This window comes from Rhipicephalus microplus, chromosome X (assembly GCF_043290135.1).
Source record: "Rhipicephalus microplus isolate Deutch F79 chromosome X, USDA_Rmic, whole genome shotgun sequence".
Lineage (NCBI taxonomy): Eukaryota > Metazoa > Arthropoda > Arachnida > Ixodida > Ixodidae > Rhipicephalus > Rhipicephalus microplus.
In genome coordinates, this window is record NC_134710.1 from 412,265,862 (window position 1) to 412,337,950 (window position 72,089).

Below are 72,089 nucleotides of genomic sequence, written 5' to 3' on the forward strand. Positions count from 1 at the left end.
AGCCAGCAGAAGAGTGCGTTGAATAAAACTTAGCATAGAATCTTGGGTGTGTTGGTTAGATATTGGAGGCAACACAACGCAATAGAAGACTGGGACAAGGAATGGGGACACACACACATGAAGGACGACACACACAGCACTGTGTTGGCATCGCGCTTCCTTGTCTGCATCTTACTTTGCGTTGGGTTCCTGACAATTATTGGAGAGTACTTATGTTCTCTGGTATAACCCTGTCGTGGGAACTGGTTTTTGTGAGCAATGTTCGGAAGAACTTCAAGAAAATGGAGGCATTTGAACAGGCTTAGCAAACAAATGACAATCCGCTTTGAGACAGCTGTGACAGCGCCTGCAACATATATTCCCAGTTGGGCTTTTAGGCCAGCGATTCCTACTAGCTTCGCACATAACCGGATCGACAAAAAAGTACACATAATACGCGAGTATATACCGCATTTGACTCTGTAGCTTTGATGAACCAGGTAGATACACAAATTTATCTAAAACTCCATTGATTCTGTTGCAAAATTATTCAACAAACAAATTGCGATTTTATCTATGTTACTATACGATTGTGGCACTTTACCATTGAAGCTTTCCAGGAGGCACACATAGTGCAGCGTTAGTTCACCACTCGCAGTTAACTGTATGCAGTAGGTTGCTCACAGCAACTGACTGCATGCAATGGTGAACATCTTGCAAGCTTGCACCGCTGTTTCAGCATGCTGGCTACTTCCCATACGCCTATCAATTGATGTTCATAAAATTGGGAAGATGATGGATGGATGGATGGATATGGCTGTACCCTTTAGATCGGGCGGTGGGTAGCGCCACCAAGCCGTAATACCTAGAGAACCAAAAACTATATTTATTTTTTTTCCTTAAAAAAGTGAGTTTGAGGATTCGTACTTTGCAGAGAAGAGTTTAATTTTTACTCGTGCCTTGACTTTAGCCACCAATCAGATAACCTCCTTCTAGTTAAGTCTACCCGCTTAAAGTTTATTTTGCCCTCCCGGTCCCTAAAACCCAGTGCTTCGAAAAACTCTGCGCCATCATCCTTAACTATAGGGTGAAGCCCTTTACAGAACATTATCAAGTGCTCGGCAGTTTCTTCTTCCTCTCCACACGCACTGCATACTGTGTCTACTCCTTCGTATTTGGCCCGATATGTCTTGGTTCGCAGTAATCCCGTCCTGGCCTCAAACAGTAGAGAACTACCCTGAGTATTATCATAGATCCTTTCCTTGGCAATTTCCTGCTTAAAAGTTCGATAGATCTCTAGTGCGGACTTCTTAATCATGCCCATTCTCCACATGTCAGTCTCCGTTTCCTTCACTTTCTTCTTAACCGATAGTTTTTTTTGGTTAGGCCACCTGCTGTTTTCCAAGAATTTACCAGTCAACTTCCTGGTTCGCTTCCTCCATTTTGTATCGACATTCTTCATGTACAAGTAGCTGAAAACCTTCCTAGCCCAACGCTCTTCCCCCATTTCTCTCAATCGCTTCTCAAATTTTATCTTGCTGCTAGCTTCCCGGCCCTCAAATGATGTCCATCCCATATCACCTTGTACTCCCTGATTTGGTGTATTCCCGTGAGCTCCTAAAGCAAGCCTACCTATTTCACGTTGCTTAATTTCTAATCTTGCTTGAACTTCTGATCTCATGCACAAGACCGCATTGCCGAACGCCAGCCCAGGAACCATGACCTCTTTCTATATTCCTCTCACAACATCATACCTATTGTAATTCCACAGTGCCCTATGAAGAAAGACTACACAGTGCCCTCTGGCTACCCTATACTCCAAACCTCCAGCCAACAAACAAACAAAAAAAACAGAAGTATGCAAATGATTGATTGATATGTGGGGTTTAACGTCCCAAAACCACCATATGGTTATGAGAGACGCCGTAGTGGAGGGCTCCGGAAATTTTGACCACCTGGGGTTCTTTAACGTGCACCCAAATCTGAGCACACGGGCCTACAACATTTCCGCCTCCATCGGAAATGCAGCCGCCGCAGCCGGGATTCGAACCCGCGACCTGCGGGTCAGCAGCCGAGTACCTTAGCCACTAGACCACCGCGGTGGGGCAGAAGTATGCAAATGAATATTATTCCTAATGCCGCTGGAACGAAGTGTAGTTTTCACCGATTCTGTGTGTTAAGTCAATATGGAGTGAGTTAACTCCATAAAGTAGCTTTTCTCATAACAGTGTTCACTCTATTGTAACACATGGAGTGACTTCATAGCGTCTAGAAGGAAAAATAGAATCTTAAGTATTTTATTGAAATGTGAGCCTCTACCTTAAAACAACAATATTCTGGCAAAAGAACTCATTACATTCGAAAAAAAAAGGTAGCACAGTTGATCCCCTTTACAAGAGACACTGATGTAACAGACAAACGGGTATAAGAGGCACCAGTGTGCAGGTTCACATTTGGCCCATCATGCATCAGGCACTCCGTAGATGCGCCTGTGCAGCCGGGAGCTCTGCAGTCAAGCATGCTGAGCAAGACTGTTGACCACTGTACAATGACGCATTGCCACAAATTTTCAAAACTTCATTTCACAGACTTCTGCAAAAGCTTCTTACACTCTTGCATAATTTTTGCACAAGCTTCTCTCATTCTTGAATGATTTTCATAAGAACATATAAGTGTTAGAAGTTGTATGTCCCCAAAAACTTGCACAATACAAATAGCATACATTAAAGGCTATCACCTAATACGTGCATAGTGTAACAATGAAAGGAAACTCACGCATGGTTTGCTCCAAGCCTTCCCCCTGTGGTGCCTCCTTGTGCCTTGGAGAGCACTGTACAGCTAGAGCAAAGTAGCATCAATCCAGTGTTAATGGCAGGTTAACAAGACAACAAAACTAACCCCCATATTCATAAACGCTGCCCGACTCGACTTTCACCCTTCACTTGACAGAGTTGAGCACTGTGCCGCTGCTCGTTTGAAAGCGACGCTGCACTACTCGAGAATCAAAGCAGATTATTGCTGACATGCAGCGACTTTCTCTGCTTAGAGACGGCGCTCCCATCAGCCATCCAAATAAAGGTGAAGCGTTGAGTGGAGGGACGTTCTAGAATACGGGGGTAAGATTGGTTGCAAGAACACTACAATAGACACACTTAATTTTTACACTTCACCTATATTGTACAGCCACACACAATCTGCATCCTTATAATGCAACATATACATACAGGCTTATAAAGTAAACACTGTAGGCTGCTCAAATAACACCTACACAAAAGATCACACAAACATGGCCATGCGCAAAGTACTTTTATTTGAAACTCAAAAAACTTTTGCGGTGATGGAGACTAAATAAGACAGGTTACGCTTGGAGGCACATGAGACCTTCGCAGCTTTCATAAAGTACAAAAAACAATATGGTGTGTGTGTGTATGTACGCATGAAGCTTCAGCCTTTACATATGGTTTCTTGAAAGAATCGACTATGAATTTTATGGCACCTGTGTCCTTCAGCGCAATTGAAAGCCTGCTGATCAGTGTGTGTAATCGTGGAATAGTTACATAAAAAATGGCGTGAAACACCTAAAATCAAAAATTTCTAGCTAGGAAATATGAAGCTGTGTATACACAACACATGCTGCAAACAGTGGGAGGTGACCACAAGAGTGATTTGAGTGTAAGCGGCAGTATTCCGCATTCATGCACCCCGCCATTTTCAACTGTTGCCCAAAAGCAGCACCACTTCAGCGTGCTACATTTTTTTTACATCATAAACAGCACGGAATACAGCGAGGATGAAAACAACATATGCAATCAAATTTTGAGCACCATTTATGGTGCCCATGATTGATTGATTGATATGTGGGGTTTAACGTCCCAAAACCACTATGATTATGAGAGACGCCGTAGTGGAGGGCTCCGGAAATTTATACCACCTGGGTTTTTTTAACGTGCACCCAAATCTGAGCACACGGGCCTACAACATTTCCGCCTCCATCGGAAATGCAGCCGCCGCAGCCGGGATTCGAACCCGCGCCCTGTGGGTCAGAAGCCGAGTACCTTAGCCACTAGACCACCGCGGCGGGGATGGTGCGCATGAAAAAAAATAGGCCTTCGTACAACGACGAATTCAGAATTTGCCTTCACAGACCTTCTGTTAGGCTGCACCACATACAGATTTTTCGTGGCTTTCAAAAGCGATTTGAAAAAAAAAATAATAACCGTGTTTACTCTCGTCATGAGCGCACTCACTATGTCACCCCCTTTTCAGTCGCCAAAATTTTGAATGTTTTTTTTCTTCCACATCTTAAACGGCTTCCCCCCCCCCCCTTGCCGCCTTCGCTCGCTGCCACGTGCCATTTTATTTTTGTTTCTATTTGTTCACGGCACGTCCCCTGTCTTTTTTAATTATCTGTTGTAACATTTGTGGCATTATCTTGTTCCCGAGGTGCCACAGGTGCTCTGCTATGTAGATGCTCCATTAAACTAATTTTTTTGATCAACTGTGCATTTCTGATGTTTACCTTGCAAGTACGGGAAACTGGCATGCTTCTTGATCTACGATACACATGTGGCTTGTCTCACTTTGAAGGAAAAGTTAGCATACAATGGTGTAAATGCTTAGAATTTGAAATATTGAGGCAGCAGCACACCTGAGATGATCATATGGTAAAAAAATGAGTGCTGCCTTATTACTGGCAAGTTGTCACTTATATGTACAAATAAATTTTGCGAGCTATAAAAAGTACAAAAGCACAGCGAGACTATGATTTGGTTCAACCTGTGGATTCGCTTCATTTATCACGCCATATGATGAAGCTTCCTTCGGTAAAACTGCCCAGATAAGAAAAAAAGTTTGCTGTCCAATACAGCAACTATACAAAGTGTGCACGTGCATCTCGCAGCGCCTTTTCGTCACTTCCGAAATGAGCCACCAACATGCCCGGGCACCAACCGAATCTATCGCCTACAACTGCCATGTTGTCTCCTCGTGCTTGCACCCGTTTAGTTTTGCCTCACGATGCAAGTTTAAAAAATTATGAGCTGCTAGTGAGGCAAGTTGTTTTAGTAGTCCACGCAGAGGGAGCAGAGCTTAGGGTGTTTCTTCGCTGAAAGTTATAACCTAAAATTGAGAACGCACATTGCGATTTTCCTTAAAGTACCAGCGTATTTGGCTGGTGCAGAATAACAAAAGCTACTTGAAGAAACTTTGCAATATTGGCATCTTCAAGTGCAACTTCATTACGGGTAAGTGCCATAGCCAAGTATTTACCTGCAAACAGATATAGCTTACCAAGATACTGTACATACAAACTTGTCCGCAGTTAAAATCATGATGGCGAGGAAGGCGGTTAAAATCGTGATGGCGATCGCGGAGATTTGGTATTGCATTGAAACAAACTATAAAGATTGGGAAACAATATTAGTTCACTTTGAAGTATAGCCGATCGGTTCAAGTTGGGCGTCCGGATTTTGTTTAATTAGTCAATTAATTCTATACACAGTATCTATCATGTTCAGTGACTCCACTGTACAATAGCGTACAACAAAAGCAAAATACAAAGTGAAAAGTGTGTTAAAGCATACGCGAAAAATAAAGACTGGCATTACCGTGGCACACACCAGGCAAAGTCGCTATCTGCCTTGTATAATATTTTCCTCGACTATATAAACAAATTGCAATCAAAGAGGCTCAAGCTCAACATCAGCACTGTTTAAAACACTTGAGGGGGGGGGGCATCGTTACTTTGGTGGCATGGCCCACGATAATATATTCCCAATATTATATCTCTTGTAAACTTGCCTAGCTCTGCGCGACTAGTTTTCGATGGGAGCTGCTGCGCTTCGCAGATCCACTCTTAAAATTGCGGCTAGAGAGATTTTGAGCTTTAACTTGTTTTTTGGCCAGGCAATTTGTAGTGAAAGCAAGATAATAGGCCCTCATAGGTTGTGGCGGGCAGCCGTTGTACGCTGTGGCTAGTGTATGTGTCGCACATCTTGATTATCTGGTCTTGTATCGAGTGAACAAGCGAGGCGTTCCTGATCCAATGAGCTCGTTAAAGTAAGACAACAAAAAACCACAATGCTTCCACATCGTTCACAGCAACAGATGACGAGCCCCCAACAAACTGCACTGCAGCACGTGAACTGCCGTAGGTACCCAGGGAGGTACCCGGGCATGGCGGGAGAGGGTGACAACGGCAGAAGTGACATCACAAGAACACTATGTGTAAAGGGGACATTTAAAGACTTTTTTCCCATTTTTAAACTTCGTGCACTGTTCTGTCACAATTTATTGCTCAGAATAGTTGTATTTTGAAAAGCGCATCAATTCATAAGCCCAATGGTTCAAGGATGGGTGCATTTAGGGGGCCCATTCTACGTTTTACTTATGCCCTTCAAGAACTTGCTTACAGGGCCAAAGTCCTGTTTCAGAAAGAACACACTAGTGCGTGGCCAGCAGTCTGTCAAGCATTAGTGCTGGTGAGATTTGGAAATGCAGCGCAAGAGCATCCTCATCTGCTACTTCTCTGCTCATGCTCTCGGGGCTTACTTGCGAGGCACGGTCCTTCGCACTTTTCATTTTCACACTTTAAATCAGCTGATACCAACTCTGCCTTCCATTATTTAATAAACCAATATTTCATGGTCAAGAGGACGAGCTTAAAATGTTTGCTACATCAGACCTGAACAGCATTTTGAGTCATCGAAACTTGCTGGTCGCAGCGAGCATTATGCGAAAAATATGATGTGCTTTACGGTGACAACTTGCAAAACACTGCAGCAACGTATAAAATCATGCATTTTTTGTGCTCACAGGAAATCCCTGACGCAGGAGGCACTGGGCTAGATAAATTGCGCAGCTAAAATACGGATGCGCTTTCCAATGCTGTCATGCGTACAAGCGGAGAAATGGCAGACAAAACTGGACGTACCCCGATTCTTTGCGCATGCGTCCCATTCACAAGCCTCGCTGCCAGATAGCACCACATGGCTCACTGTCCATGAGCTCGCTTGTTTCCTGTAACAGTGGACCATACGGTACACCTATTTAAAAACGAGGATAGAATGTATATAATGCAGCATCTGATGAAGTCATGATGATGTGTTGCTGATGAAATCTGGAACTCTAGTTAGTACCCTTATTGTTAACCAGCCAACCGACTAGCAAAAAGATTTGCGACTGAAATGATGGCATCTACACCTTCCCTTAAAGGGACACTGAACAAAGTTTTTTCCGCCGAGATTTTCAGCCAAAGTGAAAGATTGGGCCATGAAATTCATAGACAATAATAATTTCAAGCAGAAACTACGAAAAAATACTGAATTTAACGAGCCTTTTACAAAATGCCGCGTCTAGCTCTTAGACGCGGCGTTTTCTAAAAGGTTGCGACATTTATTTTTCAAGTTTTTTTGTTATTCAAGACGAATCTACGGTGCATTGTTCATAGAAAACAAAATTGCCTCGGTAAGATTTCTTTGCGAGCAGCTTACTAATTTTAAGGCAGGCGCGTTGATTCGTGAACTGAAGGATGCGAGTGATCGATCTTGCCTGCTAGTGGCTAGGCGACAAAGGCTTTACCTCATGTCCTGGTGTAGCTAAGTCACGCAAATGGAGCAGAAAATGTGCGTTATCATTTATTTCACCTAAATATCACACGTATGTGACTTATTGCCGGTGACAGGTGATCAGGATGAAGTTAACAAGTTGCAAATCTGAACAAGAAGTCACTAGAATTAAAAACCAACCTATACTCACGCGCACGGTGAATTCGAACGCGTCGTCCGTCAATGTTATCGCTGATGCCCGAAGGAAAAGAGCGGAGGACAAGCGACGGGGTCGTCTCTTTCTATAAAGTCGGCGGAACTGTCAGAACGGCCAACACAAAAGGCATCGGGTTGACATTCCTCCATCTGGGCATCAGTCGCTCCACCCGGGCATGCAGCTGCTACTGGTTCTACTGCTATCCTCTTCCCGACATTGCAGTGTTGCTGCCATACTCGCGAACCTTTTTAAATTAAAGCACGCAATCATGTATTATCGTGCGCCATACTAAACCTAAAAACAGTGCGCCGGTACATGAGATCACGAAGCGCTGTCCACGCCATCACAATAGCAATTACAGAAATGAAACAAAGAAAACAAAAATGTATAAAATATTTTGTCTCAATACGATCCGCAATTCAGTTTCCTGCAGCGGCTTTTGGCTCTGTATGAACGGCCAAGCCAGTGCCAAGCCAAGCTTGCATCCCTGATCAGCTGTTTGTTTCCATCGAGAATTCAACAGTAAACTGGCAATTCGTTTAGATGATATTGCTAAAGGGCTTGAAATTGAATATTTCTCTACGTACTACTGCTGTACTTTTCTTCTCTGTTTCCTGTATACAGTGATGAGATTGAGGAGGTTACAATTTCGAAAACAGCAAGTGCAGCTCAAGCATTGCTAGTATCGCTGTTTCGGTAATAAAATGTTACAAAGATTTCGCCCCGCGACCTGCTTGCCGTGTTCGAGCACACAGAAGAAATTTACGGTGCCGCGTTTGAGAGAGTTGAATAAAATTGCAATATTACGAAAAGAAGGCTCTGAAGCAACATCGCATTTTATCAGGCCTACACCTCCGACACCTAGACGAGTAAAACTCGTCGATATTATCTTGCAAAGCTGTGTATAATATTTAAAACACATTTTTTAGCCCACGATGAATTGTCCTTTCGTGTGGCTTCTCCATTTGGTACTGTCATGTTAACTTACAAAGCCAACTTTCCATATTTAGTCTCTTTAGTTGTTGCAAAAGCTTGACACGTGGTGTGTATGCCATACTGATAATTCTCTTCGTAACCTGGGTCCGCCTTTTTAAACAGCGTCGCATTTTATTGTTCGCAATGGTGTTTGTTTTGTACTGTAAGCCAGCTGTGTGATTTCATCAATATTCACGAGTGTTCCTTCACTATACAAACACGTGCGTCTTATTTGGTGCGGTGCACGTTTGTATGTAGCAAAAAATGTCATTTCGTCAGCGTATGTCTGCATACACTTGCATGTCCTGCAGTACGTGTACATAATTAATGCAGTAAGGACTGCAATGCATAGCCTTGCATGGGACATATATTCCATGCACCCTCAGAGAAATGTTGTTTGTTATGAGCCTATTGTTTAACATTACATTTTTTTTTCGTTAAAGTTTCATCTCCATATAAAGCAGCTGTATACAGGCACTAGCTTCAGCAGCTTCCTCGTTGTTCCATTTTAAATAAAAACACCAAGCCTACCCGAATCAATGATCTGTTTGCTATCATTACTGTTATGTGTTCTACGATGTACACAAGGACAGTAGTATACAAAAATAGGGAGGGGATTGAATGCCCTGTCTGCATGGCTGCGCCGTTTCACAAGATCAGGCGCTGCGCTGTGAAGCTTCCTACCTGCCTACAAAAATTCAAGGGAGCGTACGATAGCGTGGTTCAAGAGGACTTGTGAGGAATACTAGACACACTGGGTGTAAAAGATGGAGTCACTAATCGTTTAAAGGAAATCTATAAAACTAACAATGTAGTTATAGAGTGGGAAAAACAGGTATCCAAGCCCACAGTGGTGAAACGTGGACTTAGGCAGGCGTGCCCACTGTCACCCTTCTTATTCATGATGTACCTACAAGGATTAGAGGCCAAATTAGAGGCAAGTGGACTTAGCTTCAACCTCTCTTTAGTCAAACAAGAAAAACTCATTCATCAGGCACTACCAGCATTAATCTACGCAGATGATATAGTGCTAATGGCCGACAACAAGGAAGATTTGCAGAGGTTGATGGACATCTGCGGTAATGAGGGAGATAGGTTAGATTTTAGATTCAGTTAGAAAAAATTGGTAGCCATGATTTTTAATAATAACAAAGGTAGTGAGCTTAGAATACAGGAAGTCACGCTAGAGATAACAGATAAATACAAATAACTGGGCGTATGGATAAGCAATGGAACCGAGTACCTGAGGGAGCACGAAATATACGTGACGACTAAAGGTAACAGGAATGCAGCAGTGATGAAAAATAGGGCATTGTGGAATTACAATAGGTATATTGTTGTGAGAGGAATATGGTAAGGGGTCATGGTTCCTGGGCTGACGTTCGGCAACGCGGTCTTGTGCATGAGGTCAGAAGTTCAAGCAAGATTAGAAATTAAGCAACGTGGAATATGTAGGCTTGCTTTAAGAGCTCACGGGAATACACCAAACCAGGGAGTACAAGGTGATATGGAATGGACATAATTTGATGGCAGGGAAGCTAGCAGCAAGATAAAATTTGAGAAGCGATTGAGAGAAATGGGGGAGGAGCGTTGGGCTATGAAGGTTTTCAGCTACTTGTACATAAAGAATGTCGATACAAAATGGAGGAAGCGAACCAGGAAATTGACTGGTAAATACTTAGAAAACAGCAGGTGGCCAAACCAGAAAGAACTATCGGTTAAAAGGGAACTGCAGGAAACGCAGACTGACCTGTGGAAAATTGGCATGATTAAGAAGTCCGCACTAGAGATCAATCGAACTTTTAAGCAGGAAATTGCCAAAGAAAGGATCTATGATAATACTCAGGGTAGTTCTCTACTGTTTGAGGCCAGGACGGGAGTATTGCGAACCAAGACATATCAGGCCGAATACGAAAGGGTAGACACAGTATGAAGTGCGTGTGGAGAAGAAGAAGAAACTGCCGAACACTTGACAATGTTCTGTAAAGGGCTTCACCTTATAGTTCAAGATGATGATGCAGAGGTTTTCAAAGCACTGGTGTTTAGGAACAGGGAGGGCAAAATAGACTTTAAGCGTGTAGACTTATCTAGAAGGAGGTTATCTGATTGGTGGCTAAAGTCAAGGCATGATTGAAAATTAAACCCTTCACTTCAAAGTACCCATCCAACATTACTATTTAAAGGGGAAAAATAAATGTAGTGGTTAGTTCACTAAGCATTACGGCTAGGTGGCGTTAGCCGCCGCCCGATTTAAAGGGTACAGCCACATCCATACATTCATTCAGCCAAGAATATGCTCTCTGGCCTCTGACTTGTTGCTCCAGGCCTAGTCAGGTAGATTTTCTGGCCTCATGAATTGTTTGCTCGGGTTGTGGCTTGCAAACATTGTGGTTTTGGGCTTCGTATCATCTAGTTCAGTCATCATGTCCTCCAAGTGGAGGACATGTCGCAGTGTGAGGAGGGAGTACAACAAGGCGCTGATAGAATGAGCTATCAGTCTTACCAGGCAGGCGGTTGAGAGCGCACCGAGGCAGCTGACGCACACCAGTACTATCCGCTTCCTGTATAATACAGGCTAGGAAATTATAGAAACACAGAGCAGAAATCAACTCTTGTCCCTCTCTGGCACTCACAAGGCGGAACCTGCTTCGAACACTGAGGACCGAGCTAAGCAACACCATGCGTGACGATAAATCATGGTCTCCTATTGCAGTAATGGTTAAGGCACGCGTGCAACTTAAACCATTGTCACGCAAGATGAATTCACAACACCATCGAAGTGAACCCAAGGCACGTGCTGATTATTATGTACGGTACTAGCGCTAAATTCATGCAGACGTTTAGTCGGCGCTTCAGTAGGCCTAGTTTAAGGAATAGCCACAGCTACTGCTGTGATGGAGAACGGGCTCATTACCATCTTCATGTAGAATAAAACGGCTTACCCCGAAATGGCTGGGAGTGTCACGCTATCCCTAGCAGTGCCACATGCAGTTGCATATTTTACGATTACAGAAATGGCGTACCGATTTCCAAAGCACCTATCAATACTTCCGTCAAGGCGTAGCACCAACACATTATTGCAAGTTTTGGGAAACATTTCTTTTTCTCCCCATCTGGTGGCTAGGCGTGACTACGCCCAAGAATAAGCACTATTGAGCTCTGGAACTTGCTACCTGGCGATACCCGCGGGCTCCCTTTGGAGCAGTTTCTGAGTGCAATATCACATGCGTGTTAAGTAGATATTTCCATGTTCTTTTGCCTTCTGTGCTCTTGCTCTGTTCATTCTGTATCTTGTGTAGTACTATGAACCACAAATTTGTGCCATATGCTCATGTTTTTGTTTCAGCTTGTTATCCCCTGATCATTTGTATGTCCACTCCTACAATAGCCCTAATAGGGGCTGCAGTATGTATAAATAAATAAAGTAAAAAATAAATGTTAGTATGTATGTCGGAGGTATTTCCATCTGATCTCTGAAAAATTATGTCCCTAAACCCATGGAAAAAAAGAAAATGAAATTCGCACCTGTCATCACATTGCATCCCATCACAGGAATGGGATCAGATTGGCCTGGCACTCAATACTCCCTTACGCTTAATCAGAGCTCGGTCTGGCAACAGCTTCAGACAAAACCATTTATAATCTCCTGTCTGGCACATCTGTTTTACTCTGCTGTCTCTCAACCAGAGTGCACCATGTACCTGTGGTTCACCCCTGGTGGATCTTTTTCACTGTTTGTGAATTGCACACAAAGCCCTTACTGGTATATCCTATTCCCAATTCTTCACTACTCTCACGGGAGGCCACTCTTTGGGCAGCTTACATCAAGACATGTGCGTGTCATGATGTCAGTGCCGTCTTTTTCAGAGTCGGCGCCGTCTTTTCTTTCTCTTTTGCTCCTTCCCTGTCCTGTGTTTCTGGTGTTGCGCTGCAAACAAGTGAAGATGTTAAAGAACACAAGATGTTCAAAATTTGCTTCTCATTAATATATCGTGGTTTTGGGAATTAAAACCCCAGATATATTTAAAGAAGATGCATGAAAAGGGAAGGATGATATTGGAAATTGGCAAAAAAGAGATGACAGACTTCTTAAGCTGTGCTGCCATTGAGATTTTCAGCTGTTCACGCAATTCTCACATGTGGCTTTGATGCAGCTATGCACATATCACACAAGCATGCTGACTGTACAGTTAGTATAACTGCAACCTTCATGTACCCAGCCTTCATGTACCCTCTATGACATTTGAGAACATCTGAGTCAGTGTTAGCATCAAGTTATGTTCTTCATGCTGGGGAACCAGTGTGATGAGTTAGCATTTCTACAGAATGAAGCCCTGTCTACCTGAAACAAGCTGCAAGATCTATAACTAAACGGCCCTTTTCAGGGCCAGTCAATCTCTGTCCTGCTTGGATGCACCAACTGATTCCCTTTATCATCAACCCTCAATAAAACTAGCAAATGTTTGTACATGTGCAAGCAGTGTCATTCAATATCTTAGGAAATGCTTGTGAAGCAAATTCAAGGAGAATCATTTTACTGATCTCGTAGTGAGGCATTAGGAACACCTTAGTCACACCAAATGCCATTATTCAATGAGAGGAACAAGAGAAATATTTCACTGGGAACTATGAAGTAAACAAAAAAAATGTTTTCAGATACTGCGAGGTCATTTCATAAAAAAGCTGAGAAGTTGCTATGTGTGGTTACATTTATTCTGTACAAGCATCGTGTGGTTACAAAATTCTGTACCAAACATAGGTTCAGCTTTCTGGATCAGACCGCGCTGCACAAACTAGCTCAGTGCATGCACTTCTGTACCCTGCCAGAGAATATTTTTACCACCAGTATGTTGTAACGTGAAGTGAAATGGTGACTGCATACTAGGGCGCGTCCTGCAGGACCCCAATAAAGTTGTTTCACTTGATCGGTTGGTGTGCTGTAAGCAGAACATTTCCAAGAAAAATCGTATAGTTTGGAGGAGGATTTACGCAAGGAAAGGTGTAGATAAAACATTGGATTCACTGGCATTATCCTCACCAAGTATAACATTGTTTTTCTGGTGAAGCTTTGTGTCTTAACAGCGAGCCGGATAAGCTGGTAAAAACATGCAAAATGGAAAGTCTAGCACAGCAATCTGTGCAGTACCGCTCATTTCATGGAGCATTAATTTCACAGGCTTTGCTCATTGTTAGCGTTAAGCCTATAATATGTCCCCTGCAGGGTGGAAGACCAATCAATGTTCCCTGTCCTGTAGGAGCCAATTTTATATTATGGCTGATAATTTCTCGCTCTCATTGGAACTAATCACCTGCCACCCTCTGCTACACTTCATGTGTCCTAACATAAATTAATTGACATTACTGACCTGTCATCTATCTTTTTTTCTCATTCCCAACTAATGCATTCCTTTTTTGTTAAACTCTGCTTTCTTCCCATGTCTTAGTATTATGCTAGCCTTTTTTCCTTTTTCTGAAACATTATCTTTGCTCAGAAGCTAGAAGTTATCAGAAATAACATAACGACATTCTACCTCCTTAGCATATGGCATCATCAATACAAAAATGTAATAAAAGTGAGAAAACATCCTATCTATATAAGAGGCCCTAAAATACTGCAGAAGGCAACGAATAAACTGGTATTTGTATAAAGGCAGTGACAAAAACTTTGACTACTGTCACTTATTCTGATTCTTGGGACATCTTTTTTAGCCGATCATAAGACATAATTACACATTTACACAATTTACACAAAGGAATTGCCACTACGTGCATTGAGGCCACCTTTCAGAAGTCATGTGTGCACAAGGATGAGGTAAGCCTTAAAAACCAGATTAAAAGACTAAAGGATGCTGGATATCCCAACAGCACCATCACACCCGTGTGCTAAACCCTCCGACAGAAAGTCAAGTTAAACAAAACAGGACCAAAATAAAAACACAATGACCAAAGATCTTTGCATGCTATGCCGTACGTGCATAAGGTATTTCACAATATAAAGAAAATAGCGAGCCGATATGATTTTATCTTCTTATTTGCCATCCCTTGCAAGTTTTCAAAAGTGTGTGTACTAAAGAGCAACAGGAATAGCCATTATTTCACCATTCGTCACGAGAATAGGTATACTGAAGGCCAATATAATGTTGTGTATGAGATACCATTGACATGTGAAAACGCAAACATAAGAGAAACTGGGCAATACCCCAATGATTGAGCAGCATGCTTAAAATGTTAAGAATGGCTATGGTAGTCGCATGGCCATACACTGTAAAGAATGTAAGTGCTGTTCTATGTTTCATAAAACACTGTTTTAGGGGCGAAGCTCCTTAAGGCGTGGGCTGTGCGTCCCCTGTATGTAGCCACCTCTCGTTTAGTTCTTGCAGTGTCCACTAGATGGCAGTACTGTCTCCTGTATGTCGCCTCTTCTCGTTTAGTTCTTGCAGTGTTCACTAGATGGCGGCTCCGTCTCCTGCATGTAGCCACCTCTTGTTTAGTTCTTTCAGTGCTCACTAGATGGCGGGACTTGTAGCTGATGATGAAAAGATGCAAGATGTTATAAACTAGACGGCGGTACTTGTAGTTGATGATGAAAGATGCGAGATGTTATAAAATAAGAATGATGTCACATATGGCACGTGTCATTGGTGGAAGGCAATCGTTCGATTTAGTGCGGCGACGTACGCTAGGGGGAGCATTGTAATAAAATCGAGTAGGCAAAATGTACGGAAGATTCATGGTTTACCAGGTTTTCCTCCAGAGCTTCGCCCACTCATCATCATTCACTTCGTGGATATGGCGGCACTTTTGAAAATAACAAGAACAAGAAATGAAATAGAGACTGTGACAGCATTTTCTTGTCAGGAAGGCCATGAATCAGTGCATCAGTATACCTTCACTCATCCATTCTGAGAGAGAGTATTCTTTTCTCAGTTAAGATTATATTATCATGGTCTCACATGTGTCGTTGTGCATGAGCACTGTCCTTGTACTCTGTATAAAAGTGGGCGTAGTACCTTTATTAAAATTTAGTTGGCAGTCAGCGCTCTTTCCTGCCCTTTTTGTCTCTTCCTGAACTTCTCTCACTGTTACTAGAACACAACCACGATGAACCAACTTGCCCAGATTAAGCTATTGTTGACGAAAAGTCAGAGCATTAAAATACTTCAGGGGCTCAGAACCTCCTCACTACCCGTCTAGTTACAGCCCTGGTCTATGTGTTTCGAGAGTAAAGCACTAGTGGAGCTATCTAACTACCTAACGGTGAGGAGGGTTTGTGTATACTCGAGCTTGTTTCATGACGTGGTGAGAGGTGGCAGGTGGTTGAAATAGTATGCTGTGTGGGAGGTCGTGATTTTGATTGAGAACGCTGAGTATGAGCCAATGACATTAGACGTTCAAGATTTTTTGCGATATTCCCTCTAGCATAGGACCTTGGTTGGTGGTTGACGTGTGCATTTGATCACATTGTAGTCTTCCATCATAAATTTTTTGCCACTTGGCGTCGGCGCTCTTGAGTTGTACCAAAGTAATTCAGCATCCAGGTACAAGTATCTTCTGTCAGTGTTTCAATAAAGAGCTGAATATCAGTAATAGCTTCCATCGATACTTCTGGTATTGGTGTACGCACAGTTCTTTTGAAGTTCTCTTGAAAAAAGGCATTAAAGGTATGTTTTTGTAACTTTTTAGTGTTGGCCAGAACTGCTGGTGTGTCCGAAGGGCTCTTAGATTGATTGTGGTGTTGTCTTGTTCAGGGCCACAGAGCTTTCAGTCTTTTTTTATATTTGCCTTCACAGGAATGCTCTTTGAATGTTTCTTCAGTACTTTGTATTATTCCTAAAGCATTGACTTCCAGATGTTGATTGTGGTGCTTTAATCTAGTGTTCAACTTCACGCTAGCTTCATTTGCACGCAAAGCAAAAACTCAGGAGTATGGTAACTTTTGCTATGGGTTTTTTCTTCTTCAGTCTACTGTATTTTTGCCTGTGTTGTCTAAGCGCTGACAGCTTCGTGCGACAGCTTTTTTTGTGCACTTATTGTGTGCCAATGACTTATTTGCCTCCTCAGCTAAAGAATGTTTGTATTATAAGAGAAAGCTCTGTCTGTTCTGGTTTTGTCATTTGCTGATGGTGTATCTTCAGTATCTTTTCTCAGTGTACACTATACTTGAATGGAAGAGCAGCATGACTACCTTCAGCTGTTAGGAGGCTCTTAGCTGCTGTAATACTGATTGATGCTCCTTTCTCGGGCGATCTATTTTGGATGGTTTGCATGTCATTGCTTCTTTTAAAATATAAAACTGCAGGTGCGCCTTTTTCTGGTTACACCTGGTATATTTGTCCAGTGGTGATGTGCTCCATATATATATATATATATATATATATATATATATATATATATATATATATATATATATATATATATATATATATATATATATATATATATATACATATATATATATATTGCTAACTTGAGAAACAAGGCCTCTTTACGTTAGGTGCACATCAGGTGGGAAAAGTACTTCTATTACTTGCCAAGATTGTGGCCCCTTATGGTGGGAATCATAATGCACTGTTGATGTGTCAAATTCACATAGCATAATTTCAAGGCACTTGATCAATATCCAAGGAAGAAAATTATGTTCTTTTGCGTGAGTTTCAGCAGCTCATAGTAATTTGTATGTAAATGAATACTTTATCATTCTTGGCTGTAATTTTTTATGCAAGCACCTGTGCTTCGTTAATAACAAAAAAACACGCACGCTCACGCCACTGCAGTGGCGTGAGCGTGCGTGTTTTTTTTTGTTATTAACGATTTGCCCTATGCATTCACGTTTCTTCTTTTTTTTGTGTGTCGTACGGCTCGTATCGCGCAGCCTACCGTTTTCGGCACACGTAAAAAAAGTACATAAAAAAGAAGCGTTCCACGCCGAAATTCGCGTTCGCAACGAGCTGGGCACTGACAGGGTGCCCTACGACGCCCACACACTCCGCAACACCTTACCAACCGTTCGCTGCGATGTTGGGAATTCGTATGGTCGTTGCATGAATATAGCGCGTGCGTGCGTGCGCACGCGCGTCTGTGTGTTAGACCACGGCAACTGCATATCTTGTATGATTCAGTCACCATAACGCAACTGACGACCCCCGCTCTTCTCACACGTCAAGCAGCAGCAAGTGCCGTTAACACGTACTGTGCTGTGAACGAAAAACAGATTCGAATAGGTCGCGTAGATAGCTAGCGCGACACATGATACGATAAGATTTGCGTCAGATATTCGACGTCTACATGCACGCGTAAAACAGCGGTATCCGCAGCAGCTTCGTCATACGTACGGATAGCACCACATCGGACGTCACGTCTGACAGAGAAACTTGATCGGTAATTTTTTCTCACCTAAATAGTCTACCTTGCACAACTTCAACCAACATTATGCATTTCAACGAGCTGTGCATGGTTTAGTGACGAAAAGATAGTTCTAATATTGTGCCCGGCACATATATTACTCTCTCTCTAACTTAAAAAATCGGCGCGTGAATTGGGGCCAGAACAGTGCCAAAAAGCAGCAGACGCCGAAATTGGCTCATAGTCTAATATTATGACATCGTGATGTTGACTTTTCAGCTGACGCCGGCAATAATGGTCAAACGGCGGGCCAATAATGCCGGTCTTATTGGATGGCTCCCCCATATCGGTTGCTACTTGTACAACCTGGCCCGATGTGTCCGTTCTAATAGGCCGGCACAGCCTATATGGGCGGAAAGTTCTGAAAGCTGGCCCAATATAACCAATCTAATAGACTGGCACAGCCATCATTGGCGCAATGTTGTTAATGCTGGTCAAACATAGTCGTTCTATTCGGCTGGCACAACCAGTATTGAGGGTACGTTGTCAACGCTGGTCCAACGTCGCCGTTTTATTTGGCTGGCACAGCCAATCTTGGCGGTACGTTGTGAAAACTGGGCCGTTCATGGTCCAGGCAATGCCGATCTATCCCCAATATTGGGCCAACCTTCTGTGCTGCCTGGGAAGGGCCTTCTCTGCTAGAATATGACGATGAGCTTGTACTAAAATGCAACTGTGATAGTCACCTTAATGTTTGGTAAAATAAGAAATTATCGGGAGGGCATTCCTGATGTCGTCTATTAGAGCACTAAAATTTGTTTATTTTAATAGGAAATTTCTTTGGAATGATTCAACAAAGGTAGAGCTATCGATTTAGAAATTTATAGGAAATTTTGGCCAGTTTTGAGCATTGTTTGCGCCTTGGAGGTGGGTTTTCATCATGTAGCGGCTGTCTGACACCGGAGAACATGCAATATGCTTCTTGATATTCAAGGCTCATCCTCCCTTGGTGGGTGTGTGTGATCGGTTTAAAAAGCTAGTTATTCTCGTGTACTCGCAGAGTGTGTAGGATTTACTGAGTGTCCGTAGCTTCAGTATTATCAATTTTATCAATTTTTTATTCTCAATTTTGCTAAATTATGCAGGAAGCAATGAGCTGAACGAAGTGATTCTGGCGTAGAACACTGCTGTCACTATCTGTAATTTTTCAAAGTTTTTTTGTGACTCTGTGGAAGATACCGTTCCAGTGACTGCGGCGATGGACGTGGATTCGCCTGGGCTTCCACCGCAACCATCGACGTTCCGCAGCTACCACGAGAAAGCGTACGGGCCACCCGAGCGATGCCGACAGTGAAGACACGCTGATTTACTCTACGGCCAGCGACGAAAGCTCCGATGAAGGCGACTTTGTGCCTGTGACAAGGCGGCAGGGAAAAAGAAGACTAGTGAGGCCGTCTCCAACAACACGTAAGAATGTGACGACGACGCGAAAGCCCACGATATACACAATTCTGTTTGTGCCGGTCGATGCGGCTCATAGTCTCAACCGGCTCAATCGTCAAGTCACGTCTAGGGTTCTTGAGAAACTCGCCCAGGGAGAGATCGCGGACGTGCGGATCAATGGCCGCAAGAATATCCTCGCCGTAGACGTCACTCAACGAAGCACATTGGAAGTGCTGAGCAACGTCAAGATGTTGGATAACCTCAATGTTCGCTCATATATACCTGATGGCCACGACTCTACAGCAGGCGTCATTTACGACGTCGACATTTCCATCAGCGAAAGTGACTTTGCTGCTCTCATCAAACCGGTGTCTGCAGAAATAACTATACTGCAAGCTCGTCGCCTTGGCAAATCACGCTGCGTGAAGCTCGTGTTCAAGGGTGACAGCCTTCTATCGCAAGTCAAGGTCGGCCATTTTCGACACACAGTGCGACCCTTTGTACCGAAGCCCCTTCAATGCCGGAAATGTTATAGATTGGGACATGTCAGTGCTGTTTGTACAAACCTGGCTGTTTGCTCGCTATGCTCAGAATCACATAGCGCAGACGCTTGCCAGGCAGAACTTCGAAAATGTCGAAACTGTCATGGCCCTCACGAAGCATCGTCAAAAGATTGCCCAATTATGAAAAAGGAAATGCAAGTGTTGAGGCTAATGGTCTGGGATGGCTCAACTCACAGGGAGGCCGCTGCCCAAGTACGACGCCGGCGGTCTCGTCACCGGAGGCCCCTGAGGAGACCCAGTGCTGAAGCAAGGAGTGAACCTCACCAAACGACCACTGGCATACCATCTCAAGCGTCCAGACACGCCGACAACAAATCCTCCAAGCAAGACAAGAGCATCACCGGCTCGCCTGAAGCATGGCCAGCGCTGCCAACGATAAACCCACCATTTGAGCCACCGCATCACTCGTCTACAATCACTTCGGAACGAGAATGCGGTGATAGTCGCGACAAAGAAATCGTAGCCATGGTAAAGGCCCTTATGAATACCATTCGTATGCTCCTCACTAGCATTGACAGCCCGGCTGCAAAGAGTGCACTTCAGTTAGTCGATGCGCTGAAGCCGGTGCTATCAAGTCTGGAAAGGCACCATGGCTCCGTCTCTGCAAGCTTTTCGTAAAAAGATCAAAGGAGCTTCGATATTTCAGTGGAATGCCCGAGGCCTCAAGTCCCGCATTTCTGATATCTGACAATTTGTATTTAAAAAACAGCTTCCAATTATTGTTATCTGTGAGCCAAGGCTACACAATGCAATACGACTATCCAGGTACGAAGCCTTCAAGTAAAGTGATTGTATATATCAGATGCGACCTTACCTATATCGAGCACCGTGTAGCACCTCACGATGACAGCCAGTATGTCTCCTTGACGGTTAGACGTAGAGACCTCAATTTCACGCTTGCAGGCGCATATATATCACCTTCAAACCGTTTTGAACCTGAAAGACTACGTGCACTGTTAACAGCCACACCTGGACCATGGATCATCACCGAAGATTTCAACGCTCACCACCCACTATGGGGAAGTCAGAAGACAGACAGTCGCGGAAGGCAAGTATTCTCCTTTGCTCTGGAGCAACAGCTGCTTTGTGTAAACGACGGAAGCCCAAAGTTTCTACGGGGAACGACATACAGCAGCTGTCTTGACTTGACATTTGTGTCACGAAGCCTAAATGGAAAGGTCAAGTGGTTCGCAGACTATGAAACTCATGGAAGCGACCACATACCAACTTATTTGAAGATGAAGGGCCTGGAAAAATCGCCAAACTACGACACTTCGACTCGCATCGACTGGACAAAGTTCAGGCTACTGACGGAAAAGAGGTGTCAAGAAAATAAACCGCCTCTTTTTGACACCCTCGAGGATGTGATTAGAGGTGCTACTCAAGAAGCGACCTATCATATGCAACATACTTCAGAATATTGTCAACATCAAGCGGAATTGGAATGGCTCAGAGCGATCCGTCGTCGTGCAGAAAGAAGGTATAGGCGCACTAAGTCCATTCACGACTTGAGGGAGGCAAGGAGTCTACAGAAAAAAATTCAGCCTCGAATCATTTCACTTTAATCCTTTTGCTGGAAACATCTGTGCGAATCTTTGGATCCACACAAGCCTTTGACGCAGACATGGAGGATTGTCCGTGGCCTACGAACATCGCCACATCAACATCGCCCCTTCAAGTGTCTTTCTCTCTACCAAGGCTGCACCAAAATTGAAATGCAAGAAGATTTCTGCATGAAAGTTGCCGGTCATGCGTCCGCGTGCACCACGCGCCACCTAGAAAACGCTCCAGTTTCCAGATATTCAAGAATGAACACCTTTTTCTCTCTAGAGGAACTACAAGCGGCCCTGACGGCATGCAAACGATCTTCATTGCCTGGTCCGGATGGAATCACGTACATGGCTCTTTGCAACCTCGGAAAAGCAGCTTGACGGGCCCTTCTATCCGTGTACAACGACTCGTGGAGCAGCGGGTTTATCCCTCATTCATGGAAATCCAGCCGCCTCGTCCCTGTGCTTAAACCAGGTAAATCTCCTCTGCACTTGACCTCTTATCGCCCCATCGCGCTTACCAGCTGTTTCGGGAAAGTGATGGACAGGATGATTTTGACTCGCCTAGAGTGGTACTTGGAGCACCACGAGGTATACCCTGATGCTATGACGGGCTTTCGGCATGGGCGGTCCGCAATCGATAACGTTTTAGACCTGGTCTCATCTGTTCAGCATCAAAAAAGACTGAAACGTTTATCTGCGGCCTTGTTCTTGGACGTGAAAGGTGCATACGATAACGTATCACTTGAAGCGATTCTGGATGTCATGGAAAATGTTGGATTAGGGGGTCGGGTTTACCAATGAATCCACAGCTATCTGAAAGGCCGAACTTTCTTTGTACAGACGGAAAATGGCACAACAACGCACCATTGCAACCGTCGAGGTGTGCCTCAAGGCGGCGTTCTTAGCCCCACAGTTTTCAATCTAGCGCTACTCGGCCTGTTTGATGCACTTCCAGAATCTGTCCATCTATCAATATATGCAGATGACATCTGCATCTGGGAGTCAGGCGCAACACACCTTCATTTGCGTGCCCGGCTTCAGAAAGCGGCAAAAATAGCGACAAAGTACCTGGAAGAACGGGGAGTAGAGCTGTCATCAGAGAATTGCTCGTTATAGCATTCACGCTTAAGGCTATGAGCCCATATGTTACTAAAATCAACGAACACACGATCAACTACGTGAAGACCCACCGATTCCTCGGAGTCATAGTTGATCGCGACCTCTCCTGGAGCCCTCACATTGTCCACATGAAAACTAAACTCACCATGCTCACCCACGTACTGAGGTTTCTTGCTAGAAAAACGTGGGGTGCATCGGTGCAAGCAATGCTCCAACTCTACACTGTTTTGTTCTTTGGTTATATGCGATACAGCTTACCCGTGCTTTGCGGGATCCGAAGAACAAACTTGCGCGTCTTCAAGTCGATCCAAGCCCAAGCCCTGAGAATATGCCTTGGTCTCCCGAGATGCGCGTCTACAGCAGCGACAGTCATCATTGCGCGTGATTATCCAGTCAACGCATACATCCGCGTAGACACTGAGAACGCACATAAGACATTTCTCTCCGCTTCCATCTCATCACCTCGCCTCACTTCAAACTTCCAGGCCCCACTCAGCGTTCAGCGCAATGGTAGCCCAGCATTGCGCAGCGCTTCGATTGCACATCACGCATGCAGCACAGCCGCCGATAGCATTATGGTGCCTACACCCACTCAAAGCCCTTCTTACAATTCCTGGCATCCAAAATAAGAAAAGGTCGTCACATCGTGCCCTGAAACAGGCCTCATTACTTTTCCTGCAAGAGAAGCACAACGGACGCCTTCACATTTACACGGATGGCTCGGTGTCTTCAGTAAGCTCTGCAGGGGCGGTGGTTATTCCCGCGAAGCACATCACAAATAAATTCATGACTTCGCATTTGACGTCGTCGACAGCTGCAGAAATTTCAGCCATACGTGCCGCTCTGGAGTTTATAGTGAAAGAACCTTCGGGAATTTGGTCTATCTTCTCGGACTCGAAGACTTCAATGTCTTATGTCACCCTTTTGGACCTAATGGACAGTTAGTAGCTGTCCATTATGGACCTAATGAACCTAATGAACAGTTAGTAGCTGAAATAAGGCTTCTTCATCACCAAGCAATCGAAAAACAGCACAGCATAGTGTATCAGTGGATACCAGGTCATTGCGGTATATATGGCAATGACCGCGCAGATGAGGCCGCTAGATCTGCACACGATGGTACCTAATACACTGTCAACCTGTTCTCAAGAACCGACGCAGCTACAAGACTTCGTTCGCTTGCACGTGACCTAACACTGGTACAGTGGAACTCAACAGACTTCACAAACGCGCGCCTGCATAACTTGGATCCCGATATGCAGCTTCGTCTTCCCCCAAGGATATCTCGAGCTGAGGAGACTCTTCTATGCCACCTGTGGCTTGGAGTGGCCTTCACAAACGCAAACTCTTATCTCATTGGGATGGCCAGCTCTCCTAGATGCACTTACTGCAGTTGCGAAGAAACCATCGCGCACCTTCTGTGTGAGTGCACCCATTTCAACGCGCAAAGACAAGAACTCACTGCAGCTCTGAATAGACTAGATGATCGGCCTTTGTCGGAACAAAGGCTTCTGGGTCATTGGCCGAGCCCATCCTCAGCCCAGAAGGCTTTGAAAGCTTTGCTGAGCTTTTTGTGGACAACTGGCCTCAGACACAGACTTTAGTGTCTTATACTCTTTGATGTTGCCTTTCCTCTGTCGCAATTTTTATTTTTTCGTAATTTCTCCCTCTCTTCGCAACATTTCTTTTTAACATCTTTCATTCTCCTCACCCCTTTCCCCAGCACAGGGTAGCCTGGCTAACCTCCCTGTCTAGAACTGGCTAACCTCCCTGTCTTTCCACTTGAACATTCTTCCTCCTCCTCCTTGCGTCGCCATTGAATCTGGTTCTTCGGGAATGTTGAAGAGTTGTTCCCGGTGGCGGCGTTTTCTTCGTTTGTCGTTTGCAGCATTCTAGGCTTCAGTTCAAAGCGCTGCGCTTCAAACTGCTGTGCTGTTGATTTCATATGACGTGTATTCTGGTGTTTTATTTTTCGTGGCATTTGAATGTTTGGTTCTTGGGTTCTTCTCCCAAAGGCTGCGTCCTCAACCTGAAACTGCAAGTTATTTAGAATAACTCATTGAATGAGAACTCAAGTGTTTTCTTCGACTACACCTGCTAGAACTCTGCAGAAAAAATAGACTGTAACTTTGCAGTGGCTGCATGAGAATTGAGACCTTCTTCATCTAATGAATGATGAAACGACCAGCATACTTACAATATACTTATTAACATCACTGAAATTGTGTCCGGATGAAGTAAGTACATTCACAAGATACTCCTGAGGCGTCACACTAGAGCTCGGGATAGCTGGAGTGAAAAACTTGCGAAAAATGCTCTGAAGGTAACCCGTAATCAGTTCGGCGAGCCGAAGGAAAAGGCCAGTAAAAAGTATTCCGACGTCACCACGCAAGTGCTCCGGTTGGCCGGAGTGAAATATTTGTTTAAAGTACACCAGGTGAGCCGCGCGATTCCGCCTGCTAGCGGGAGCAAAAAGTTTGCTCCGGAGGTCGAGAACGAAAATTGCTCCCAAGGGGGATGCTTGAGGACATCAACACTGAGGACTCTGACATCGGAGGAAGTTACTTGAACATGCAGTGTATCGAGAAAGCATGCAGTCCTTTGTCATTAGTCTTTAAAACCTAATAACTGCCTCCGATTTTCGTACTAAAAATTATCGTCATTAGTAGGATAATCTTCTTTTAAAAACAGGGCGAGCTCTTTTTGGTAATTCCCATTTTCAGTAACTTTTACCTGCAGTTGGCAGTCAAACTTGTGCGTCTCAGCGGCAAAAGAAATTTCCAGATTTAGATTTCTTAGTTTTTCAATAAATTTTGCCACTTTAATTAGTTTGAGAGAGTTGCAAAGTTTTTTTGTTTCCAATTTAGATTTCAAAATTGGAGTATTGCTAGGCCTAAAAACAGAGTTAATAGCTGAGCTGTCTCTGTTTCTAAACAAAACGGAAGGCAAAACAGCAAAGCCAGCTTCTTTGTCCGACAGTAAAAAAGCATGAGGCTGGGTTTTCAACAAAGATACTGCATATCTAGGGCGCACGGCACTGCTGCGCAGTTTACAGCGTGGTTAAACGTCGACCCCTTCAGAAACCCGCCTGTTCATCCCGCTGTCCGGCTTGCGTCGAGAAACTTGTCGTATGAAGGTGAGCAGCTTTTGTGGCTTTTTTCGAGGTTCAATGGCAAAGTTTGGTTTAATTTCCAACACATACGCCATTTTTCGAGAACTTCGTAATCAACAACAATGCGTACTTGGTTCTTGGGCAATACTGACTTCTTTGAAGGGGCTGCTCATGAGCCTCGGATTGTGTTGCCACATAGTGCAGTCAGCTAAGGCGAATAACTCCCGTCATTTCTTTTTAGCACTAGAGGGCCTTTCTGAAGGTTGTAGCTGCAGATAGAGGCTAACGTGGCTTCTATTTGTATCTAAAGGACTCTTTGGTGATTATTAAGTTTTTCAAGACCAATGACAAAAAAATGAAGCCTTTCTCGATATTTGTAACTTCTGCTTCCACAGAACGCACTGTTCGAATGTTTAAAAGAACGCATTGAGTCTTCTGGGCTGATAGACTTCCAGAATGCGTCAGGTATGTCGGTTCATGGTTTTCTAGAATTGCTTTCGCTTTATTTAAAGTCAACGGTTGCGTCTTAGAATGAGCAACACGCTATTCAAGGAAGTGGCTTTGAATAGGTTCTTGTTTGACACCAGTGTTGAGTGACATCTTTCTCGCGCATAAGAACTGCCGCATTAAATAGGATCTTGAGTTGTCTGTTGTTGTGAAGACTTGTAGATTTTTCGATGATTTCATAGTATTTCTTGATTGTTCGGATGCCGATTCTGAAGTTGTTGTCCCTAAACTTCAGAGTTTGTTGAATGATAACTTGGATCCCCAAGAACTTACTCATGAGGTACCGTATGGTAATTTGATTATGTTTATAGACTTAACACTCTGTCTTCGGAGCAATCATTTGTGCCTCCTGTCTTACCCTTTTCCCAAGTTCATTCAAAACTTGTGAAAAGGGGTAATAATATTGTTTGCATTGTTAACGCTCTTAGAAGGTCATTCCCGCACTCGATGCCATGATGTTTCGAAGTACAGGCCAAACGCCTCTTAGGCGCTGGTTACTCAAACGAACTGATTTCTGGTGTTGAATTTGAAACAAATGAAACAAAAGCTTTTGAAACAAATGAAAAATCAAGAACGGGAATCTCAGCCTCAAAATGCCTCGGTTCCAGGGAGCAGTCTTTCATTCCCTTATCTGCACAGCTTTTATCATAGGCTGAAAAATGAATAGGCAAACGTGCTGGTAACCTGTTGTATTTTCTGCCAAAAAAAAAAGCTATCGAAACCTTGTATGTTGGTGATTCATCCCGCTGCAAGTAAATTAGCGTGCTCCATCACACACAGAATGTGCTGTGTTGATTGTGCTATTGCTGTCATGGATCTTGTTCCGCTGTCCTGCGGTAAGATATACAGAGGGCCAACCGGAAAGTGCTTTAATGACCGCATAAGAGAGCATAGTAGTAAATTGCACAATGTGCTTCAAGGACACCTGGGAGTCCACTGCCTTGACTGTGGCCGCGTGCCCCTTTTTGAGCGTCGCAAGGTATTGGGAGAGCTCCACTCCCAGGTCACGCGTCAGATAATTGACGCCTATTACATAAGTAAGTTTGACGACACATATGTAAGTTCCCCATCAGTGGCGTTACTGCAAAAAAGAGATTGCTTATCTCAATTATTTTAAGCTGTGTATTTGTTTCTAGCTCAATCAATAAGCGGGAAAAAGTTTGTTATCATTGCTTCGCAGTGTTTGTTAACTGCACCCTTCTATGCATTACCATTGCTTTTTTCAACTAGATATGAACACCACACCACTATTAAATCAGAATTAAAAGTCAGTGCTCTTTCATGTCCTTGTTTATTGCTACCGTAGCAATGCGGAATAAAGAGAAGCCGTAAAATGACCTTCTCAGGCAACTGCCCAGTGTATCACAGCGCTACTCCGTCGATCGAGAAACGGTCCATGTGAGAAACAGGGGAGAAGAAGTGGGAAACGTCAACAATATTTTAAGTTATGTCTACTCTGAAGCACGCATGACATAAAGCTTTCATGTTAGTTAAGCAAGTGCAAAATTATTCAAATGACTTCTGAATTTGCGCGAATAACATGTATTTTGTGGTCATTCTACGGGCACACAGAATCATTTTGTTATTTTTATATCCACAGCTGTGAACTCACATGCACGAGCTCGCATGGACCTATTACACAGGATGGAGCCATATGCGAAACCTTCACTGCCAGAAGCTGCACTCAACTTTATCAATTACACTGTATAGTAATGCACAGTTAAAACTTGTGGAGTAACATCATGCAATAAAGATATGCACCAAGAGGTGGAAGTATGCATCATGAACAGGATCGCTATTGTGTTCAACGCTTAAAGGGAAAGTATATAAAGACACTTTATTTTTTCAGACGTGCAGGAAAGGTTCGCCTCATTCCCAATAGGCTCGTAACTGACATAGTTGCCTCAAAGCTTGAATCTGCCTTGCAAAGAATCTCAGAGTGTATGTGATAAAACAAGTGTCTGAAGTTTCGAGTGGTGCTGATTCAAATATTTTGATTGATTGATTGATTTGTGGGGTTTAACGTCCCAAAACTACTATTTGATTATGAGAGACGCCGTAGTGGAGGGCTCCGGAAATTTTGACCACCTGGGGTTCTTTAACGTGCACCCAAATCTGAGTACACGGGCCTACAACATTTCCGCCTCCATCGGAAATGCAGCCGCCAAAGCCGGGATTTGATCCCGCGACCTGGGGGTCAGCAGCTGAGTACCTTAGCCACTAGACCACCGTGGCGGGGCGATTCAAATATTTTGGATGTATTAAAGCATTAAAAGTGCTAGGCCACAAGTACGCTTCACTAACCTCAGGGGACGCAGAGCGTTCTTTTTTATATAAAAGCAATTAGGGAGAGAAAGCAAGCATATTTCAAGGCTGAAATCCTTGAGGTGATGCTGGTTTGTCACTGTTTTCATACCCTTTCTCACAATGTCAAATTACCTCAGCTTTCACCTGAATATCTTCAAGTGATTGCGCTTCTTGCTATTCCTTTTCATGGAAAATACAAATTTAGCTTTCTTAAAGCAGAGAATTTGCCTGCTGTGTTTGTTACAAGTTAAATATCTGTCCTGAGCACACTACTGAAGTAATTATGAATTGTGCATATGTATGCCCAAACAACAGTTTTTAGCGCCAATGTATGCCTAAATGGCAGCTTTCGGGCCTATTTTAAGCACTTTAAATATCACTTTTCCATGCCTCAAGTTCCGGTCTCTACTGATAATCTTATCATGGTTTTAACACAAACTCAGCCAATTTTGTTCCGATTAGACTTTACCTAAAATAAAGCAAGCAGATATTACTGTTTAGTTGAAATCACGTAAGCTATTCCCACATAGTCAACTTTCTCGCACCTCTTAATTTCTTTCATAAAAACCAACATGGCTTTCAGAAAGGTGTTTCGTGGGACACTCAACTAGCTCTGTTTACTAATGACATTAGCTCTAGCATTGATGTAAATAAACCAGTAGACGCGCTCTTTTTAGACTTCGAAAAAGCTTTTGACAAAGTTCCTCATAAACGCTTGTTCTTAAAACTTTCTTGTCTCAACCTTGACCCCTTCGTTTTCGATTGGATTCGCGACTTTTTATTTAACCACCAGCAGTTCGTTTACGCAAATAATCTTTCTTCGTCTTTACGCCCCGTCATTTCAGGCGTGCCTCAAGGCACGGTTCTAGGACCTTTGCTTTTTCTTATATATATTAACGACTTGCCGAATAATATTTCTTCTCACATAAGATTTTTTGCCGATAATTGTGTCATTTATCGCCCAATTAACAACACATCAGATGTTCATGAACTTCAATCTGACCTTCACAAAATTGAAATCTAGTGTACAACGTGGTTAATGTCCCTTAACGCAAACAAAACGTCACTAGTCTCTTTACATCGCCGACAGTGCTACCCATCTCCCGCATACTTCATTAACAACACTCCAATTTCATGCGTAACTACATACAAGTATCTAGGTGTCCATTTTTCTTCTGATTTAACCTGGTCCCTTCACATAACGCACATTACTAACGAAGCAAACCGTGCTCTTGGCTGTCTGCGCCGAAACCTTCATCTAGCTTCTACCTTTGTCAAACTACTCGCTTATCAGACACTAATCAGACCAAAACTTGAATACGCATGCGCTGTTTGGCACCCTCATCAGAATAACAATACTAAAACACTTGAAACATTGCAAAGCCGGGCAGCAAGATTCATCTTTTCAGATTATTCATATCAGTCAAGCGTAACCGAACTTAAATCTCGTGCTAACCTCGCTACCCTTTCGTCACGCCGCTGTATAGCTCGTCTGTGCCTGTTTTTCAAGTTTTATCATGGATCGCCTCGTACTCCCACCATCAAGCCAGCCCATCGTCATTCAGACCGCATCAATCACAGGAAAGCTGTTTACCCGCCAAGAGCTCACACCACTGCGCACCTTTCATCCTTCTTTGTCAAAACCGCACAAGATTGGAATGGCCTTCCTCCTCACGTTGCGCACCACTCCAGTATCATCAACTTCAAAGCAGCGATCGAGCATCTACTCCTTTAACCGATTATAATAGCCAACCTCTCATGTAAAACCCCTTCATTGGGGCCTTTGAGGTACTGTAAATAAATAAATAAATAAATAAATAAATAAATAAATAAATAAATAAATAAATATGTAGTTGAAAAAATTCACCATTCATCGCACCCCCAATCTAAGAACTTGATTTATTTGTGGGCTTTAATGTCCCAAAATCACCATATGAGTATAAGAGACGCCGTAGTGAAGGGCTTAATAAATTTCGGCCTCCTGGGGTTCTTTAACGTGCACCCACATCTGAGTGCACCAAATCTATAGACTCAAGTTACAATATTCTAGAATGCCTTCTATCAGTTATCATTACCAAGGTTCGCCATGAGTATGTACGACTGTGAGATATCACACATGGTTATGTATTGGAAAAAATGGTTATGCTGAAATACGACAGTAGAAAATCACTTGATTGCGCCTATGAAATGAACTTCCCAAAGACAATGAAAAACTTAGGTTACGTATATAATAAATTGTTCAGTGAAGGTTACAGTTACATAATGAGTGAAGGTTACATAATGTGCTACTTTTTATCACAACACAAAAAGTGTTTTAAATGGCTCATTGCACCTGAGGCATCAATTAACCTATGACATGAGAGTCATCAGGGCAACTCACTCAGTAGATGTTCAAAAAACTCAATACGCAATAAAGAGCTTAGTAAGTAGCACTGACACATTCAGAAATGTGCTTTGTAGAGTAACTGAAATTCAGCACCAAGTGTTGAAAAAAATACTTTGCCTGATAACTGGTGTCCAGAGGGACACAGAGAAAGAAAATAATGCTGCCAGTTGCCCAATCAATTAGGAATATTGAAATTTTAGTAACTGAAAGAAGCGGGTATATCTGCATTGGAAAGTTAGAGGCAGTCGTGTTTCTACACAGTCTTACTTGGAAAAATTCTTTGAGCATGTTTATGTTCCTAGATATTCCGTTCCAAAGTTTAATTTTGCTTTTCATGATTACGCAAGCAAGGTAGTGAACATCAGCAAAATATTACTTCCTGGTCCGACGAGCAGCCAGTTCTTGCTATTGCCAGACAAAAGTAAAACAGCAGCCATTATTACAATGACCACCCATGCCTTCGACCTATGGTCCGAATAAATGCATCAATCACACCAGGGAGTCTGTCCTAGTTCCCACTGTTCTGCATACATAATGATGCAAGCCACAACTAAACTTTCCAGCAGGATATCTGAGCACAGGCATGCTTGAATTCTTACAAGTTAGGTTGTGTAGAAATGTGACTGGCTCAAATATTTACCACATACGTGACCTCACGCTACGGTCATTAATTAATCTACTCAACAAATAAATTATGTTACTCAACGGTACCGTTGACAGTGATAATTATTGTCTCACATTGCGTCCCCCTGGATACATTGCTATGTGCAAAAATAGCTTTTCCACACATAACTTACAGCACTGACTTCTTTTTTAAGGAAAACCAAAAGGCTTAAATTTGAACGCCCTGAACATGTGTGCTCCTTTAAAAACAGCTACCCGGTGGTTTTGTAAAGTTCCCTTTCCACAGAAAACAGAAACCATGTGCAGCTGCTGTGTACCAGCAGCCAAGCTTTCCATGAGCCAGCATGGATGACAGGCTAGTTCGGATGTCTTCCACAGCCTCCGTATGATGAGCATGTGTAGGCTGCGAAGGAAACAAAAAAACTATTTAGTGAAATGCATCGGTTCGTAAGGCTTTATATGATAGTTTTTTTAGAATGATCAGGAACGATGTCTTAAAAAAGCAGGATGTACAAAAAGCAGAAATGTTACAAGGAACACTTCCTAAAAGTTCTTGGTGAACACAGCCGCAACTTTAAAAAGAATATGCAATTTCCACATTACAGGTATGTCCCAAATATGCTTGAACAGCACTCCTGCATAGTGCGTATACATGCTAATTTAGTGATATATGACAGCACATACATGACGATATGCACTTTTATCAGGTATCCATTGCGGGTAACACGTAAAATAAATAATACATTTTATTTTGAACACAGCTAATGTAGCTTTCTTCCGACTGCTTACATTTAGGCGACAATACCTATATTATCAGAAATTGGTATCACTGAAATACTATTGTTGGCTGCTCAATGATGGTCATTAGTTGTAATAATTCTGGTTGGCTAAATAGGCAGTACCCCTCACTCCTCCCTCACATAACTCTTATCACAGGCTGTGTTATGGATACATGAAAAAAAAGGGTAAATGCTAAGACATACAAGGCTTCCATCTTGAACTACATATCATCCCCACAAAGCATTCGAGCTTCTGCCACAATCTTCGGTAACCAGAAATGTGGAACCTATTGGCCGCGATTTTGCAATACCCAATAAACATTACATAGACTGATTTCCGGCGTTGTCTATTTGCGTCATAGCAAATAGCTTAGGAACATGGAGTCTTTATTCATAATTCTGAAATAAATACAGTGTCCAATTTACCTTTTAACAGCAGCATGTACATGCCTTATGCGTGCATATTGTGGTGTATAACATTATCGCGAGTTTTGAGTGATAATTATTACATTCGTTTCTGCAAACACCTGAGATCTCTTCTACAAATGTAGCGCTTGCCTAGAGAATTTACTTAAGCTTGTCATCTGGTGTGAAAACAAGTAAAACAACGTGCTGTCCCCAATTGAAAGCAAATAAAAGCAGGCCTTTTTAGCCTCAGTACAGAAGCCGTGCTCAGAAGTGACAAACGTGTTTTTATTCGTGGTCGGTGTATGGTTTTTAACCGTTTTCATGTATGTTCCTGACCAGACGGGTTTAGGCTTGTCATCTATCAGAAAATTTCATTGAAGGTTGTGGTCTAAGTTTTTCTTATTGTTCGTACATGTAAAAGTGTTTATCAAGGTTCGAACACCAAGGTTGGGCAATGCGCACACAATATTCAAAAAAACTAAAACAAAATAACGAAATCCAATCATAGTGAAAACAAGCTGAATAAAATCAAATGTGCTCGACCGCATGAACTAAGGATCGAATTAGGGCTAGCACAGTTAAGATACAGCGATTTCATCACAATTAGCCATGAAATATTTGTTCGAAAATACAGTTCAAGTTTAACAAATGGCTCAAATTTCACGAGTTCCGGCCGAATAAGGCAACCTATGTTGCGGGTGTATGCTGTAAGCTCGGATTTGACTAAACGGGCGGCGTGACCACCTAAACATAAGTGGACACTTTGCGAGCCCTACCTCAGGCGAAGCAACATGCTGCACGCGAACACTCAAATCGAGTACACGATAGTTCAAAGATGCGTGCCGGCACGGATGCATGCATCTGCATACGTTCGGCTACTCACCAGAATTTGTGATAGCAATTTAAATAAGGACGCACAGCATATGAAACTGCCGTAGACAGGTTCACTCCTATAGCACACAATATGAATAGGCGCACAAAAAAAATCAACAAACTAACAGATCTAATCATACGTGCCCTAGACGTAATGAAGACTTAGAGCTAACAAACGGCCTCTTTCGCCAAGAATTATTTAACAAAAATAATAGTCGATTGCGAGAAGGCCCACCTTCCAACACCACTGCCCACAGAGGCGGGCACCGCTACAACTCTGCTCAAATCTGCCGCCGAACTCCCGCTGCGCACACATGCCCTGCTTCACACAGTGAGTCATGCTTCAATCGGAAGAAAAAAAACTCGCCCAATTCGTGACTTCGCACAAATTTGCCTTCATCCAGAGCAAATTTGTGACTGGAAGTTGGGCCTGATGAAGGCAAATTTGTGACTTTGCACAAATTTGCCTTCATCTTGATGAAACGATACACACAAACAGGTTCGCTACGTTAAGAAACTTCACTTATCGTCCACATGCTACGAAAAACGTAGTGCGGCATAGTTATCTTCTGACGGCAGAAACGTGGTATAGAGCCGTGCACCTCTACCCTGAAAACGGCGCCGTGCGGCCGGCGTAGGGTTCCTCGATGCGCGCGCCTGCCTCCGCCGCTTTGGAGATTGTTGACAACCGCGTCGTCCGCTATGGAGTCCGCCATTACGATGTCATCTCAGCAAGTGCCTATAGCCCCGATGGCCAGCCAACATGATTGATATATGGGGTTTAACGTCCCAAAACCACCATATGGTTTTGAGAGACGTCGTAGTGGAGGGCTCCAGAAATTTCAACCACCTGGGGTTTTTTAACGTGCACACAAATCTGAGTACACGGGCCTACAACATTTCCGCCTCCAACGGAAATGCAGCCGCCGCAGCCGGGATTTGATCCCGCGACCTGCGGGTCAGCAGCCAAGTTCTTTAGCCACTAGACCACCGCGGCGGGGCGGCGAGCCAACAAGTGTTGCACGGCTTCATACACAGTTTGTTGCGTCAAAACGTGTGGTACTCAAACAACATGAAAGAATTACAAAGTTTTTTCAGTGAAAGTGTAAAGGTCTTAGATATCTAGTCTGTAGCCTTCATTTTCAAAGTGACATTACCAGCTGGAGTTGCTCGCAGCAGAAAAACACCATCTACGCACGCAGTGTTAACAACTTCAAATAGCGTCTTTTTGGACTAGTCGTTAACTATTTATATAGGTTAAAGATGTTAAACAACCGCACCTAAGTAACATGACCTCTAAATGTGTCTGCGTGTTCTGTGCATTCCACAAAAGTGTGAAAACAGTTTGTCATTTGCCAGCTGGGTGGCAAAATAAAAGTATGCGTGCTGTCGAGAGAAAAGAAAAAAACTCGCAGCATATCCACGGAGTGAGTGATGATGTGTGGGGCGAAGCGTTTATCCGGGCTTCCATCTGTGCTTCTGCCCGTGCGTCCGTCCATCCGTCCGTCCAGCATATCCATACATCCGTCCGTCCAGCATATCCATGGAGCACCACATAGCACGTATGAACGAACGCTTCGTTCCACTCATCATCATCCATAGTGAGTGGGGCAAAGCATACATTCGTGTGTCTGTTCTTGCTTCCGTCCGTCTGTGCGTCTGTCTGTCTTTCCATCCGTCCATCTGTCACTCACACTAGCGCTACGTGCTGAGTGAGTCATACAACTAGGTGGTTATGAACCGGTCACAGACAGCCATGGAGAAACCCAAGGCTTAAGAAGCTTCACCCCTAAAACTGTGCTACCATATTCTTATATATTGTTTTTTGGTTTATTCCATAGCTACCTCTTTTACAGACCACACCCTGCAACGTACAGTATATTGTACGTTGTTTTTATCTCTTATACACTACTGCGAGCAGTGGATTGGCTAAAATTCTTGAAAACATATCATACTATTTGCAATGGTGATTTACATGGGGCTTTTACGGCATTAAATGGTGGCTCGCACGCAGACATTGACTGTCAAACCAGGTTCAGCGTGTTTTCTGTAGGAATATATTGTAAATTAGCAATTTTTAAAGCGTCCATTGAAATCGATAAAATGAAACGACCACACGGCTTTACAGCAATAAGCAAGCAAATTGCATTCTTATACAGCAATTTCGGATGCCACAGCTTTATTTGGACGATAACTTTATTTTACTTCAAAAACAAACGTTATAACTCAACGCAAGTTAAACGCACCGCATGTCTTGCTGCCAGTTCCTCTGGTTCTCGTTGTTTCGAGATGACACAGGTTAATGCGCAGCTGTACTTGTGCATAACTTGATATGAGCATTTTTTCAGAGAACCGTTCTGTTGCTGACTTGCCTGCACGCTGCGCTTCAACCTTTTGATTGAATATTCAGTTACAGCTTTGAGAAGCGACATCAGGGTGAACAGGTTGTCTGCTCGTATGTGATTCCTTTCAAGACCTCTTGAGAAGATATGAGCAAGCTCATAACATGACCGCTAGGATAACACAAGTTCTCGCCATCCTGAACATAGTCCTTCAGTGCAGATAAATATGCGTGTTCATGGCTCGCCGAGCCTTCATTGCTGCCTTGCACTGTCCACAATTCATTTTCTTCAAGATTCCTTACACAAGAAATCCACCTATCTGATGCAAAATGTTACATTCTATTGAAGTCAACCCTTCAATGAAGATTTTCCCCATCATCAACTTACTCTTCAGCAACTCTACGACACTCTATTTTCTCTTGGGAAATGATGTCAACCAGGTACTGTGAGTCATCATTTTCATATCTAGAGTTCGCCGGCATGTGCAAAAACTGGCTGACGCATATAAGCTTTAAAGCCCATTTCATGTCGTAGGCGTAAGGAACGGGCGCACGGACGGACGCACAGACAAACTGACGCGCAGACAAACGCAGGGATGGACGAATGGACGGACGCACAGATGCACGGATGGACGCATGAAGAAACAAATGCGCGGACGGATTGACGGACGCACGACCTAACGCTGGGACGGACGAATGTACGGACGCATGGAAAGATGGACGCACGTAAGCAACGACGGACTGACGGATGCTTCTCCCCACTCATCATCATTCCCTCCGTGGATATGCTGTGACACCGCTTTAATTGACATGCAATGCGATGCAACTGGCTACTACGACGACACGCAATACGACAAATGGCGTAAAGGGCTTTGCCCGTTAAAGAAATAGTTGAAGGCGCCGGCAGCAAGAAGCGCACAACGTAGGCGCACATCTTCACGCAATTGCAGCTTGTGTACAAGAAGCGATTGAGAACAACGCAGTTTGTGCGATCCAAAATGAACGAGTTCAATACGGATGTACAGAGCATGCAAATGAGCATGTATTGCACCCGATGGACTGGTGATCGCAAATAAGCCCCTACAGAATCAAATTTCTCAACAGCGATTGGCACCGTTGTGCAGCTGGTGTAAGAGAGTCGAGTTGATCAAGCTTTCTGTTGCATCCTGTCCTGATGCACATGCGCGAAAGGCCTTGTATCCGCTTTAAATACCTTTTCTGATTATTATACCTTCAGTTGTGAGAGCAAGTGCTGTCCTTGTCAGCATTTTCTCTGCATCCGTTTTTTTTGTGCGCTTCAACATAATTTTAGATTATGAACATCAAGCTTTCTAGCGATAGAAAGTGCCCGTGTGACAGTGCTTTAGGTTATATTTCTAGAAGTGCTGAAATGACATAAATTACGCTGCACATACACTAACGGTCCGTGGGTTGCCACTAGAACATGAGAAAAATTGCCATGCAGCACTGGCGCTGCCGCAACTAAGTTATTCAGTAGAATAGAAAGAATATGCCACCAGCTTACATAGTTTAATCCGCGAAAAGTTGAATACCACAAAACAGGGGATGGATTTGGCATGAGTTAAGTTTCCTTCTCATTCGTTGATCTCCTTGATATGGATTGAAGTCCCGTCAAGGAGATGATCGGCGTCGATGAAGCAGGAGCCAGGTTGGAGGTAATGAAAACTTGAAGGTATATTACAGCGAAATATTTACAGTCATATGTACATCTTGCCGAAGCACACTCATGATAACACAGACATCAACAGCGTCTTACTCTTCTACTTAACTTTTCTTAAGTTAGAGCCTAGAACACTGTTACTACATACAACGTACTTAGTCTCACTGTTCGACCACCAAGTGGTTACGGCCCAGACAAAAGTTGCATCGTATGGAGTCGTACTGATCTATCAGTTAAGTGATTGGAGCCTCGACTGAAGAGAAACGGATTCCCTCCAGTCTTAAGCATCTTGCGGTAACAAAGAAAAAGGGGAGGGGGCCACTGTTGTCCGCCTCAACATTCTCTCATCCAATCTGTTTCCACTAAGATTAAGTCACTCCCTACTGGGCTGACCTTACTCTCGACAGCAGCGCTTCTACAGTTTAAACAGGCGTTTTGGTACTCTTTCTCATCATGTCTCTCTCTCTCCACCTCCCACGCGCTCAGGAATTCTAATGCTCGGGAGATATCGGCATTGTAGACCCGGTACATTCATGCCCTTTCCCACACCCAGCGAGCCGAGACGAACCTCCAAAGCCGGAAATTGAATGATTGCGCGCGGAACGTAATTGCCCCCGCAGGTAGCAAGCGGCCTTTGACTTTCTCCGCTTTCCTTGTGCTCGGGTCGTGCATCGCTGCGACTTTGAGCCGATCGCCAGGGCAGAGCGTATCGCCTACTCCCACTGAGCTCGCGCCCGGCCGCGGAAGCAGGACGGGGTCACTTAATCCCATTGTGCGTTTGCCCCCGGCAGCGGCGACTTGTCTCTAAACCACAAACATTCCAAGCCGGTTGGCAGAGCGGGTTCGTTTCACATTGTGTGTTTGTCCCCGGCAGCGGAGGAGACGGACGTAGTTTGCATTCCAGAGGATAAGTGGTGTACAGTTACACGGGCATACCTAGAGAGAGTCGAGAAAGAAGCTTTGTATAACATAGCTTCCCGCGCCGTCCGCCCATGCTCAAAGGAAGCCATTTGCGACCTTGCCGAGAGAGATGCGAGAAAGAAGCTTTGAATAACGTAGGTTCTGGTGCTGTTCCATCCGCACGATCAACTTATGAGCGGCAAAACATAACACGTTCCCCCTAAAGAGTATACTGGGCTGTTTTACGCTCAGTGATACGATAAAGCACTGCCGCGATTAAGTCACTGGATTTTCTAACCACACAACAGTTGTACACAAGCATCAAACACAATTGCAAGTCAACACTACAGGAGAATACACTAAACGAAAACAAATACATGCTAAACAATCAAGTACAGCATTGCTGCTTCAAGCAGTGAGATCACTAGTGTCTGTTTCTTGAATTGTCAATCACACAGTCCACAATATACAGCAGCACGTGGGCAGGAACATTCACTTCCCCCCCAGTTGGCATGGCACTGTTATTCTGATGGCTTCCATGAACTATTCTGAAGCCTAGATAACGCATTCGCATTACCGTTACATACTCCCTTTCGATGTTGTACCGACACATGATATCGCTGTAAAGCCAGCGCCCATCTTGTTAATTTCGCCCCGTGCGGAGTCGAAGTTGTAAGGTACGACAGCGGATTGTGGTCGGAAACGATGTTTACTATGGCACCGAAAAGCCAGTAGTCAAACTTCTTTAAAGCCCATATTATTGCGAACGCTTCCCTCTCAATTGTCGACCAACGCATCTGGGTCGGTGAGAAGCGGTGGCTTGCAAAGGCGATAGGCCTCTCTTCTCCCTCGGCTGACATTTGTGCCAAACATGCTCCCGCCGCCGTAGCTGATGCGTCTGTGAAAAGCCACTAGGGCTGAGATGGCTCAGGGGTGTTCAGCGCCACGGCCTCGCACAAACATCGTTTGAGAGTCTCAAATGCCGCCTGAGCTTCCTCCGGCCAGGGTATCTTAATAGGTACCGCTTTCTTTGTTAACAGCGTGAGCGGGCTCGTCCCCTCTGCATATCCTCGGACGTACTCTCGATAGCAGCCGCAAAGTCCTAACAGGCTGCGTAGTTCCTTTTTGGTGCGCGGTGGTACCAAGTTCTTAACTGCTGCTATCTTTTCTGGGTCTGGTGTGTGTGTCCCTGAACCGACATTATGCCTTAGGTAATGTATGTGGGATTGCGCAATCTGACACTTCTCCGGGCTGGCTTTCAGTCCCGCCTTCTCTAAGACCTTAAGAATAATGTCGAGATGCCTTAAGTGCTCCTCCCAAGTGCTAGAAAAAATAGCAATGTCATCTAGGTATGCCTGGCATACACTTGATGTTGCGACAAGAGTTTGTTCACCATTCTTTGAAAGGTTGCCGCGGAAGTTTTCAGCCCGAAAGGCATCACTTTCCATGCGTACTGACCTTCATGCGTTACAAATGCGGTGAATTTCTGACTCTTCTTCCATCGGTACTTGCCAGTACCCGCGCCTAAGGTCCACTACCGTAATGAACTGCGCTCTGCCTACTCGGAAAATCAATTCCTGAGGATTCATCATTCTGAACGCATCCGCTTTGGTGACGGCATTTAGCGCTTTGTAGTCCACACACATGCGGATAGTCCCATCTTTCTTTCCGACGCATACTACCGTGTGTGCAAACGCACTCTCCGTGGGGTAGATCAACTTACAAGTCAAAAGTTCGTCAACTTGCCGGCTGACTTCTTTCTTTAATAGTTCCGGCACCCGATACGGAAACGCCTTTTTCGGCTGGTGACCCGGTTCTATTTCTATTTTATGTTCATCTACCTTTGCTATACCCGGAGTGCCATCAAAGAGGGTGCAACGTCTTTGGAACACCGGCTGTATTTCCGCCTGCGCATCAGCATCAAGGTGAGCAACCTTCTCGCTCGTTACCACGAGCTCTTCCCGCTTCACAGTGGTTGGCGGTGGGGCATATTCCACCTCCCCAAAATCATGGTCCTCATCGAAGATGACCCCAATATGACTGACTCTTGCATAGTAAGGTCGAATGTTGTTGACGTGGACACTTTTCACCTTTCCCTCAGATGTTTCTACGCGGTAAGAATGTTCGTGCTCACGTCCAACCACTGTGAATGGGCCTAGCCATTTAGGTGACATTTTACCACTCCGATCATTGTCGAAAACCACAACTTGGTCGCCAACGTTAAAAGCTTTGAGCCTGCTGCTGCGATTATAAACACTGGCGTAACTCTCCTGATGAGTTGCACTAGTTAGCTCAGCTATATTAGCGGCTGTCTCGAGCTGCTCCTTAAGTTGTTGTAAATACTTAGCGGGGTTTTTTCTCAATGTTGCGGGCACCGGCATTTCTCCCGTCCAAGTCGTCTGCAGTATTAGAAGCGGTCCCATGGGATTCCTTCCATACAATAGACGAAACGGAGCTACTCCAGTTACCTCATGGGGGACTTCCCGATAGGCCCATAAAACCATTGGGATTAATTTGTCCCAATTCTTGGAGTCTATTTGAATGACATGATACAACATGTTTTTGAGTACTCGGTTCCACCTTTCTACAACTCCATTACTCTCTGGGTGTTCTGGGGTTGAAAATCTTGGCATGCAACCTAATTTCTCCAGCATCGTTTGCGTGAGCTGCGATTTGAAATTAGTGCCCTGATTGGAGCAGATCATCTCCGGAACGCCTGTGCGACTGAATATCTCAATCAGTGCATCACAAGTCGCCTTAGCTGTCAAAGAGCGCAGTGGGATCACCTCTGGCCACCTCGTGCAAAGATCTACTAAGCACAGTGCGTACTTATGCCCTCTCGCTGACGATGTGTCTAGGGGTGCGATCACATCTACATTGACAACTTGGAAAGGGTGCTCGGGTCTAGTGAGCGGAGTTATAGGCACTTTATCCGTGCGACGCTTGTCTGAACGAATTTGACATTCATGGCACGAACGACAATGCTCTAATATCTCCTTCGCCATACCCGGCCAAAAAAATTATACCTAATGCGAGCTCTTGTTTTCTTTGACCCTAGGTGCCCCCCGCATAGTGACTTGTGTGCTAAGTGCATCACCTGAGTGCGCTTATCTTTGGGGACAACTAGCTGACTCATCGAGTGCCTGCTATTGAGTCGCAGTGGTATAATAGTCCGTCTGAAATGAACATGCCGGATTTCCCACTACGCGCATCTTCCCAACATTTCTTTAGCGTAGTGTCGCCGAACTGCACATTGCGGAACTCTACTCTTTGGCCTAATGACGCCTCCCTTTCTTCATCAGTTTGCGCCTCTTCCCCGGAATCATCTTTCTCCTCCAAGGTAAGATTGCAGGCAACTACCTTTTGTTTCTCTACTGCTCGTTCCGCCTCGTGAGCAGGCTCGGCCGGCACTCGACAGGGTGCCAGAGGGCGGCTGGCCTTCAACAAAAGCTTCCAATCGTCCTTGGTCAACAAACAATCTGTGCCCTCGACGAGCTCATCAGTTAACGCGCAGAGTAGGTCGACGTTCTGAGGCTCCGTAACCTCTCGCGGGCTATTTAATTTGACCGGTAACGTAGCTAGACTTCCCTCGATAGTTTTACCGAAAGCGGACACCAATCTTACCGTGCCAGACGGCTCTACAACACTTCGCGGAAGCAGACTCTCCCGGATGACGGTTATCTCACTCCCCGTATCCAAAATCGCATCTGGGGATATGCCTGCACAAGATACTGGAATTAACTGCAGTTTATCTGTGCCTTCACCCTCGTGTTTCAGAGACTTCACCTTTGCGCTAAGTACTCCAGTAGGTATTTCAGTATCCGTCTCGTGGGATAACGTTACCTTTTGAACCTTCCGCTTTGGCTCGGTAGCCTTCTTGGGGTTGTTCTCCTTATCACTAGCCTTCAGGCACTCTTTAGCGAAATGGCCTGAGCCGTGACATAAGTGGCATTTCAGAGCCCCTTTCTCAACTCGTGTCACCGGCTTCTGCCCCATTTCTACAGTTGGTTGCTTTGAAGCACGCCCTTTCCCTTTCGCTTGCTCGAAAGTTTGGAGCACTTTCGCGATCTCAGTTGGCCTAAGCCATCCCTCGCCTTCCCTTAATCTCACATACTCAAGACCCTCCATACTAAGGCCCGATTTTATACGGTCAGCAACCATGAGTTCTGCCATCACTTCTACCGTGTCGGCTTCTCTCACTTGGAGGTAGTACGAGAAATAAGTGTTCATGCGGGACGCGAACTGCGCCCACGTCTCTTCCTTACGCTTTACTGCTCTTTCGAACCTCTGCAGGTACTCTGCCGGAGAAAGCTTCAGTTCCGTCAGCACTGCTGCTTTAACTGACTCATAATCTGCACTCTCTTCAGGGTTGAGGTTACGCAGTAGGTAACGGACTCGCTCAGTTAGCGCTGGCATAACCAAATGCACGCGGCTCTCGTGTGGTACCTGGTAAGTAGCAAAAAGTTTTTCTACTTCGTCAAACCATAATGGGACATCCGCGTCACTCGGCAGGCGGAACCCTTTTAGCACTTTTGCACATTGCTGAACAGAATCGAAACCCCGGCGCCTCTGATCACCCGTCTCCGACCCAGAGTTGGACAACATGCCATTGAGATGTTCCGCGTTCATTCTAGCCTGCAATAACTTTTCGTACTGAATCTGAAGATTGAGCTTTTGAATTTCAAGCTCGAGCGTTCTCGCTTCGCTTGATTTCGGCAAAACCTGAGATGCCTGCTGCATCGATTCTTGCCTCTGAGTAAGCACTGTCGCCTCATTTGACTAATCAGAATTTTGAATACCATCATTGGATGCTATTCGACTCCGATTCACATCTGCCGCACTCGTACCCTCATCTTCATTAGACTCCATTGTTTTAGCACCCCCGCGTTTTCTCACCATGTGCTCTACACATAAACTGCCATGCCAACTAGAGAAGCACGCAAGAAATCCTGCTCACCATTTGCTGTATGCACTGTCATTCCCGGATCTCCTCCATGGTGCCGGAGTTGGCTGCTGTGGGAGCGTCTCGACTTTGCCGCTGGTGGCTGTTGGATGCCTTGCCCCTCGGTCCTCTCAGCGCTGGTCCAGTGTATGGTGCTGCAGAGCTCGCCGATCCCTGTCAACTGCGCCAGTTAAGTTTTCCTTCTTGTTCGTTGATCTCCTTGATATGGATTGAAGTCCCGTCAAGGAGATGATCGGCGTCGATGAAGCAGGAGGCAGGTTGGAGGTAATGAAAACTTGAAGGTATATTACAGCGAAATATTTACAGTCATATGTACATCTTGCCGAAGCACACTCATGATAACACAGACATCCGCAGCGTCTTACTCTTCTACTTAACTTTTCTTAAGTTAGAGCCTAGAACACTGTTACTACATACAACGTACTTAGTCTCACTGTTCGACCACCAAGTGGTTACGGCCCAGACAAAAGTTGCATCGTACGGAAGAGAAACGGATTCCCTCCAGTCTTAAGCATCTTGCGGTAACAAAGAAAAAGGGGAGGGGGCCACTGCTGGTCCGCCTCAACATTCTCTCATCCAATCTGTTTCCACTAAGATTAAGTCACTCCCTACTGGGCTGACCTTACTCTCGACAGCAGCGCTTCTACAGTTTAAACAGGCGTTTTGGTACTCTTTCCCATCATGTCTCTCGCTCTCGACCTCCCACGCGCTCAGGAATTTTAACGCTCGGGAGATATCGGCATTGTAGACCCGGTACATTCATGCCCTTTCCCACACCCAGCGAGCCGAGACGAACCTCCAAAGCCAGAAATCGAATGATTGCGCGCGGAACGTAATTGCCCCCGCAGGTAGCAAGCGGCCTTTGACTTTCTCCGCTTTCCTTGTGCTCGGGTCGTGCATCGCTGCGACTTTGAGCCGATCGCCAGGGCAGAGCGTGTCGCCTACTCCCACTGAGCTCGCGCCCGGCCGCGGAAGCAGGACGGGGTCACTTAATCCCATTGTGCGTTTGCCCCCGGCAGCGGCGACTTGTCTCTAAACCACAAACATTCCAAGCCGGTTGGCAGAACGGTTCTTTTCACATTGTGTGTTTGTCCCCGGCAGCGGAGGAGACGGACGTAGTTTGCATTCCAGAGGATAAGTGGTGTACAGTTACACGGGCATACCGAGAGAGAGTCGAGAAAGAAGCTTTGTATAACGTAGCTTCCCGCGCCGTCCGCCCATGCTCAAAGGAAGTCATTTGCGACCTTGCCGAGAGAGATGCGAGAAAGAAGCTTTGAATAACGTAGCTTCTGGTGCTGTCCCATCCGCACGATCAACTTATGAGCGGCAAAACATAACAACATGTAAGGCCTGACATAACATCTTTTAATGTTTGAAAATACGGATTAGTTACTAAACTGTAAACAAAAGAATGTGGTTATGTGTTACCATTAGCGCTGCTCTTATATGCTAGTAAATTTAACTCGCCAGTATTCCACCCTTATTCACTTCTTACCAGCGGCCATTTTTGGTCTTGCCATTTATGCAGAAAAATTAGGAAACGTTATAATAATGTTTTTAATGAAACTCGTAGGGGGAAATCAGTGGACCAAACAAGCGCCAATGACAATGTTTTACTGCTGTGACAAGGTGCAGAGTATGGCTTTGTTATTTTTGTCTCTTGGTGACACAAGGCCCGCTTATGGCTTCATGTCTTTTTCTTGGATGTTGGACTCTTCAATGCGTAGTACCGTCAAACTTTTTCTTACCGCCGCGTGATAAAAGGGCTGCATATGTTCGGATGTTTGATAATGCTTCATTCCAGTAAATCTTCTCGATTAAAGGACCAGGCCAAAAGTGCCGGAAAACAAAAGACGACGCAATGTAGATTTATGTCTGAGAGAATACTCTCAACGGTTTTTATCTGCGACAAAAAACCGCCCTCTTGCAACGGTCAACCTGATTATTCGAGGACACAGGAATGACAAACGCATTGAAGACGCCCCTCGCCAGCCCCGTGACCCGGTGACTACAAAGAACAAAGGCCTGCAAACTGGGACAGACGTAGCACAGCAGCCGCAAACTACAGCCCGAGAAGTGGAGGCTGATCTTGGTCTCAACCTTGTTTCGGCTACAACCAAGAAGCACCGCGTCTACGAAGCAGGACTTAGAAGCCGAATGGCTGCCAGATTTCGCCACTCATGCGAGCTGAGAACAATGTGAAGCAGCTCCAGTTTGTGGAACATCACGCCCACTGGTCTGCATCTCACTGTAAACGTGTGGTATTCATCAGAAAACGGTATCAGAAAACACAAGTTTGGCACCCCATGAACGTGCGGTATGTAAAGAAGTGCAAGAAGTAGTCGTGTTTGTGTCTTTTTAGCAGTGCCGCTGCTATTAGCACTGCTAGCTACCTGTGATATGACTGTGCAGTTCATGGCAATAATACTTTATTGCTTTCAAGTTAGCAGTGAAATATTGTCAAAATTTTCTTTCGGTTAGGTAATGCAAGGTGCGAGTGATATCTAAGAAGGGAGGGGGGTAACTCATTGGAGTAGATTAGGCACTGAGAACAGCACCTCTAAATTTTGTTGTTATTTAGAGCACTAAAACATTTTACTTGAAAAAATAATCCAAGTGCCTTTTTGTTTGGTACGCGTGATAAAAGTACATCTACATCAGGCAGGTTTATATTGAAAGTTCTTCGTAACCCTATTTCAACTCATGAAGTAATGTGTCAAGGCAACTTTCAATTTCAAGTTGATGCACATGTGACTCACAGATTTCGGGAAGCACACCTGAAAACCTCTGTAGACGACCCACAGGCCAACTGGTCAGCGGCATTGGCATCTCAGGCCTAATCTCTCAAAGCTCACTGTCTCTATTTTAATGGAAACCTCAATCTGCCCTCGGAGTCTCTTTAATCATACCCATTGCGAAGTAAAAAAATATGAACAGCTACGACGAGTGTTTCGCCCCGGTGCCTACTGTCACTAAGTTCACCACAAAAAAAAAACGCCTATCATTCACTCGGTCAGTAGCTTCTCGCGCTATTGTTTTCCGCGTTAATTTGCCGTAGCATTATCAAGACAACTTTGGGCGTTAGTAAATTATATTTGTTCATTTCTTGCAGGTGAATGCCGCGATGGATCGGTCCTCTCGTCAGGGTGCAGGGCCATTTCAAGACTGAGAGCTACTGTTCAATTCTAGACGATGTGGTGGCGCAATTTCTTTTGGGGGAAGCGTTTCCAGATGGTGACTTCATCGTTCAACAAGATCGCTCCCCAGTACACCCGTCCAAGCTGACTTCCTCTTTCCTACAAGAGCGTAGAGTTGCCGTGCTGTAATGGCCACCACAATCCACAGGCATGCATGAACATCATTGAGAACATTTGGGTAAACATGAAGGTAGCGTTGTTCTCCTGCAGCCTACGTGACTTGTCTTCGGACAACCTGGGATCAGCAGTACAAGACTGCTGGGAGGAAGCCAAGGCGAACGTTCAACATGCGACACCTTGTATGCGTCTCTTCCCGATAGCATGAGGGTGGTAATCGAGGCTCTTGGTGATGCCACCCGCTTCTGAATAATGTAATATAATTAAGTACACCAGTTGAGCTATCTCGAAAGACATTTGTAAATTTACCGATACTTTATTTTTTCCTTAAGAAAAACTTGAAACAAAACTTTTTTTAAATTTCTTTACCAGACGAAAATAAATCATGGTTATTTTCATGATGAGTTCTATGAATTATTATTGCATTGCGTTGCAGCCTGTGCATTGATACAGCGTTCACACTTATTACCCGGCGTAATAGGCCCAGACATAACTTTGTTTTGTTTTTGTGGTGCCCAACACTGGGCTCATCTAAGAAGGCGTGTGAGATGTAGGAATATTCTTTCTGTTTCACCAAATCACTTAGTTGTGGCAGTGCCAGTGCGACTTGAAAGTTTCGCTCACGTATGGGCCGAGGTTTGTTACTTAACGATTGCTTGCAAAACAGCCACAGTATCTGCGTTTCTCGAAAACCACACCAACTTCTCAATTTTCTTGCTCACATAACAAGAGTGATGCTTGCTTCGCCGCAAAGCAGGTGCAATTCACTCGAGCAGCCGTGCTCTAGCACACGACATGAAGAAGGCCCCACCTACAGCTGTCATTGCGCTTGCGGGCTAGTTTCCGAAACACCCGCAAAGGCGCTCCGCGGAGCGCCGGCCACACTACTGAATTTCGCCTGCTTTGTGGTTAGGTGGCGTGAGCCACCACCCGATCTAAAGGGCACAGCCGGATACATCTATCCATCCAGCCGCATGGCGTGGTGTTCAAGGTTGAAGTGTGTGGCTCCGTGCATACCTGGCGAGTGCTCCACAATACGACGCCCCACGTGCTTGCTTTAGTATAGCTCATCATCGTAAGCACCACCGGCAGGACACAAAAACAAACACAGATCGCAAGCACACCTCGAAACACGCCAAACATCGACGCAAAACCACCCCTTTGAGGCATCCCAAAGGACAGTGGCTACAATGGAGAAGTGTGATGAACGCGCCGGCTAGCGCGTAACGCCTGGGGAGGAAACCACCAGGTGGCACTGGCACACGTTGAAAAGATGATGTTGAAAGAAAATGGGCAATCTTTCTAAGCTGTAGAAGGGATGCATCCCTTCTGATCAATGAAAAGATTAGAAGGAAGGGAGCTCAGTGGCTGGCAGAAGTACATAAAAAAGATAGAAAGGCAGCTGCGAAATTTCGGAACCATCTAAACTCCCTAAGAAATGAGACCAGCCTAGAGCAAAGTTTTATAACTACAGCCCAAGGTGCTAGGCTAGAAGGGGACGAAGCTATTGAATATATAAAAACAAGGGTGACAGAAAAATTTCAACAAAGAAGTACTTTATGCACCACAATAGACAAGGACAAATCAAGTGGTGCAATGGCTTCATTTTCACAACAAGAGTGAGAAAGGGCTGAGAAAAGGGTTCCTAGTAGTACTACAACAGGCCCAGATGGCATTCCAATTAGGCTGATAGGGAGATTTAGGCTGATAGGGAGATAGGAATTAGGCTGACATTAGATCCGAAGTCTAAGCAGGCTTTGAGAGAGGCAGTGAGCACAATAATAATCGATGGTGAAGTTCCAGATGGATGGAAACTTAGCAGGTTGAGCATGATCTATAAAGGAAAGGGGGACAAAGCTGACATAAACAACTACCGTCCTATAACAGTGACAACAGTGGTCTACAGGCTGGCGATGCAGATTATAAAGGAAAGACTGCAGAAGTGGATAGAGGATGAGGGGGTGCTGGGGAACTGCAGAATGGGTTTCGGAAACACAGGAGGTTGGAAGACAATCTGTTCTCACTGACGCAGTGCATCGAAATAGCAGAAAAGGAACACAGGCCCCTGTGGCTAGCATTTTTGGATATCAAGGGAGCGTACGATAGCGTGGTTCAAGAGGAATTGTGGGGAATGCTGGACACACTAGGCGTGGAACATGTAGTCACTAATCTGTTAAAGGGTATCTATAAAGGTAACAAGGTAGTTATAAAGTGGGAAAAACAGGTATCCAAGCCTGCAGAGGTAAAACGGGGGCTTAGGCAGGGGTGCCCCCAGTCACCCTTATTATTCATGATGTACCTACAAGGATTAGAGGCAAAATTAGAGGGAAGTGGACTGGGCTTCAACCTATCTTTAGTCAAACAAGGAAAACTTATTGATCAGACACTACCAGCATTAATATACGCAGGTGATATAGTGCTAATGGCCAACAACATGGAAGATTTGCAGAGATTGATGGACATCTGCGGTAATGAGGGAGATAGGTTAGATTTTAGGTTCAGTAAGGAAAAATCAGCAGTCATGATTTTCAATGACAACGAAGGTAGTGAGTTTAGAATACAGGAGGTCACGCAAGAGATAACAGATAAATAAAAATATCTGGGCGTATGGATAAGCAATGGGACCGAGTATCTGAGGGAACACGAAATATAGGTGACGACTAAAGGTAACAGGAATGCAGCAGTCATGAAAAATAGGGCACTGTGGAATTACAATAGGTATAATGTTGTGAGAGGAATATTGAAAGGGGTCATGGTTCCTGGGCTGACGTTCGGCAATGCGGTCTTGTGCATGAGATCAGAAGTTCAAGCAATATTAGAAATTAAGCAACGTGGAATAGGTAGGCTTGCTTTAGGAGCTCACGGGAATACACCAAATCAGGGAGTACAAGGTGATATGGGATGGACATCATTTGAGGGCAGGGAAGCTAGCAGCAAGATAATATTTGAGAAGCGATTGAGAGAAATGGGGGTAGAGCGTTGGTCTAGGAAGGTTTTCAGCTACTTGTACATGAAGAATGTCGATACAAAATGAAGAAAGCGAACCAGGAAGTTGACTGGGAAATACTTAGGAAACAGCAGGTGGCCAAACCAAAATGAACTATCGGTTAAGAAGAAAGTGAAAGAAACGGAGACTGACATGTAGAGAATGGGCATGATTAAGAAATCCGCACTAGAGATCTATTGAAATTTTAAGCAGGAAATTGCCAAGGAAAGGATCTATGATAATACTCGGGGTAGTTCTCTACTGTTTGAGGCCAGGACGGGAGTACTGCGAACCAAGACATATCGGGCCAAATACGAAGGGGTAGACACAGTATGCAATGCGTGTGGAGAGGAAGAAGAAACTGCCGAACACTTGATATTATTCTGTAGAGGGCTTCACCCTATAGTTCAGGATGATGGCGCAGAGTTTTTCAAAGCACTGGGGTTTAGGGACCGGGAGGCCAAAATAAACTCTAAGCGGGTAGACTTAACTAGAAGGAGGTTATCTGATTGGTGGCTAAAGACAAGGCACGAGTGAAAATTAAAGTCTTCACTGCAAAGTACGAATCCTCAAACTCACTTTTTAAGAAAAAAAATAAATATAGTTTTTGATTCATTAGGTATTACGGCTTGGTGGCGCTAGCCACCGCCCGATCTAAAGGGTACAGCCATATCCATCCATCCATCCATCCATCCATACGTCACCCAAAGCGGCGAGGTGCTGCGCAGAGAAGGAATCAACCATGCACGCCAGCAATGTGAAATATTTAAAATACATTTTGTTGCTCGTGCATGGCTTCTTATTGTGACCGAGCAAATATGTTAATTACCTTCTGAAATTACAGAATGCCTACGCGGTTGCGTGATTGAGCTGAAATATTGACAGGGTGCCAATAGTGAGCGTGTGACAGCACTGAAACAGTTTATCGATGTGAAGTGGTAGAAGAGTCGAACGATGAACTTAGTTGTGAGCCATTGCTTGCAACGCCTTCCAAGGCGAACCTTTATTTTCAGAAGCACTAATCTGTAAATAAAGCCCCATCATTCGTAACATGCAAGGCTCGCTATAGCTACTTCCGCTGACGCATAATCACACTCAGAGACGAGAATGACCAGCAGTATCTCGATGAAAACATTTTATTTTCTGCAAACTGGTCATAAAACACATTTCCGAGTAGTGACTTGTTATCTGTTTACAACAATACATTCCTAATAACTGGTCGTGCTTCTTTTTTTTCTCCCCAAGAAAAAAAAGTTACATAGTTCACAAGCGCGCCACACAACATGGTTTCACTTGGGCTGCAAGCCTGGGAGACGCGCCTGAGCTTAAGGTGCTTCCTCTTTTCACGAGAAGATGCTCGGTCTTTGTGGAGTGCGTTTGCGTAAAAATGCAAATTGGATGGATGGATGGATGGATGGATGGATGGACGGATGGACGGATGAACGGACGTCATTTGGTCCTTCGGAACGCGCTTTAGCACGTTGCGGGCCGCTCGCATATCGGCACAGAAGACCAAGTCTCTGTGTTGCGTCGTGGGCCCGGTCGACTGCTCATAACTGTTGTTTGAGGCCGGAGCTTGTAATAGCACTTCCCCATTTGGAAGGCGTGATGACTTCCCCACAGCGTAACACGGGGCACCTCCAAAGTATATGTTCCAATTCAGCTATATTGTCGCAGAAGACACATACACTAGTCGGCTGTAGTTCAGGATAAATTTGTTAGAGCAAAAAAAATTGATCACTTTATTGCTGAGGCCAGGACGTTGTTGTGTGCTGGCCCGTGTGACATCTTTTTTTATTTTTACGAGCTCTGCCGAGCTGTCACTGTGAAGCTTGTTGTAGCTCAACAATTTTGAATAGTGATTTTAAGGGCGCCTACAAATGTGAAGAGCGTCTCCGAAAGGCCTACCCATAGGCGTAGTCACCTGGGAGGGAGGCGCTAAATCTTCTCTATACATTAACCAGGCGGCGGGTCACTCTTTGAGTCACCTAAAAGGAGGGTGCAAAATCTGCCTCATACGCTAATTTAATATAGAGAGGGGCGCTGCAATGAATCTTGCCCCCCCCCCCCCCAACCCTGAACGGCAATTCTGCGCATGCTTATGGGCCTGCCCCTTTCAGTGAGGGCAATTTCGCCGTTCACAGTGTTCTAGAAGTGCCGGGAGATGTATGTTTCATCGAAGTGATGCTCGTACGCAGCAAAGTTTTCTTGAAGCAGTTTGTCAGCGCGCAGGATCGCTCTCCGCCACTGCGCAAACAGAGCTTCGTTCTTTGGAACGCCGCAGAACGCATGCTTCTCTTTAGCTGACTTGTAGCCTGCAGTCCACAGCAGTACGAAGCAATGACTGTGTTCGCGCTATGAGAGTGCATGTAGAACCATTGGTGCCAGAGTACCACCGCACAAAAAGAAACGAGGACGAACGTGCCTCAAGAAACTATCGGAACCATGCAAACAATGAATAAACGACTGCGTGTGCCCCACACGGCTCCTCCTCCGAGGCTTCAGTGCGCTCCGTAGCTGCCGCTGGCTGCTCATCACACTTTCCAATTCTAGCCACTGCAACCACGGTCCCCACCAGTAAAGGAGTGCGCCGAGGGGTCGGCGCGCCACCGCAGACAGCATTTGCGACGCCGCCACCGCCACCGATGTGTTCTCTCGGTGCGCCATTTAAATAGATATCTTTGGCTAGCCTACGTTTTTTTTTCGAATCTTCTGTCACTAGTCAGGCCTAAATTCTGTCCACTTTGTAACTGCATAGAAATCGGTTCACCTGCTATTTCAAGGTAAAAAAGTGAACTATAAAAAAAAACTTGTCGAGTGCTCCTAATGATGTGGGATTAGAGTTAAACGTGAATGTTGAGATACTTTTGAGTTCACTGTATTTCAGCAAATCCTGGTCAGTGACAGCACCAACAGTGGTGTTTGGCGATAACTGTCGACATATTCTAGTCGACGAGAACATGTAATATGTGAGGCGGGCTTTGAACAATGATAAATGTTGTAGAAGGTCGGTACTAGAATATTCATAATTGTGACTGTACAAGCGAGTCAAAAAATAAAGGCAGTTCAAATGCGAAGGATGTGGGCCAAAACTGGGAACACGCAAGGTAGAAGTGCGATGTGTATGGAAGTTATTGTTATAACTAAGAAAGAGCTAGCTGTTTGAGGCATATTGAAAAGAAACACTTTAGAAACTGGACCATATGCATAGATCTTATTGAACAAAGAAATGTAAAATGACAATCATTATACAAAATGCTCTTTCCAACAGAAACGATCCCCATTGTATCGGAAGGTTGAGCAAGATCAACAAGATGAAATGGTGATCAAGCCGAAATGGTAAGCAAGACGAAATGGTGATCACCATGAACTAAGTTTCTGTGAACTTTGAAGTAACGCACGGAAGATGAATGCGGACAAAACACCGAAGCGTGGACTTGTGCTTTCAACAGGCTTTGTCCTGCACACTAAGTAATCTGCCTTTTCTTCAGCAGTTTTTATCTCGGGCATAATTACACTAACGATAGATGCCGAATCGACACAACCGTGTTTCAAAATGGAGAACACCTATGTGGCTTGCTCGGCGAGTTGGTTTATAATATTTAAAAAAAACTAAGGAGCTCAACCTGGCAGGACATCGAACGAAATGTTTATGGCGGAAAGTCCGCAGACATATGCACCAAAAGCACATTCATGAAAAATAGGCTGAGGCGTTCCACAGCCGCATACCTAGCACTATACAAAGGCAAGAAGCGTGTCAAAATAATACACACAGCACACTTCCATATTCAACGCCACGTGCACCCGCTATCTATCAACGCGAATCCCTTATCTAGCTGTAAGGACAATTGAAGGATCACCTATACATGCGTTCCACTTGCCCCGCCGGGTTGGTCGCTAAGGTACTCGGCTGCTGACCCGCAGGTCACGGGTTCGAATCCCGGCTGCGGTGGCTGCATTTCCGATGGAGGCGGAAATCTTGTAGGCCCGTGTGCTCAGATTTCGGTGCAGGTTAAAGCACCCCAGGTGTTCGAAATTACCGAAGCCCTCCACTACGATGTCTCTCATAATCATATGGTGGTTTTGGCACGTTAAACCCCACAAATCATCAATGCGTTCCACTTTGCCCTTCTTTGTTTTTAGTAAGGCTTCAAAATCATCACGTTTAATCTATTTCTTCCTTTGCCGATGACATTGATATATTGGGGACGCAGAGACTAGCGAAGAGGTCAGTTTTGTGCCTGAAGCCTCGACCCGTCTGATTTATGTAGACACGGCCAAATGACAAAGGAATCTCTTTCAAATCATTGTATGTCATCGGCAAAGAAAAAAATAAAATTTAACGTGAAACTCGTGGAGCTTCCAAAATAAAAACAGAGAAAAGTGTCATGTGTGACTGATCCCCCAGCTTTCCTCACAGATAAAGAACTCGCGGTTCATATACTGGGTATACTTGGCGTTGATATTTTGGTGTTCCTTGAAAATCGGCTGTTTCATACTACCTTGAGACATTTGTTGGAAAAAAAGTACAGTTACTTGTGAAACTGTGGTTTACATAGCCTTTTTAAGCATGTTCTTCTGGTTAATTTTTGTAGGGGCTTTCCTTTATAGCATTTAGTTTTAAGCTCAGCACGTCTTTACTGGTTCCTATAAGCTGCATTCGTGCTTTTCGTTGGTTTCTTCTTACGCATCGTTAAGTTCATCTCTATAATTTTATGGGGGCATAGCAATCACCCTTTCACTTTTCTTCATTCTCCCATATTTCACCATCGCGACTCACAGAAAAGGTTTTCATCAACGCGTGACGTGAATGAGGGATATGTTCAGAACTCACTGATGTGTCTATCAGAGGAATTGAAAGACTCGGATTGAGGCGTGAGTCAGAGTCTGAGTGAGTCCGGCTGAGTTATACTAAGGTAAGCCTCAGTTAGAGTTAGTCCGGCTGAATTTTACCATGGAGAGTCTGAGTTCGAGCGAGTTTCTAGTTCAACCTAACGAAATTTTGGTTACTCTGGGTCCTTGTGAGTCCTGTGCGAAAAAAAACTTATTTAATGCGGGCGTCTTTTATTTTGCTGCCCTATGGTTACAAGTATTTGCAGTCTCATTTTATGGGTGTACCTTGTAGTCGTGTATGTGCCGGCTTGTGAAGCCCCATAATTGATATTCCAAGTTGTAAATTTGTCTAATTCCCCACACTCTTGAAACTCGTTCCAGTGAAGGTCCTTTATTAAACCCACTTGCTCCTATCGTCGTATAAAAAGGATAACCTTAGCCTAAAAGCATGGAATAAAATGGTGACAGAAAATGCACAACTGAGATGAGATATCAACATTAGAATGCTAACATGACCAAGAAGATAATGTATACTGCCTACTTCCAAGGTGCACGCATATTTGTAAAATTGTTTGGAGTGTATGTGGCCTTGGAGCTAGTGCCGTTCGCACTGGTGTGATCTCACAATTTGAAGTTAACATTTACAACAAGACTTTAGGAATTTTTCCGAAAAAACCCGTAAGTTCTGGTAATGTAATAGTGATTTTACGCTTCGCTCTGGCTTCAACTTTAATGGTAATAGTTATCGCGTTTATAGAGTACACCGTTTCCAGAATATTACAAAGTAAAATGAACATTTTATGCTCATGCATGCTACAAAACTTGTATGATCTTTTCTCAAAGCAGAACTCATATCAGATGGCGACAAAAACTAGAAAAAAAACTGAATAATTATCGGTGACTTCATTATTTGTATACAGTGTAATTCCCAATTGCGTGTAATTCACAATTGCTTGTGAATTACACAATTACAGTGTAATTCACAATTGATTATTTGTATACAGTGTTCATTCACAAATGAACATGGCAATAAAAGGACATGGAAGTGAATTGTGCAGCATATTCTGCCAGATGTGCAACTCCTGGTAATTTCATTGCCCAACATCGTGATTTACAATGAGATTGCTCTACAATTATGTACCAAATCAATGAAAAATGAGCACTGTATTCCACTGTCATAAATCATGCGGCTTTCAAAGCGACAGAGCAGCACGATTCGCGAGCATCGAGCACCGCTACACTCTTTCCTGCATCGAACTGCTTGTCCTCAGACGCTGCTTCTGTTTTTTTTTCATGAATAAATGTGGTCATTGAAAATGACAGAGCGCAAAAGAAAGTATTGGCAAAAACGAGAAAGACGGGACAGGAGCTTGTGAATGCCCTTTCGATTTATTGTTTTGCGCTAAATAGTTTACAATAGCAGAGCACCATCTCGACGAATTTTAAATTTTGTAAATGTAGTGACCACACAAGCTATCAGCTTTTCTATCATTTCCTGCCATGTGACACGTTGAAGGCTATCCGAGTGGATTTCAAGGAGGAAGGGGGCAGGAATTAACACACCGCTACTGCCGTGCGCGACGCTTAGCCACTGGCAAAAACAAATTCCTTCAAACTGTAATGCTGTCAAAGATTTTTGTGACCCCCTGAGAACTTGAGGAGCTTATAAACATTTTGCCAGCACACCTGCAGTTCAGGACTCTGTACTGACACAGCATATCAGCGTCCGTACTTGTTTATTTTTTTTTCCTATCCAAACTCCTCACGTCACTATATGCACCTACCAAAAAAAACTAAATGCACCTATAAATGTTCTTTGCAATGTAACTGTAGGTTAGAATAAAACTCACAGGGCAAAAAGAAAGAAGTAAGATGAGGAAAGAAACATAGATCCACCACAAACGCTCACTCACAAGTCAAAGGTTGTTGCACGTGTTAAAAAAGAGATATATGAAAATACGGGCTGATCGGGCATGCTGCAAAGAGGCGCAAAAAGGCAAACAATCAAGGCACGTGTTTATGATGGACTAATAAAATTTCTTGGACTGTAATCATATTGAAGGTTGTGTTATACGAAGCGCGATATTCTTCATAATACAACCTCAAAATTTCTCACATGGTCTGAGTAGGGTGATGGTGTAAATTTATCGTGCTTTTGACGATCAAATTACATGTGCATCACTGATGATGATGCAGCTCTATTCAATGAATTTCAAAGTTCTCTGATGTGTGTGTTGATACATTAACTATATTCTGACCGAGGCCCACCGTGGTGGTCCAGTGTTGCTAAGGTACTCGATTACTGACCCGCAGGTCGCGGGATTGAATCCTGGCTGTGGCGGCTGCACTTTCGATGGAAGCGAAAATGCTTTGTGTTTCAGATTTAGGTGCGTGTTAAACAACCCTAATTGGTTTAAATTTCTGAAGCCCCGCATTACTGCGTCTGTCATAATCATTTGTTGCTTTTAGGATGTTAAACCTCAAACATCAATCAACCAGTCTGGCCGATGTGTGTGTATAAACACAATCAAGAGAAATGCGGTTTGCAACTCCTACACCACAATTGTCATGCTTCTGATAGTATTTTTCTCTGCCTGCTGCAGAACAATATCTGCAATACGGAACAAATTGGACGAAGTAGTGAAAAACACAATTTTCACCTCTTATCACCTTATAGACTTCTGGAATACTTCAATATTTCAAGTTTGTTCACAGGTTGAGGATGTTTGTATTCAGCTTCAATTTTTATTAATTTTATTTGCTATGCAATTGAGCTCTTGCACAAGGTACCGCACCTCTTTGAGACAATTGATGTACAGCAAGAAACTATTTCTCATATAATGTGCGCAACTCTTTTTTCATTTTTTTCTTTTGTGCCGATTGTAAGCACATCAACATCATATTCTATTTAAAAATATTCTAGTACGCTGATGCGAAATGTAACACTGGTTTTGCTGAATGCGGAATATACGGGCAGCAAACAATTTCTGCAGTAGCACGCCGCAAATTATCAGGGCAAAACAATCTCGCAAGTGAACTTCGCTTCGATCTCTTTGCCCTAAACATGTTCAGAATGTGTTTGTTTTATGGGAGCACTTGAATTGTCAATAAAAATGAAAAATTTTGAGACACTTCTCTGGTATTTGACATTAGCGGCCCAATGAAACTGCAATTGTATTAAATTCTATAGTGTCTTGTGAACTGTTAATTGTTGAATAAATATTAATTGAGTGTACTAGATGATATTTCTCACAATAGGACGTTTTGACCACCTGTGCCGGGACGAAAGAGCTCGCATGTCGCTCAGCTGCTGCATTCGATGTACATGTGCTTGGTTATACCTCGACAGACTGCATTATTCATATCACCTTTGATGCCTCAGACACATGGAGGTACATTGAGACATTTGTAGTATTCAAAATTGAATAATCAACAAGCGGCAACGTGTTCTTTTCTTTTTGTGCTTGTGCCATACTCGCGCGGGGCCAACGAGCAGAAGGCGGTGGAACAGCCCGCTTGCTTGGCATATACACTGCTCTCTTAGTGTTTCGTACGCCTGCAGGGTGCTCTGGGATAGCTTTAAAAAGATATGTTGCCTCCGTGGCTTAAAAACTAGTCCGGCTCATGCACTCGGTGATGCTTTTTGAAGGAAGGGTGATGAGCTGTCCCTTTCTTGACGTTAGTCTGGAGTAGTCACTAAAGGTGCATGACCACAATTTTCAAGCGACAGCGACCAACTTTTTTCGTCGCAAAGGCTGCAACCGCATGCCGGCGGCGAAATATCATTGTTGCTTGAATAAAAACTGTCGCGTACATGGCCATAAATTGCAAGTACAAAAGTAAAAGTTGGTCAATGACAGCATGCCAAATTTATTACTGCTTTGTGTGGCATCAGGAAGCCAGAAAAGCATTTCACAACCATCTCTTTTCGCAATATTTGGTTTCACCATTACAGGGTGCCCAGAAGCGTATGCTACAATGGTTACGACGCAGTTCGCATGCAAATTCACATTGCAGCAAGCGACCATATTTGTCGCAAGCTACAGTCGAAACATCAAAATAAATCTTCGATAGCAATATTTGCGACAAAATACCCCTCACTCTCCACGTGAGATGCAAGTGCAAAAAAAAAATGTGGTCAATACCTTGCATTCCTTAAAGTACGCATGAGTAACACGCATCGAGAGCGAATTGCAAGTGAAGCGGGGACCAGGGACGCAGCCATGTTGCCGGAAATCGCCACGCTGGCTCCTGGATGACAGGCGATCGCATCTAGTTTTCCAATAACGCGTGAGTAGCGGCGGTGACGAATGAGCCTCCACGACAACAAATTCTGTCGGTGGTCGCTGTCACCAGAAAATCGTGTGTCTGCTGTTGAATGTTTATAGGTGCAAACTTGCGTGCATCTGCCTTTGATGACCAAGTGCTTCCAAAGTTGTATCCAACTGTAAAATTTCAGACACGTATGCTAGGTAAATCACATGTTCAGCACTTGCTTGAATCAGATGTGCCTTGTCAGTCACATCATCATTTGCAGTGCCTCCACTTTGCAGATTTTTCTGTCCACTTTGTGCATGTGGTTGACGGAGTCTTCCTACAGCGATCTCCTTTACGTCCTGCCTACAGTCAAATAACTTTTTTGACTGTTCTGGCCTTTGTGCACCTGTTCGAAGCTTTCTTTCTGTGAATGTTGACCAAAACGTGCCTTTTCCTCCTTATTTAATTTTACTTTTTAATGTGTTGACAGTAGACACTGTACTGATATCTGGGGACTTGTTGATGACACTTGCTTGCATATGGTTGCAGATTTTCGCCATGCCCTTGTCAAAAGCTCCTGTAGGTCTATAGTTGAAAACAGGACACAGTAGACATGAAGAAGCATTCACACAGGACCAGCCCTGACTCTCAACTCTAGGGTTAATTTCATGGGTCGTACATATACATTGAAACAGAAAGCCCAGGGAACGGTAACATATCAAACCTTCTGGCAGCGCCCGCATCCATCGGCACATAATTGTTACACTTCTTGTCAGACGGGCTAATGCGTCTTTCATTTTTACATTTCATCGCAAATGCCTTACACCACTGCCACACTGGGTTTTTTAATGTCATTTTGAATGAAATAACATTCGCTTCTAATGATATTATGCGGCTGCTAAACAGCGATACATAATGTCATAGAATCCAATGACGACGAGAAACACAATAACCATCGCACTCAAACTGAATGTATACTCTCTACCCCTGAGATTACGTCAAAGGTGACATTACGAATTCTAAATTTGACCGAGACATGCTGTTAGTGTTGGTTTTTTAAAGACAGCTATCATTTTAACAGGGAAAAGTGTACGGAAAGCTGTCGTAAACTGTATTTACTCTCCACCTCAGTGGCGTCTGGCTGCCGGCGCTGTCGGCCATAATATAAACAAGCGAACTCCTCTGTGCCCGTGTATGTGTGTTATGGCAGTTCTGTTGCAAGCTGTCCAAATGGCCGCATGGGATATTGTGTTTTAAAGCGAACAAATGCAGAGTGCTCTGGGTTTTTAAGTGTGCGGTCAAACAACAAAATATATCACGGGTACATCTGTAACTTTGTGTTCTAAAAAACATAAATATATGTGACACGTTTCCTTAGCCATTTTTTTTTAATTCATCGCGCTGTACATGTACTGGTGCTTGTTTTCATTCTATATGCTGTGGCTACTGGCTAAGGGACTGTCTTAACATGTTTTGACCATATATTGTGCAATGTACAATTTTTATGAATATTTATTTAGCGAGATTACTTCCTGCATGCCTTTTAAAAGGAGTTTTCCTGTGTATCACCTGCACGGATCCAATGACATTTCGTTGCTCCGATTGAGGTTTGAACCTGATGACATCAACACCTCCAGTGTGACAGAGTCTTATAAATCTCATGTCTTCTGTGTACGTGGCAAGCAGCCACACTTAGCTTAGTGAATCGCCAAATTGCTTCCGCATTTCGGCTTGAGGTTGTTGGTGTGCTAGGGCAGATCGTCGTTGAGGCAACAACCTATCTGCCCGATGTAGGCACTGGCACAAGTTGTCAGGATCTCATAAACTTTAATGGTGTTTCGACAGACTAAAAACTACGCAATCTGCTTCAGGGGCCCTGGCCTCGCTGGCTGCAGCCCTGACTTGTGACAAAGCCTGAATTCTCTTCAGCTTCGGCGCTGCACAGAATTTAAGCTCTAAAGACAAGTTTTACGCTATCTGGGTTAACTACATCACCCAACTTTCTTACTCTATGTACTGATTCAAACCACCCTCCCCCCTCCGATTCGTATTCACGCATTTAGGTCTCCTCTCAGGTATATCCTCTGAAGTCATTCTCTTCGCATGGTTTTTGTGGCCTTACAGCATTTGTGTGTGAAGTCCTTTATGGGTTTGTTTCTCTACTGTGTGGTTCAGAAACGTTGAAACCCCAGATAATATTATAACATATGGGGCCAGTGGCATCATTAATATTGTAGTTCACAAAATGAGTTCTCAAAATGAGACAAATGAGTTTCCTTAACACGAATAGCAAGTAGTATAGCCACTGATTAAAGTGCAAAAAAACAGATCTGAAATTTTTGAACGCCCAATAAGCTATGCAAGCAAGCAATATATCACGGGAGTACAAGAAGCGCATGCATACTTTTATACGTTGCTCAACAGAGGGCTGCTGACCAGTTTTAACATGATTGACAGATGTGAAAGGTGATCTGCTACTATGCTTTCATCCTATCTAAAGCATAGTGAGCTGTGGCATGTCTCTTTTGCATTTGAAAACCATATTAGACTGTGAATCTAGATTAATTTTACCAGGCCAAAAGCAAACACGCAAATGTAAAAATTTGCACTTTAAAGCAACTCTTAAAGCTGAACCACGTGCATTGTTTTTGCTGGTGCTTTCTGGTGTTGCTTCTCTAAGAGTTATGTCATCAACGCCATCAGGAAGAGTGACCAATCACATGGAAACGACCGAGGCTAGCACTAGCCTAGTGTCACACATTGTGAGCAAAGGAGATGAACCTGACACCTCTCCTCAGTGAATAGGCCAACAGGAAATAATCCTGAATTTACCTTTAAGTGCACTTTGCAGTTCTGTATTGAGGGAAACATGTTACTGTACTGCCTTAAGGACATATTTCTTCATTTTACTGGTAGCAAAATCTTTTGAAAGAAAAAGAAACCACGCTCGTAATATATGGCCTCTGAGCTTGAAGGCACTCATTTTTGAGGCCATGTATTCAGCCAATGCTCCGGCCCTAGAGTGTACCGATGAACTTGAGGATGGCGCTCAGAAACAGAACAAATTCAGAGCATTCACTGTAAAAGCTTCTGAGAAACAAGCTAAGTCGAATACAAGCATCAGTTGAGAACTTGCGGGTGATATAGAGAACAGCATCGACTTGATGGATCTGAGGGGGGGAGGGGGCAGCCATTTTGGCAGCAGTGGCAATGCCGTAACATAGCAGAAGTTGCTGCCAACCGGGTTCTGACTGATTCTCAGTCTATCGAACTGCTTTCGGCACTGACGCTGCAGATCCCTGGAACGTCTTGAAGTGGACGTCACGTCCACTGTCACCAGTGACGTCGACGCTGAGTGACGTAAGCAAAAGCGCTGCATTTTGTTCGGCTCTTAGTTTTTTTTCTGTCAGTTGAGACGCTCTTTGAACACGAAGGAACTTACTACAAATGATTAGATAACATTATTTGAACCTAAACTGTATTCACATACTTTGTTATTCTGACTATAGCTTCAGTGGTGGTTTGTCAGAATTCAGTAGTGGATCACCGTAATTGTTGTTGGATGAGCACTCACAAGCCGTGACACAGTTGCAATCGACATATACAAGGGCAAAACAGGCATTCAGCGGAGCATGTATTGATTACAGAAGTTCTGACAGAGCCCTACCTAGCAGTGAACAGTTTTCTCATTGCAACATAGTAGCATCATGTTAGCGGATTGCCCACTTGTGAAACTGCTCTGTGGCCGCATGTGGTTCACTTCTCTTCCTTTCTTTTTTTGCGCCGTGACTTGCTTTCTTGCCCTAATGCACCATGTTTTTTCTGACCCCGTTATCTTTTTTGCTCTAACAGCTTCGTTTGCTCAATGCTTCAAAAGAGTCACGACGCACCCTGTTTGCGCGTGATGGTTACCACGTGAACGGAAGCCAAGACATTGACCAGCTGACCAGAATTATTTTCAGTGCTCTTTCTCGTGGCTTTGCACCCGGTTCAGGTCACCTGGACGCTGCAAACAAGGTGTGTGCTACAGGATACTGAAGTGCAGCCAATTCGACCCAAAGGGCCACAAGTCCAGCGAGTGTCCCCAATTCATTTGCCTACCTTTCCGCCATGAACCAAGACAGCTTTAGGTTATCTTAATGTGTGAACCAGCACACAAAGAAAAGGCATGAACAAAAAATTATGATTCAGCAGGCCAACCGCTCCACCTACTGTAGGCTTATTCTGAGGGGGAAAAATGATGGAGTAATGCACATATGCTCAAAAACACCACATACAACTTTCACGCAATATTTTTATACAGAGTTATAGGAAAGACTCTTGGCTGTATGTGGTGTACGTGAGCATATCGGTATTACCCTCACGTTTTTCCCCTTCAAAATAACCTAGTTGCAAGTGCAGTGTTCGTCCTGCTCGATCATATTTTTCTTTTCATGTCTTCGTTTACTTTTGCGCACCGCCTCACTTGTTAAGATGCTCTGTCACCATTTTGCCCACCATTCAACCTCACTGAATCTCGGTGAATGCTGCTTGCCATCTAACGGCCCTTTTCAGGGCCACCCACGTGTTGTCCGGCAGGTTTCAAGTGCTCCGAACGGTCCCACTCTGTGCAGATTTTCTCGTAACCTTGCCTGGCCAGGAATTGTTTTTCTGTGAAGGTAACAATGTATGCTAGGAGTCTTGTAAGTATTTCACAATATCCTTCTGTCTATATACCGTATTTACTAGCGTAAATATGGTATATTCATGTATTATATAATATATATATGATATATTATATATCACTCGCACAATGAACCCATTCCTCACCTTGATCTTTGAAAAAAAAATCTGTTTTTAAATTGATCTGCTCTTTCTTTTTTTGGTATAATAGCCAGTGCGATTTACAATCAAAATATTGTTAAGTCAAGCTATTGAATCACAAAATAAAAACGAAATAAAAGCCAAAACATAATTTTGCAACCATGCTAAATAGTTGCGAGCCGCGCGGGTGTGGACGACGTTATTCAAAATTGGAAAGTCGCGCCCTTTGTGGCAAAGCGCCATCTTTCGAATGAAGGAGAAACTTCTATGCTGATAGTGCCATGCAAGCACAGCGGCGCGAAAACAAAGCGCGCGGCCTCCGAATTGGTGGTTGTGCGGCCATAGAGAAATAGAAAAAAGGTTAAGAGTGGACACTCCCGTATACCCCAGCGGCCTAATCGACCCTAGCACACCTGGTGATTGGTGAGAGCAAGTGGCGTGTGCTTCCTGTTTGGTTTCACTGGAACAAATTTTGAATTACTTTGCGTAACCCACGTTTGGCTATGACGGAAGTTCATGATTTTAGACCAATTTTCATCGCCCAAATGAATAGTTTTTGTAGGTCGTTTTGATTTAGCGATTCCTCGTTTTGTTTTGTTCAGTGGTTCGTGCGAATTTGTCGTGACGTAATTTTTACTTTGATTAAGTTATAATAAAAAGAGATGCAGGTAATGATAATTCACTACGGTTTTATTCATCGCGCTTGTGTTTTTCTATTTGAACAAGTGATCAATGTATATATCAGTCAAAGAGACAGAGTATCCGCAATGTTTTATTCAAAGGCAAGGTAGAGTCTGAGAATATAAAAAGCACAATATGACAGAGGTAGACAACAAGTGCATCTCGCCTTACAAATAAATTGTAACAAATATTGTAACAAACACAGAGAGAACACAGGCAACGCACACATCGCTAGAGTTGGCAAAAGCCGAGAAGCTGGTGAAGTATGACACACCGGGCCAGTGGGTAAAAAAGGATCTATGGCAAAAACACAGCGCACAATGCTGACGAAGAAGGAAGAAGTGACATATACACAGCAATGAAGTCGCGAATCACGCCTGGGGTTAACCAAAATAATGCATAGAAAAAAAGAGCGCACAGAAACCACATGACATAATATAGCAGAAAGGCAAAGGTGCAGTGTGCTGGCTGTGCTTAAGAAGAGCTAGCCGAAAATTAAAAAAAAGCAGACTTGATGCTTGCTTGTCCTCGGAAAGGTAGGGCTTTGCAGCTTGCTCACTACGTGAAAGACGAACTTTATGCTACAACACTGGCAGGTCTTGTGGCTCTTCTTATGCGTCGCCTTCATCAAAAACTTACGATCCCAAGTGATTTACGTCTGGGTGTTGCTGTGACGCTTGTGAGCTAAAATAAATTGTAGTCATCACTTATCCAGAATTGTGGACCTTAATTAGTGCTACGAGAGCGGTGTTACAGGGCTAATAAATAGCAGAAGGAAACCACTTTGGCTCATTATTTTTCACAAAGGCTCTACACCGTACGTTATCACTCACAAGCTATATAAAAATAAAATGGCAGCATCCGCAGCCCCATCAAACGCTACAAGTTTGGGTATTCTTTGGAAAATTTTGATGGGCGAGATGAGGAGGTTGATGAGAAGCTAAAATACGAAAAGCGTGATAACGTGAACCGTGCCAACTTCATACTGTGTTCTTTACCCGTTTGAAGACATTTTAACAAGCGGTTTTGTTATCGATATATTACTTGAGCTGGAGAGATAAAGCATACACAGTGACCAAGCGACCCACAGTAAAGTGTACAGTTCGCCCGCATTTGATACAAAAGTACAGGCAGGATACCCAACATTTTTTTAAGGTTATGCAAATCAATTCGAGCGAATACACAGTGTCCCTACTCCTCATAGCGGGTAACCAAAACAATGTATGCAACGAAGGAGTGGTTAGTCCAGTTGAACTGAGTATAAGTATATAAGACCATAGTGAAGTCTGCTGTAACGAAGTAATAACATTACAAAGCGATTGCAGGATTCGGCTCAACTCGAATACTTTAGTGTAAACCCGCCGCTAATTGCTAACCTTTGAACTTGTCAAGCTGTATGCCTGAGATTGAAGACTGGAACCTAACCCTATCTAAGTTTCGGTTCACAAAACGCACATGCCAACATAAACGAACCCGGCAAAACATTTTCAGAAACTTCGCGGGACACCCAGCAGAGCAGAAATGAAAATCGCCAACACTTGACAGATGGTGATACGAAACATCGCACACTTTCAGGTGATGTGCAGTGGCCTCAATTATGGCAAGAAAGTGAGATTCAAGTTTCTGTACGTATGCAAAAGCTGCTTCTGATGGCACAGTGAGATTCCCAAAAAGTTTGCTGGGGACGTGGTATGCTTTGAGCATTGTGAAATACTGGTGGGTACCCTTAAGCGTCTCACTGTCGTCTTTCAGTAACTGTGGGCAACTGCAACGTCACCTGCATTCCGAAGGAAGTGTTCGATGAGAAAACCAGCAACCTGATATGCAGCGGAGTCATCGATAATATGGGAGTGAATGTTGGTCGCAAGTTCACAGAGATCGTCTAGAGCGGGAAAGTCGTCAGGCTGTGGCTGTGCACACTCCTCTTTATCCACAAGAGACGCACTGGTGAGGGAGAATGGCGAGAGCTGCTCCTGGAGGAGGCCACATTCATCATCCTCGACATTTCCATATTGTGACAGCTTGTAGAGTTTTCTTATGCAGATGTGCTTGAGGCCACAAATTAATTGTGCTACATTGGGGTGGGTGTTGCAACCCTGTTTTTGCCTAATGTGGCCAAATATGTTCGCCAGAGGATCCTGTTGAAGCCTGCGTGTTAACAGGTATTCAAAATTGTAATTTTTGGAGAGGTCGTCCCATAGTTGACAAATTGCCTGAATTGTAATTTGCCAACCTACGATGGTTTGTGGTTGACGTCTGCCAAAAAACTGCCATGATGCAATTCAGGGAAGCTGGCCTCGGAGGAAGTCAATTAGCTCTGAATCATTTTTCATGATTGCATGCTGCAGCTTTTGCGAAGTTCTTTTTTTACTTGAGCTGTTCAAGGCATCGAAAATCCTGTCCATACGATCACAAAATTGAGCTGTTGTGATGGCCGAGGCAGGCAGCACCTTCGCATACACCATTGCCGTGATAGCAATCGAAACTGATGCACTGAGGACCTGAGTTGCTCTGCTGACCTTCATATTAGAGAATGGTTTCTGATGAACGTGCCGTTCAGTCAACTTTGGAGCCAATCGCAACCGCAACTCATGTGAGGATTGGTAAAGGCATACAATGTGCGACCAGTTAACGATGTTATCCCCAATGTATACCTTGTGTGCTTAGACATTATTGCGCGTTGTTTTAATTAAATGCGAAACATCAGAAATGTAATACACCCGCTCACCATTAACTTCAAAAAAAGCTTTGCTACAGTCACTCTTAGTTGGTTAGCGAGACTTACATTTGAACTGCCCTGGTCACAAATGACTACTTTCCCTGCAATAATAATGCTCCTAAGCTCCAAAATGAGTGACACCAGCAAGTTATGCATAACAAACGATGGTGTTGATGTGTGCCCTATAGTAAAAGCAACCAGTTGAACCCACTTTCTCGAAACACCAACAAGAAGAAAAACCAGTGCTCGATCAGCGATGGTTGAAGTGCGATGAGTGCCATCATCTGTAAAACCCTGGACAACGTTTCTTGGAGCATCATAGTACAAATTCTTTTTGAGTGCTATTTTGTCGAAAACTAAAGCGCACACTTGGTCCCGTTCATTCCAAGCTTGAGTATTTGTTGCAACGGAAGAAAGGATTCCTGGAATTATGCCTGGAGTCATCTTTATATTAGCTAGCCACCTCCTTAATGAACGCCGGGAGGGCAAAGAAAAATATGGAGCCAGAAATCGGTATGCTCGCGGGCCACGGAAGTTTAAGTGAAGAGTTATTTTCTTGAACCACACGGGAAACCGCTTGCCCTTGCGTTTGGGCCTCAAGCGAACATCTGCAGAAAGAAGTTTAAAAACCTCCTCGGTGACGTGCGGTCGGATAACTCCAAGGGCCTTTGAAGTCAATGACGGTGCTTGGTGAGGCTGTCTCCGTAGTTTTTTGATAGTTTTCCGCTGTGCTGCTAGTTTGGCTTGCAGATGTTTAATGGTTTGCTTGTACTTCATTGATGGAGACATTGTCGCCGGCACACAGGAACGCACTGCAATAAACAAAAAAATGGATGTAAAAGCGAAGAACAACTAATCCCATACGAGCACTTTCCTCGTTCTTTCAGACCCAAGGTGCACAACTTTCTGTGGTGCAAGTTTTTCGATTTCACTACATAAAAACAAACCACTCACAATGTTGACAATGCACAAAAAATGAAAATCACTGAGAGCCCACCCTTACATTTTGTAAGTGCACACGTAGTGTCCTTTTGAGGATAGTTTCCTCAGAATGTCCTAAACATAAAATAGCACATTGAAAATAGCTGCAATAAAAGCATAGTCACCATTTTCTCCAGGGCACTCAGGCGTGGAGCTGTTGGCGGAGACGTCTTCTGGAGGGTCTTGTGAAGCTTGTTCAGTGCCTCGGACAGTGCTGTCGGAACAATCTTGCGAGCGCCCCGTGGTAGTCTCTATATCAATCCACTCTGGTGTTGAAGTGAACATACAACTTACCGGTCAAACAAGTTCCTTTTGTGACAGCTGAGCGACTGGTTAAGGTTTTATCCGGCAAGACGAAGTCAGCAGAAATTCTTTCACCGGCTACAAGGGAGCTACCCTCTGCAGAGGTTTGGTTAACAGTCAATTTAGGTAAAAAAAGAAATCGCGACACTGAACGCACCTTGCTCATCGGGGCACCTCAATGTGTAGGAGCCGCTTTTTGAAGCCTCTACCGCAGGTCCTGAAGAAATAAAATTACGACGATGTGTCAGTAAGAGGCCTAAAATAACACAAACTGAAGCTCATCCACACCTTGCAGTGCAGCTTCTGCAGCCATGTCACAGTCACTACTTGAAGCAACGCTCAGAGAACCTGCATATATGTGTAGTTGGTACAAGTTACAAAGCTTGTAGCATGGGGAAACTTAAACAGCTCTTTGAAACGCATAAATTGGTCGAACGTGGAAGAAAAGAGAAGGCACCAACTAGGAAACAAGTAATTTGTGATTTTTAGAATTATCAACAGTGCCAGCTTTCACTGATGAAAGCTATACGTACATGTGCACTCAGACTTGAAGATAACGTGAAATAGTCATTTAAAGTCTTTCAAAACAAGTTGCGCAGGTCAAGAGCATCAAAAAACGACAGAAATGTAAAGCTGCTGTTAGGAAGGTAATAGCCCACAATTCACAAAATTTAAGACTTTCCAAGTGTTACTTCTATAGTGAGGTTTCTCCATCGGCTACAAAGATCTTCGCAGTTAACTGTCGCCACTGATTCAATACAAGTGGCTGCTATTGCACATATTTGAGTTTCAGTCAATCACTTACATGGTGCAGCTGGTTGCACACTGGGAACAGCCATTCTTGTAAGCCTTGTGTGCCCAGGCTCCACGAAACTTTGAGAAGTAAAATGGTCGCTACAAACCCTGTACGTTGCGTACAATAGGCTGGCCGGCGTACTAAGGAGATCATCGCGTCCAGCATACTGCATCCATGCTTTCATCCTGCAATGGCAATGAACTCTCAGCTGAAAGGGGAAGTGCTTGAATAGTGATTTTTTATTGTTACCCTCAGTGAGCAAGTAAGAAGAGTAAGCCTAAAGACATGCAAACCATACAAAAGCTTTAACACACCTGCCGTCCCGTGGTATGCGGAAGAAACTCGTCCCAGGCTTCTTGTGGGTTCTGCCATTGTTGAAGCACCACGATACAGAGCAGTAGCTGCCGTAGCTTGGACCGCCGGACGGCATGGCATCAGTGCGGTCTGAAAATGGTACTAAGTGGATGCTTCGCTGTCAAATTACGAAAAAGATATGTGCACGTCATAAGTGTACCAGCAAACCCCTTTGAATGATTAGCTAATCGATGCACAATACAAAACCAGTGATACATCTCTGACCCATAAAACTTTGACTTACAAAGACAGACGTCAAGACCACGTACAAAGATCTTCAGAAGTTTCCAGGCCGCTATCCCTTGTAATGCACTGGTATCGCGGCCTGGGAACTTTAGAACACCTTCGTGCGTACGCAGTATCAGCAATAAATTGGGAAGAAAAATTGTAGTTGAAATTTGTGCGGTAAAATTATATTGGAAACGTCAAAAAAATTTGTGGGCAGCTTGCTCTAGCGGCACAAGGCTAGCGAAGAAACGAAGATGATGGCCACTTAGCTAGTCCAGATTTGCCTCCGGCACACCAAGAATTATTCGTGTTCCGAGCCTTCGGGAAACGCGGCGTGGAGCATGCGAGGCCCAGCAAACGCTTCTCAATATTTTGCACCGAGCCACCGAACCACCGAGCCACCGAGCCTATGACCTAGCTGCCCAGCTATGCTCCGCGCACAGACGCTCGCGTCCGTGGCAGACGCAGCACGCGTCGCCTAGGCTTGACGCCGTGCCGCCTTTGCTATACTGCATACGTTGCACAATGTTCCCGTCTAGCCGCCGCATAGAGCCACAAACTTTCTTTTTAGCGAACCTCCCCGTCCTTACAAGCTTCAGAAAAAGGTTACAACTGCGTGAATGAGACGCCACGTAAGAAACAAACTCGCACACACGAAGCGCAACGTGTGTGTGTGCATCTTTCTATGATTGTTGCATGGTGTCTTATTCGTGCAGGTGTAACCGTTTTCTGAAAAAATGACCCAACAAGCCCAACAACATGTCATTCAACAAGCTTCGCTTGAGAACGTGCCTCACCTGTTATCTCACGCACGAAAACGCCGACGCAGCCGACGTTGACGAAAGCGACGAAAGCTTCCCGCTGTCAGTCATGCATGGGCTTGTCGCTGGGTGGATGGTGTTTATGACAGTACGGCTGAAGAAAAATAATGGCGTAAGGTGTGTTGAATAAATGGTTTTTATGTATAAAAACATATCAAATTTGGGCGTATAATTATTATTTTGTAAAAACAATTCTGTTGCATTGATTATAACTGTTTATTTGCGCTTGCGCCCTCTGATGTTTGGTGAGAGCACTCGTTCGTTACGTAGTCGTGACGCACTTCCTGAGGCCAGGTTTCGCGGAGTGTCCTCTCTTGTCTTTTCCTTTCTCTATGGTGCAGCATAGAAACACACCGCGCGCCCGCGATCCCGGAGACCATGAAAAGCGCACCCGCGATGATGGTGGCTCTTCGTGCACCCGCAACGTCTACCGCAACGTTTGTGTGCCGCCATCCGACGCTGCGTTTTCGTTCTCGGGTTTTTCATTGTGAACCTATTTGGGACACCTGAGGGCGCTTTCGGCCGGTACGCTAGCTACACGGCGGGCTATGAGCAGCATGCGCTGTAGCATGGGAATTGAGCGGCTGTACGACACTTTGGTGTCAATTAGTGCGCTTTCATTACGGGAGGAAACAGAAAAAGCTTCTGGCTACAAGAAAGATTTGTCGCGCGTTCTCAGGCGAAAACGAGCAAAGCCGTCACGCGAAATTTTTGCTGTTTTAACTCCCATGATTTTTTTTCTTCCACGTAAGGAACTCTTCCCCCAAATTGGTGTCAACTTTTCTGAAAAGAAAAAGGTGGGTTCATTTTGTGAATAAATACGGTGCATACCTGCCAACTCTCCCAAATAGTTCGCGAGACAGCAGAATTTCGACTTACTCTCCCAATTGCACGAACGCTATCTGTAATCTCCCGAAAAGTGGCCGCCGCAGATGAGATGTTTTTTTTAATCGACCGTGTACGTCAGCTTTTCTTGCCGCGACTGTTGCAATGGTGGGGAAGAGCACTCGCCACTACACTTCTAGTTCATTGTAACCAAATAGGTACCGCTAAGTATAATCTAGGCACCATAGCAATGTGCATATGAGCGAAAGCCGGCGGCCACGGGATGCACTCATCACCGAGCCAAAAGAAAGCGAGGAAAGAGGCACCACAACTTGTACGTCTGTCTTGGCCCCTGCACTTTGCACGCTAGGGCTATGTGGCTTGCCTAGGCGTCAGTTGTGTTTTTTACGGGGTTTGTGGAGTTGCGTGTTTCTTCAAGTTCAGTTGTGAGGTCGATAGTGGCGTCCAAAGCAAACAAGCACTTGCAAGTGTTTGTGGTCTTGCACGCAATGGAGGTACGCATATAACTCTGTCAGCAATTACTGAAGCTGTAATATACATACACAATGCAG

At 44.2% G+C, this 72,089-nt stretch overlaps 1 protein-coding gene across 1 annotated transcript; it reads right to left on the minus strand.

The window, feature by feature from the left end:
- Nucleotides 1-41,785: 41,785 nt before the first annotated feature.
- On the minus strand, nt 41,786-43,282 carry LOC142775468 (uncharacterized). Its single transcript, XM_075876866.1, has one exon. The coding sequence runs from the start codon at nt 43,280-43,282 to the stop codon at nt 41,786-41,788; it is 1,497 nt and encodes a 498-aa protein (XP_075732981.1).
- Between the last annotated feature and the right edge of the window lie 28,807 nt (nt 43,283-72,089).

What these genes read in the sequence shown, in the direction of transcription:
- LOC142775468 (XM_075876866.1), bottom strand. Translation starts at nt 43,282, where the DNA reads ATGAACGCGGAACATCTCAATGGCATGTTGTCCAACTCTGGGTCGGAG.